Source organism: Bos mutus, chromosome 19, assembly GCF_027580195.1.
Source record: "Bos mutus isolate GX-2022 chromosome 19, NWIPB_WYAK_1.1, whole genome shotgun sequence".
Lineage (NCBI taxonomy): Eukaryota > Metazoa > Chordata > Mammalia > Artiodactyla > Bovidae > Bos > Bos mutus.
In genome coordinates, this window is record NC_091635.1 from 37334050 (window position 1) to 37403138 (window position 69089).

Sequence of the window (69089 nt, forward strand, 5' to 3'; positions counted from 1 at the left end):
CCCCTCTGTACCTCCTGGCCACCAGCCAGCCATGTTCCTCACCTCCCTGTTCCCTGCCATGGTCCTGCCTGGACTCGGCCTCAGCACATAACCAAAGGCACTTTCAGGCCCACAGGGGTCTCTGCCCAGTCCCCCCTTCCCCAGACTATGGAGGGTCTCTGAGCCGGAAACCATGGTCAGCTAGCACTCCCCTGCTCAGACCCCTTCTGCCGCTCATCCTAGTCCCCAAGGCCTCCTCTGGGCTTGCCCTCTCCTCTCCCTGCTGCAGCCCTTGGAATTGGGCTTCCCTCCTGAGCAGCTGGAGACCTGCACGGGGTGGGGGCTGCTGACTCATGTACTCGGTGAATCTAAGGGCTAGGTTGTCTGCCTTCAGGCATGACTGAACCCGGAGCTCGGACTGATTGTCCCAACTTCTCGCGGCCCCAGGCCTCGTGCTCAGGAGCCCCGTTCTCATCACCTTCCTTTATGGACTTGGGCCAGCCCAAGGAAAGAACTTGTCAGGCCTCACCTGTCACACCTGGCTGGTCACATGGCCTTGGGCCTTCTGCACCCCAGGGAGGGGTCTGCTCTCTCTGACTGAATCATCCCCCGCGGAGGAAATGAGAAAGGGGAACAGGGCATGGTCAGGGCTGGCCTGGGGCAGCCCCAGAGTGGATGGGCTGGCAGCGTGTGCGTGCCCCTGTGCGAATGGCTCGCAGCTCCTGACAACCCTGGGGTCACAGCCCCACTACCCACACTTCTCTGCCCTGACCTGAGCTCCCCTCACTGGGGTCCCAGTCTCAGCTGAAGGGGTCCTCCCCAGGAGGTCTTAGAGGTGGAGGGAAAACAGCGCCCCCCTAGCTAGGGTTCCTGGGGGGCCCTCAGGGCTGCAGCCTCACTGAGCAGAGCTCTCTGGAAGGAGGGCTCACACTGAGATGTACCCCTGCCCAACATCCCCCAGGCCCTGATGGGGGCCAACCATCCATTGAACAATCAGGACTGCTGTTTGAGTGTAACTCCTGCATAGCTGAAAATATTTGTCAAATGAGTAAATTCCTGCCTTCTGTGAGGAGAGAGCGTCTGCTGTCCGGTCTGCCCAGACCCCTCCCCTCCACTTTGGGGACCACCTTTTCTCCCATGCCTGTACCTCTCCCTCCTCCCTTCCAGGGGCACCCGGCCTGGCCACATGTTCAGGCTGGACATCTGACCCACCTTGGGAGAGATCTATCAAGAGAGGGACCCTTGTCCTGGCAGGGGTGTGTCTCAAAGCCAAGGTCACTCCAAAGCCATTTTGGTCGCATGTGTCTCTCAAAGGCCCAGCCCCCCAATTCTAGGCTGTGCTAGGCTGCTGCAGGGTAGGCCTGCCGTTGCCCTAGTCCCTTGTCTGCTGAGACCCCGGCCTCTGGGGCCTCCAGGGAGTCCCTTTGGAACACACACATTGGACACTGGGGTGCAGTTAGGATTCTGGACCACTGAAAACCTGTACAATAGTTTATATATTTATTCTTAAGCAAGTTATCAATAAAAAATTTAATACTAAAATGCCTTTACATAGAGTTTGCTGTTCATAAAACCTTTGCATTTTTTTTGTTTGTTTGTTTTTAGTGTTTACATTGAAAAAAAAAATCAACCATCCTCTTAGTTTACACATTTACATGAGTCGTGCTTTTGCCAGGTTTAACCACGGGGCAGGGCTGCGCTGTCCGTGCGCACACGGACAGAGGGGATGGGAAAAGAAAGCAAAGGACAGAAATCCACAGACGAGGGAGAAGAACCGATGGGAAGGCGGGAGGGCCAAGAAAAGGCTGCCTGTTTTGTTCCTTCCTGCCTTGCAGACTGGGGTTGGAAGTAGCCTCAGGTTCTGGTTTCCGCGGCTGGACCTTCCCCACATGCGCCTTGGCAACTGGCCGTGTCCTCTCCAAGGCATCTTTCCACTTCCCCAGCCGCCAGCAGGACCTTGGCCGCCGTCTCCAGGACGACCACCAGGAATGAAATATTGCACTCGAGCCGAGACAAAGGGGAGAGTTGGGGTGGGAGAGGATAGCTGGGGTGCAGGGGAACCCCTCCCTGTCCCTGTACTTTCCTTGGAACCGCCAGGGCAGGGGAGGGGCCCTCTGGGTGGGCGGGGTGATTTCCTGGTTGCAAAGAAAAGGGGGCCCAGGCACCCGCCGACTTGTTTCCCAGGTACCTGGTGTGGGTCTGTGGGTCACACAAGAGCCCGTGCGAAGGAGCAGTGGCTAACTTGGGGGGCCTTCCTGGGGCTCTCAGTGAGGCCAGGGGACCCTCAGTGTGACATGGGAGCATGGAGCCCTCAGTGCGTTTCTTGTGGGGGAGGGAAGGGCTGTTGGGTCATGGGCCTGGCTTGCCCTGCCTGTCCCTCTTGGCCTCAGGAGAAGCGAAGGGTGACGTGTTCTCCGGGGTTACTGGGGTGGTGCTGAGGGTCTGGGACACCCATGCAGCACAACAGTAGTTACGGCGCTGGGCAGAGCAGCGCTCCTTGTACCCGAGGCTGGGGTGTGGGCAGGAGGAACCCTGCTCTGGGCCCCAAGCACTAGCCTGCCAGGCCATCAGCCCTGCCAAGTGGCTGCAGAAAAGGCCCGCAAACCTCCACGTGAGCTGGGGAGGGCCAGTTCCTTTCCTGCTCAGGGTGGAGGCTGGGCAAGCTGATCATTGAAACGGAAATCAGAAATTACTTGGAATATTCAGGAAATAAAATCAAAACATCACCCTTTCATATTGATAGTTTGAAACATTTGTTCATTTTTGCTTTGTTATAAACAGAGGTAAGATACATATGGCTGCAGTCACACTTTTGGGCTGGGGAGCCTGCTCCTGGCTTCCCTTCTACCCACCGAGGGACCCTTATCATCAACCTCCCCCAATACTTTTTTCCCAGGAGATGAATTAAAAGGAAATAAACTCGAGTGTGACTTCCATCTTAGACAGTCCCCCCAAGAGGTCAGCAGGTATAATCTAGGGTTCTGTCTGATCCCTCCTGTGGCCTCTGGCCCCTTAGACCACGCCCCAGCTGCCTCTGTCGTCACAGACGCCCCAGTTGGAACTCAGCTAGGCTGAGGAAAACAGTGCATTTTCAAAGAAAACCCCCCAGAACAAAATCTCTACACACACACATACACAGACACACACACACACTCACCCACACACACCCTTGTCACGCGTGTGGGGAAAAAAAAATCCTTTTCCACTTTTTTCCATAAAACTTCCCCGCAAGGAATACAATATTTACATAGAGAAATAAATAGACAACACACCTGATTTCTGCTTTCCCTGGTGGGAGACAGTCGGAGGTACTAGGGAAAATATGGCTTGGATTCTAATCTCTCGTGAACTGCCGATGCGGGAAAACAGAGAGGGCCGGCGGGTCCCAGTTGGGGGCACGGCTGACCCTCCGCAGCAGACGGATGGGACTGGGTTCCGACGCCTAAAAGCTCTCTCGCTTTCCAGGGAAAATAATAATAATAAAAAAAAGCCTGGATCTTGCCTTGGTGGGTTTGCATATTTGCTCAGACTCGCCCCTCCGAGGTGTGGGCCAGCCTCCTACTCAGAAGCGTGGGGCTGCGTCCTCTTGTGCCTGTGGCTTGCACGCCGGGCACCGCTGGGTGGGTGGGTCACCTGTGGCCATCCGCGCAGAGTCAGCACAGAATGGGCACGCCGTCAGCTGTCACCAGGCGCCCCGTGGTGGGGTCGTAGGTGCCCGCCAGGTAGTAGAGGTCCCGTCGGTCCTGGTACTTGCGGCTCCGTGTCATCTGCTCATACTGCTCGCGCCCTACGACCTGGCACTTGTGGGAGATGGTCTGCACGTCGTTCTCGTCCTCATGGCAGGACTGGTATAGCGCGTTCTGCCGGGGAGCGGGGTAAGGAGCGCCCGGGGTCAGGTCTGGCCTGGGACAGCACACCCCACCCAACCCCAGGACCCTCAGTTCTGGATAGGATTGTAACCGTGTGGCGCGGGAGCCAGTGCCTGGAGCCCCAGCAGGCGGGCAGAGTGGGAGAAACACTTTTTTCTGCACCATCTGCAAACACGGTTCTCAGGGAAGACAGGACAGTGTGCTGGGGGTGTTTAGGGTCTTAGGTTGATTTGGGCAGGCAGGGACCAGAAGGTCTGCTGTAGGGGGCACTGCTGAGGGCAGGACCTGCTTGGTGCTACGTGCTGCCGTGGGTCACAGCCCCCCACGAGGTGAAACTGTCACCCACTCCACTAGGAGTCATAGAAGCAGTCGGGGAGGGATCCAGGTGGCCTGGCTCTAGGCCTGAGCCCTCAGCCATGTTACTCCCTGTGGGGCTCGTGTGACCCTTGGCGCCTTGAGGTGTGGGGACAGGGAGGGGGGATGTTCATTCCCCTTCTTCCCACTGGTGCTAGTTTGCTAAGATACCTCTTCCCAAGGCCCCCCACTCTGAGCCTGCCCAGACCCCCAGGACCCCTGCCCCCACCAGGCGGCCCCACCTTCCCGTCGCTCTGCCGCTTCCCCAGTTTGGTCTCCTCCGGATGGTAGAACCACTTGACCTTCACCACCATGTTGCTGCCCCACGACTCCCACATGCTCTCGATGCGGCCGATGTAGGGCAGGTTGGGCCGCCCGGCCGACAGGAAGACTGCGCAGTCCCCGATGCGAAGCGTCTCCTTGCCCCGGACGATAGCCTTGTAGAACAGCTTCCTGGCCTTCCCCTTCATGCCACGCCTCTGCAGGAGACAGCCAGGGGCACAGGGTGGGCAGGGGACACAGGCCGGAATGACAGAGAGACAGTGTGCAGGAGAGACAGATGGCATATCTTGAGGGCGCTTGCGCAGGCCAGGCCCACCTACCTGCGTGGGGTTCCCCGACCACTTCCAGAGCTGCCGGGCGGGCAGGAAGGCTGAAATCTTTGGCCGGTTTTCCACGGAGGGCAGCCGCTGCCTCCGGGACAGCTCTTTGGCTTTGGAGAAGCTCAGGGCCTCCTTGCGCTTGAGCCGGGGTCTGTTGCCGCTGGGGCCCGCGCCCGCTCCCCCACTGGCCACGGCAGCCCTGGACAGGAAGCAGCGCTGGGCATGCGGGTGAGGGCCGCCCCCCTTGGAGCGCAGGGCCTCGGGCTGGGCCAGGAGGGCGGGCACTGGGTGGGTGAGGCATGTCTGCAGCAGCAGGGTGGGGTCCTCCTCATCCGAGGTGTAGGAAGAGCCCTCGTCGTCCGAGGAGCAGAGGCTGGAGGTGGACAGGGAGCCCGAGGAGGAGGAGGTGGATGAACCCGAGGACGAGGAGGACACGGACAGGCGGGCGAGGAAGCGGGAGGGCACGCCGGGTGCCAGGCCAGGCCCGTCCTCCTCCTCGTCTGAGTAGGAGCTGTGGCAGTCGCTGTCGCAGGGCAGCGGGTACTCAGCCTGGCCTGCGAACTTGCGCAGCGCCAGCCCCATGGACAGCGGGTGGACGGGCGCCCGCCCCTTCCTGTCCTTGCCCATGAGGGCCGGGTGCCCGTAGCTGGGGCTGGGCAGGGGCCTCCCTGGCCTGGGTCCCGAGTCCTTGTCGCCAGCATGTAGCGCCTTGCAGTTCTTGCTCTTGGGGGAGGTCACGCCCTCGTGGTCCAGCTTGACCAGGAACTCGCTGCCCGCCCGCCGCCGCCCGCCCTTCTCAGCCTCGGCCTTCTTGGCCCGCAACAGTTTGTGGGCACCCCCGGGCAGGCCAGGCCCAGCCCCGCCAACGAAGGGCGCGTAGGAGCTGGCCAGGCTGCTGAAGGAGTCAGCGCGGAAGCCGTTGCCGAACACGGGTGGCGCCACACTGTGCATGGGGAACAGGGCCTCGCGGGCCCGCAGCTTCTTGGCGCTGCCGTTGAGCTGGAAGAGGTTCTGCAGCATGCCCGGCCCCTTGCTGCCTGCTGCGGCCACTGCCTTCCGCTTGGTCTGCGCCACCGCTGACCAGCTCAGCAGGGGGCTGCCCCGGCGGCCCAAGAAGTGGTCTGAGGCACCGGCGGGGGGCTTGGCACCAGAGGTCAGGAGCTCTGCTTTGCCTGGGGAGAGGCCAGGTAGAGTCAGAAAAACCACCTGCCCACCCTTCCTCCCCACCCCCCCCCAACTCCTGAGGGAGTTCCCCACCCGAGGTCCTGTGAGTACCAGCTTTGTCTTTGCCTGTGGATTTCTTCCCGGAGGTCTTTGAGGCTTCGGACCCGTCATGAGCCTTAGGAGACAGGCTGGGAGCAGTGGCCTCACTGGGCGGGGGCGCCTCACAGGAAGATTTCTTGGTCCTCCGGCAGCTGCTGGACACCAGCAGGGCTGGCGAGGGCTCTGTGCCTGCAGGGTGGACCAGGGGCCTCAGTGCTGTGCCGCTGGGGCGACCTCTTCCCCGTGAGTCTCCTCTTGGGAGACCAGGGAGCCTATGTCTGGACCCAGAAGAAGCCCGCCGAACTCCAGCTGTATGGGCTGACCCAGGAAGGAAGAACGCCACCCTAGAGGGTCCCGGGGCTCACACTGGATCTTGAAGTCCGGAGGCAACAGCCTGATGTTGGAGACAGCGATGTGGCCAGTGTCCCCATCATCAAACTCCACCACCACGGAGTCCAGGTCCTCTTCCTCATCACTGGAGGCACCTGTAGACAGAGCCCACCTAAGCATACTGCCCTCCGCTCCGTGCCCAAGAGGCTCTCCCAGGTGGCCGGGTGGCCGGGACAGGAGAATGATGGGATGGGCTCCAGAGCGCCTGACAAATGATGCTGGGACATTCTGCTCCCTGATCACATTTGACCTTGGAGCTGCCGTGGCAGCCAGGAGCAGCCCGCCTCCCCTCCACCTCCTGAAGTGTCGCCAGAGAGGCAATATTACCGCCATCCATCACCGGCATCCCAGGGCACACACGCAGGGACACAGGGCCCCCGACCTCCCCCTGTGCACAGGCTCACGGATGCAGACACATGCCTGGCTGAGGCCTGCCAGCCAATTTGCCCACCCACCTGTCCGACCCCAGGGTCCCCACATCCTGTGCCAGGGGAGCAGGGAGCGGAAGGATTCACCCCAGTGCCCAGGTGACCAGTTCATAACCCTCAGGTCCGGGGCTCTGGGGCCCCTCTCTGCTAGGCCTTCTGGTCAGCCAGAAGCTCCACCCTGTCCCTACCTAGGCAGCCCCTCGCCTTTTCCTGTTGACCAAGGAGCTGAGGTTATCATCTGTCTTATCCGACCCGCTTCGGCCTGGGAAGCAGGGCTGGTAGGAAGCCTTGCTTGAGAGACAGGGTTCCCCCGCCCCGGCACCCTAGGGGTCTTGGAGGGGCCTCTGGTCTGTAGCTTTGCCTGAGGGGAGGAGTTGATAGGCCTCGGTGGGGGTCCCCGGGTGGCGCTCACCTCGCACTACATTGCCTGGATACAGGCAGCGGGACTTCTGGCTCCAGTAGGCACAGACCCTTGTGCCAGGCGGGAGGTACCGGCTGGACTGTGGTCGGACATCCAGAACCTGCGGGAACAGTAGTTCGGCAGCCGTGAGCGGGCTGGCCAAGGGGTGCCCAGGAGGGGCTGGGTGCCGTCAGGCCCACCTCCCTGGGGTGGTGAGCCGAGCAGGGGCTGTCCGCTCACCGCCTCCTGCAGCAGCTGCTCCAGAGAGTAGATCCTTTGCCGGTTGCCTCTCTCTCCCTCAATGACGATGCTGTAGCTGGGGGTGGGGGGGTGCATGGCAAGAGGTGCATGAGACAGGCTTGCAGACCCCTCTGCCCACAGCCCTCCCTGCACACACGCTGGGGCCTCACATGTCGGGGGGCTGCAGGGTCCTGACGCTGCCTGCGTACAGCAGACTGTCCTCCTTGGGGATGAGCACAGGCAGCCCGTCCTGCAGGTCCTCCTTATGAATGGTGCACGAGCGTGCTGGGGAGACCAGGGCGTCAGTGCCCGGCCCCCCGCCTGCCTACCACCGCCCCTCCCTGATGCTCTGTGCCCGCTCCTGGCCGCTCACCCAGGGCGGCGCTCTGCTCGGCGCTCAGGGGGCCACTGGCCTCCTCCTCTTCCTCGTCCTCCGAGAGGCAGCTGCTGTCCTCAAACTCAAAGTCGTCCTCCACGGCAAAGCTCTCCAGCAGCCGACTTACCGCCCGGCCCTTGCCCTGGGGGCCAGAGGGGTCAGCTCCCTTGGGACGGGTTGGGGGGTGGGGGGATCAAGGCCGGTCGGTCTCCTGGGGTTGGGGGCAGGGATGCTACCTGTTTGCCAACGGCCTTGGTTTTCACCTTGCCCGCCTTCCGGCCCCTCCCCAGGATGGCCTTGGCGTTGCGGGGCGACAGGGCGATGGACAGGGCCCCGTTCTTCCGCTGTCGGAGGAGAGGGGTGAGGTGAGGGTGGTACACACCTCCTTGCCCCCAGTGTGCCCGTGGAGTGACACAGACAGACCCCGAGTATGAGTCCCAGGGTGTGACTTGGTGTAGCAAGTAGAGGAGAGTGGGGTGAGGGTCCCCAAAGGCTTTCCACATCCAGCACCCACCGCCGAGCCCAGGACCCTGGGGCGCCCGCCGGCCCTCACCCGCAGCCCCGGCTGGAGCACCGTGCTCTTGCGCGTGGCTCTCTTGAGGCGCTCGCTGGCCAGCCTGCTGCCCTCCTCGTGGCAGGTGAAGGCCCGGGCGGGGCCGCAGAGGGCTTCCCTGCCAGGCGCAGCCCCCGGCTCTGCCCGCAGGCCACCCTTGGCCTTGGGCCTCTTCTTGCCGGGCCCACCTGGGGGCCTGCGTCCCGGGGCCCGCTCCAGCTTGCTGCCCACCTTGGTCTTCACTGTCCTCCGCTTGACCTTGACCTCACTCTCGGGGCTGGACAGGCGGCAGGCCCCTGGGGAGGGGGGGAGAGCAGGCGTCGCAGGAGCCCCAGCTGCCTTCCAGGGCCCCTACCGGCCCGGCCTGCCCCAGTCCACCCCGGCCCCCTGGGTACCTAGCAAGCTCTGCCTCTCCTTCTTCTTCTTGGCCTTCTGGTTGGCCTCCATCTTGACCACGGAGGAGGGCGAGGGCCCCAGCACAGCCATGCGGGCCCCAGCGTGTAGCACCAACCCGGGCTCCTTGGGGGGTTCTTCTGTCTCCAGCAGACCATCACAGTTTTCACTGTCCGAGCCGCTGTCTGTGGGGAGGTGGATGGTCCAGGTGACTTGGCATCCAGAGCAGCGCCATTTTGGGGTACGGCTAGGGGAGTGGATGGTTCATGTGTGCGGATGTGTCGGGGGCCGAGTAGATTCCGTCACTGTCCCATGGGGGCTGCTTTGGGGCAGACACCTGGGCCAGGTGTCCAGGTGAGGGTGTTTGGACCAGGAAGGAGAAGGGATGGCCTCTCTGACCTCCCTCTCTCTGTCTCAATCTCCCTTTCTTACGTCCTGGACAGTGGGGCACCCACCTTGCAGGGCTGAGGGTCCGCATCCCCGGGGGCAGCCCCTTTCCCTCCCTCGTCCTCCTGCCAGATGCCCTCTGGCTTCCTGCTTCCTCTTCCTTCCCTTTGTTCTTTCCCAGGCGGGACCTGGAGGAGGGGGCAGGGGCTGGCAGAGAGGAAGGATCTATTTTTCCAGGCCCCTGTCTCTGAACATGTGTGTCTGCTGGGGGCCAGATAACCTCTCCAGGTCACCCGGCGGGACACGGCAGGAAGGCCGGCTGGAGCAGGCAGAAGGGCTATTTTTAACCCCTCCTTCCAGGATGCATCCAGCTGTCTGCTTCCTCCCCATGGCCCCCTGCATGGGGGTGGGACACAGAGAATCCATCCTAGGCCAGCAAGAGGGTCTCCCTGGGTCCGGCACACTCCAAGAGCTCCTGACCACCCCCTGCCCCAGCCCCTAGTGAGCGCGGAGGTCCTGGTCGCACTGCTTGGACCAACAACTTGCCTGCCTCACGAGCTGCGGCCACCGCCGGCTGGGCTGGGAACTTAGGTGCCTCCCTGCCGCCAATGCCACCATCCGGCTGTGGGTGCCGGGCCGCCCCAGATGCCTTGGCATTCTTGGCTCGTGACAGCTTCTTCCGGATGCGACCCCCTGGAGTGGCCTCCTTCCGCCGGAAGGGGCTGAGGCCAGTGGGCAGCCCCTTGCTCTTGACCTTCGGCTTCAGCTGGGCCACCTTGTGGGCCACAGCAGATGCCAGGTCGCCCTGACTGCTGCTCTTCTTGCACCGAACCTTCTCCTGTGAACAGGCAGGTGGAGGCTGCAGTCACTGGGGACCCCGACCCTGAGCCATGGGCCTGCAACCTCCGGCCACCCTTCTACCAGTGGTAGGTAGGCTTGAGAGGTGGCCTGGCCCTCTCAAAATGACTGAGAGGGCTCTGGCCTCCCAGGCATAGGGCCCGCCCAGTGGAGTCTAAACTTGGGCCTGTCTATCCCCCATTTCACAGCCTCTCCAGGCGCCCAACCTACTCAGGTTTGGGGAGGGAGGCCAAGGACCCAAGTGCCTGTCCTGGAGACAGGGACCAGCCTCCTGCTAGGGGAGGGTCAGGCAAGGTGACAACAGGCTCAGACCCTCCTCTCGCCTGTCCCTCCCAGGACCCTATAATAGGAGTGGGGTAGGATGTATCCACTGCACTGAGAAGGAACGGGGGGCCTGGCACCCGGGGGCAGCCCGTCCCAAGGGAGGAACAGCTGTCCTTGGCCCAGCCTCTACACCAGGTACGCAGCAGGTATGCACCGTCCACCTGTGACCAGGGCAGCGTGTCCTGTGACCCACGACACCCACGCGCTCTTTCCCTCTCGCTGGAGCGAGCAGAGGAGGCGGGTGTCGTGGAGCACAACCAGCTCCTCTCATACCTTCAGGAGCCCGCCTCTGTGTGAGGCGTACGAAGCTCGCTGGGCTTCATCTGCTCATCCGAGCAAAGGGACTCCAGCTGGGTGGTGGCTAGGGGTGCGGCGGGGCGGGCGTGTTCAGCCTGGGGCTGGCCTTCTGCCTGCCCCCTGTCCTGTTTGTCTGACGTCCTGCACCTGGTCCAAGGGGAAGGCTGCAGCGGGGACTCACCACAGACGCGGGCTGCAGACCCACGTAGGTGCCCTTCTCCAGCCGGCCTCGCTTCTTCGAAGGCTCATCATCGCCGCCCCGCAGCTCAGCACACAGCAGGCTCAGGCTAGACCGCACTGCCCTGGGAGCACGGGGGCGGAGGTCACACCTGGGCACCTGGGCCTCGTGCCCATGACAGGCCCTGGGGTGGCAGCCAGGGCAGGGTGTGCGGTGCAGCTCTAAGGCTGAAGACCCACTTCTCCCTGTGAGGGCCCTGCCTCTTTCCTGGCCAAGGCTGTGTCCCTGGGCCAGGCTCCTCCAAGCACCCAGAACTGCTGGGGCGGGGGGAGCCAAGCCAGTGCTGAGCCCCTGGGGCACCTGCTACCCAGTCGGCCCCCTCTGCCCGCTGCTCAGGGGCCACGGCCCTGCAGCCAGCTGGGCCACTGTGTGACCTGGCCTGTGGCCTCCTGGGCTGTAGCCTCAGTCTTTCTACCTGGAAAGTGGGGGTGCCTTTCACTGTGCCTTTTTACAAGGTAGGGGTGGGATCATGCCGGTCCCCGGCCTGGCCCTTAAAGAGTCCAAAGGCCAGCAGCTACTGCAATTAGGAAAAAAGAGGGAGTGAGGAAAGTCTGCTGAGAATGGGGTCCACATGAGGCATCTCTACCACGGTCAGGAAAAGGATGGGGGGGCAGTGGCCAGAGAAACTCGTGCCCAGGCTCTGCCTCCTAGCCCCTGGGACTCCCACTGCTGGGCTCAGACCCCTCAGAACTTTGTCCCTGCCTTCAATTCCTGGTCTCAAAGGAGGGACTCTGAATCTCCCCCAACCCGGCTCCCGAGCCCTGGGAGCTGCTGACTCTGAGCCTGGTTCCCTGTGTCCCACAGGTATAAGGCTGAGAGCTCTGCTCTGTCCTTGGCCAAACAGGGGCTGGGGCTGGGCCTCTCACCTGCCCTCTCCCTCCCCACATAGCATTAATGAAAATGAGTCCCAGATGGAGGCCGAGGGCCCTGACCCAGCCCTGGCCTTGTGTGGCCAGAAGTCAACTTTTACCTTCCTGCCCGGAGAGGCCAGCCAGGAAGCCGGCCCGCAGCCACGCGTGGCCCCCGGGCGTTGGCCCTCCCACTTCCTGCCTGGGCCCAACTGTCGGCAGCTACTGCAGGGTAGGGGCCCAGAAGAGGGATGGAAAGTGGAGAGGAGCCCAAGATGGGGAGAGGTGGGAGGGAACCCCAGTCCTTAGGAAGGGAGGGCCCTGGCTTTGGTTTCCTTCCCCCGCCAACCAGGGCCTGCTTTCTCAGGTCAGAGGGGAAAGTGGCCAGACGCAAGCACCAGGACCTGGCTTCCAGGCTCGGGCTGGCGCTTGGTGCCAGGTGGGTCTGAGACAAGTGTGGGGCAGCCTTGACAAGAGGATCCCTGACAGGGCCCCCTGCCAGGCCCTGGCCTTAGCCAGCAGCCCCCACAGTTCTGGCTAGTCCTCAAAGGGAGCCCCCTGGAGCCCCCTCCGGGTGACACCTGGGCAGGGTGGAGGGACAGCGCCGGGAGGCTCCCCCCAGCCATATGGTGCGTCCCCTCCCCCGCCCGCAGCCGAGGCGAATTCCCCTCCCTGTAACCTTCTCGGCATTTGCTAATGTTTTGTGACATAAAGCCCTGAGATTAATTTTTTGCCTCTGTCTTAATTGAAGGAACCATTTAGTGCCGATTTAACTATTATTACCAAATCATCAGGATTGATGCAGTGCGCACACGCCGCGCCAATCGTGTTTGGAGGAACTCGAGGATTTATGCAAATGGGCCTGCCGGGAGAGGCAATTTGTAGCCGAGAAGGACAATTATACCAGGCCCGGGAGTGCGCCAACGACTGCGCCGGGCGGGTAATGGATAATAACCGCGTGCCGGCAGCCGTGCGCAGCACCGCAGCGTGACCAACGACTCTATACGGTGCAGATAAAGAGGCTTTTACGCAACGCCGCCTCGCACTCGTGGGACCGGGCGGGGGCTGGGGCCAGGCAGGGGGTATGCCACCGCCCTGGCCACGGCCAGGTGCGTGGGGCTGGTGTGGCCACGTGCCAGGCCCAGGGGGTGGGGCTTGTATGAACTGAGCTCAGGACCCTGGACACCGCCGCACTCACCACCACGGCTGGCCTGGGGTTCTGGGTCTTCAGGAGAAGCTGTGAGGGGGGCTCTTGCGGCCCCGGGAGCCAGAGAGGAGCCCAGCCCCACCTGGGCCAGCCCAGCCTCATTGAGTAACCTCAGCCCTAGGCACCCCACGGGACCCCTGCACCCAGGACTCACTTGACTTTCTTGCTGTCACTGGGGCGCAGGGCAGGCAGCAAACTGGAGTATTTGCGCTTCCGTGGCCGGCCAGGCCCTCGCCTGGCAGGGCTCCTCGAGCTCTCGTCTCTCCTGGGGACCGCAGGAAGGGTGGTCAGAGGTTGATGCCCTTCCTGGCTCCCTAACAAGTGTCCAGCAGAGGTCACCGCCCTTGGGGGTATGGTGGGAGCCAGCTGTCCCAAGACTGGGCCTGGGGAGCCTGGCCGCCCGTGGAGGGCATGGCTGAGCCAGGGTCCTACCATCCCTGCTTCCCAGTTCCAGCCGTCCTGTACACACCAGTCACGTAAGCTGCCACCACTGCCATGACAAATTTGGAATTTCCTCTGCCCCTCCAAGCCCAATCCTGCCCTGGCCCCTCTCTACCCTCACCCTTTGCCCCACTACCCAAGGACAAGCCTCTGTCCTGCACAAGCCTCTGCTGCGTAATTCTTCCACCCCACACTGTACCGCACCTTGGATTCTCTACTGGGTGACTGCCTCATGGTTCCACTGTCTCTGGAGACCTTCCCAGGCCCCCCGCCTTCTGGCCCCTGCTCAGCCCATCACACACAGGTTTACCCCCGGCCACAAGGCGATGGCCCTGGGCTGGGCCGTGCCCACCTCTGCCCTGAACTGGCAGCGTCTCCACAAGCCACACTCCCACCCTCTCCACCCCACTGCCAGCCTGGGCCATACTCATGGTCGTGCCTGCGCTGCAGCCGGGCCAGCTCCCGCTGCTTCTCCTTGTAGCGCCTTTGCAGCTCCGCCAGCTGCACGCGCATCTCCACCTCCTGTGTGTCCAGCCGATCGATGGCAGCCTTCAGTGGGCACACCTAGTGGGCAGGGGCACAGGGGCCTGTGAGCCCAGCTAGGGGACCACGATGGGGTGTGCGGGCAGCCAGCCTGGGCACTCGAGGCCCCGCCCACCGTCACGGCAGTGGGCAATGGGGGCGACCAGGGACCCCTACCACTCACAGGCTTGGTCTTGGGGGTCCAGGTGTCCTTGCGCCGCAGGATCTGCATGCGGGGGGTGAGGGTGGGAGCCCTGCAGGGGTCAGCAGTGGGGGGCTGGGCCGAGGAGGCGGGGCTGTCCAGGTTAGCGGCTTCGACCAGGGACCAGGCTGAGGCCAGAGTGGCCAGGCGCTGCAGGTTGAAGGCCAGCACCTCCTCCTCCTCTGCAGGGGACAGGAGGGTCAGTGTGATGACAGCAGGCCACACACTGTCCCTCAAAGAGTCTCTTGACGTCACCTTGCGTCTCAGCGCAGCCCAGGCTGCCCCTCACCCCCAGCCTGCATCATGCTCCCACCCCATACCACCACCTCACCCATAGGCTGTCCGGCTCCCTGAGACACGCAGGCCAAGGACAAGGGTGAGGCGGCCGGGAACAATGAGACGGTCCCTGGTCAGACACCTAGCCCTCGCTTCAGCTCTGGGTGAGGGAGATGTCACCCTCGGCTACCGCGGGCCAGGCCAGTTGGAATGGCACAAGTCCTCAGGACAGTGACCAAACGATTTCGTTAAGGCATAGGGCTCATTGCGCTTCTAACAGCAACTGCCTTGCATTTTTGCTTTCTTCCAGATTCATGAAAACGTGGAGTGTCACAGCCCTGGTGGGTGGGGAGGGACAGCCCAGTGTGGGGTCACAGCCCGGCCAGTGGAGGGCAGTATCCATTCATGAGACAGGCCTGGAGTGAAGACTGGGGTCTGAATACAACCATGGGGAGGGGCTGGGGGCAGAGACGGGGGTGGGGGTAGGGCACACGCAGGTGGGCAGATCCTATGAGCAACAGCTGGGGAGGGACCGGCCAGGATGAGCCCTATGGGGTCAGATAGTGTCCCTAGGGCTAGAGGTGTATAGTGGTTAGTCGTGACGTCTAGAACACACAGCCAGTTCTGCCCCTGAAGAAGACCTGAGAGCCCAAACACCCCCAGTGCTAATGAGCACACCTACACCCTGAACGTGGCTTCTAATATCCTCTGAAGAAAGGCATCAGCCTTCTTGGGGACATTGCCCAAGAGGGTTTGGGTATGAGCTGGGAACACAGGATGTGCTCAGAGAACGATCCAGCTGAAGGGGCCAAACCTGAGACAATTCAATCACCAGATTAAATGGTGACAGTGACACATTATAATAGATTGAAGTGAATAAATATCCGCAAGTTACACTGATATAAATAATGAGTGAATCCAACGTTTGAAAAGGAACGCGATATCACATCATTTCAAAGACACTTCCCACTGAATAACTACAATAGAGGAGGTGCCCGGTCAAAGCCTTGATGGAGCCATCAGGGTGACCCAGTCTCAGTGATAGGACAAAGCACAGGAGGACACCGGAAGTTCAACCCTCTGGATGCAGTGCTGGGCCAAGGCCAGAGGTGGGGTGCTGGGTCAAAGGTGCCCTGGGAAGACAGTGGAGGGGCTGCGGGAGCTTTCTTCTCCTACCTCAGGCTGGGGCACTGGTATCTGCAAATTCCACTTCAGCTAAAAGTTCCACAGGGTCTCCCTGTCCCTTGAGGTCACTGTAACTGCTAGGAAGCCTCCCTGTTCCTCCCTGCCTCTCACTTACTCCTCAGGCTAAGCCTGCTAAGATGGCAAAGTTTTGCAGGTGAGCTCTGGGGGGGGGCAGGTATGGGGGGCTCAAGGAGATGGCAGGGGTGCTGGTGGTGCTGGGCTCTTCTCTGGGCTCCAAACGAGACCTTGCCTTGCTCTCCAGTTCAGGGAGCTGCCTGGGCAGACAACAATAGTCCTACCTGCCAAGCCTCCAGGTCTACACCCCGTGTCCCAGGAGGGATGTGGGGCTGGGCTCTCCAGGCAGGTTGAGGCTCCACAGGTACAGAAAAGGCCCAAGACTTGGGTTTCCTCCCAACCAGCCAGGCTGGTAGAGGCTCTTGGGGCCAGGAGCAGGTGGGAGGAGGGAGTGTAGCAGATCAAAAGGGATCAAAAGGGATCAAAATGGGGGGGTCTCAGCTCATCATGTAAACTGGGCGGGTCACTCAGGAAAGAAGGGGCAACCATACTCTGGGACGGGGCCTGGGCTTCACAAAATCCCTGGGTAGATGGGAAGCGCAGTGGGCACCATGGCCCCTGGTGGCCACTCCAAGTGCAGAGTGGGGCATTCTGGGCGCCTCGGGGATGGGCCCCTGCAGGCAGGCCTAAAAATCCATGGTCAGACAAGCGAATGGCCAGAGGTGTCCGACTTCCTCAACCTCAGGACTCTGTCTGGGGCCTGAGTTCCTGTCCCAGCTGGAATGGAGGTCTGTGGGCTGGGCAGCCTGCCCACTGAGCTCCCTGGACTTGAGCCCAGATGGGGGATAAGCCAGGGTCCTGGGCTAAGTCCTACTGGTGGGGGCAGTGAGGGTTCTGGAGGCCCACGCTGTTGAGAGTGGAGCTGGTTCCAGCGTGGGAGCGAACGGCCTGGGGCCCGGCTATGGAGCCGGGGGCCACGTCACCTTTCTCAGCCTGGTTGCCACCTCACTCACTTCTCAGGGGTCCCCGTCTGGGCTTTCAGCAGCTCTCCCCAGCCTGGGATGTACTTCAAGGGGATGTACTCAAGGACAAGAGGGCGAGAGGCCCTGCCGACCCTCTGGGATCTTTTCCCTCCCTCTCCCCTCCGCATCCCAGCCTGTTCCCAGGATGTTCTTCTCCCATCTTCTCCTGTGAGTCCTGCCTTTTGCTCCGAAAACAAGCTGATTTCCTAATTAATTTCAGGCAAGGCAGTCACTGAGCTTGTAGGGAACAGCTCCAGAGCAGAGAGGCTGTGCAGACCGGCCAATTAACTGGGACAGTGGGAAGGGGCGGGCCTGGGAGCGGCAGAAGGGGAGGGTGAAGTCCCGAGGGCTCTAAGAAGGGAGGGTGGGGGGCTTGGGAGAAACAAGAGGGGAGAGTGGGGGCTTGCAGGTTCCAGAAGGGGAAGGTGGGGTGGAGACCCAGCAGTGGCGGCAGGGCCTGGCCTGGACTGGCAGCTGCAACGCCCCACAATGGGACACACGTGGTCTACACGTGAGCTTTCATTCAATGAATGGGCACAAGTCCAGCAGGCATTCACAGGCACAGACCGGGTGGCCATACACATGGTGCTTGGCATCGGCTCAGTGCACCCTCACGCCAGCCACACTCACAAGGTGACTTGGGCAGGAGAGCCCCCTGCCCAGGGCCACCCCACCCCACCTTTCCAGGGGTCATGACCAGCAAGGGCTCACTGGCTCACTCTCCTCACCAGGACAGTGGTGGCCCCTCTGGTCAGACAGCAGGAGGAGTGACACAGAGGCCTTCGGGGAAATTAACAAGAACTTTCGCTTATCTCCACGCAGCACAAGAGGTGCTGGCGGCTGGCTGTGGGCTGTGAGAGCTTCATTATGGTGAGAAGACGGGCAGCCCAGCTGAGGATGTTGTTGGGTTCTTTCTATAAATGTCGACTGGGTACAGTGCCTGGCTGGGGGTGCTTCCCCTTGCCCTCCCTGGGGTTCCAGCTGGGAGAGCCTGGGGGGAGTCTCGGGGGGGGAACCTAAGGGCTAGAGAGGCCTAAGCAGAGGCCTGACCCTTGGGTGGGATGCAGGGAGCCCAGGAGCAACTTGCCCAGCAGGTCAGTTCTGGGGGCCTGGTGAGGCTTAGGGGGCCTCACCTCCCCAGGGCCCCTACTCCCAGGGCCTGGGAGGCGAGGGTCACTGTGTCTTTAGCTGGACCCCATGCAGGTATCAGGTTCGGGAGCTGCAGAACCCAAGGTGGAGATAGCTTGCAGAGAGAGCGCCATCTCTCCTTCCCTTTCCTGGCTGTGAGATCATCGTAAGTGACCTGGGCCCCCCACCCCCCGACCTGTGGGCCTTGGCATCCTTGTGCATAAAATGGGGACAACCTTGAGCACACCCCCTGCCCCCCAGGGCATCGTGAGAATCCCAGGGGTCTTCCTGACACCACCATCGGGGCCACAGGCCTGGCCCTGAGGCCCTGCCCCCACGGCCCAACCTGCAGGTGGGGCTGGACGTGATGCTGGAGGTGTGGGCGCACCTGCCTGGTTTCCTGACCCGGGGACACACTGTGGGGACAACTGAGTGGGGCTGAAGGTTGACCCTGAGTCTGTGCCTGAGGGTCCAGCTCCTGGGGCTCTGGAGGGATAGGGCTCACCTTGCAGGGCTGGCTCAGTCCTCTGCTGCTGGATCTCCAGGTCGGCCAGCTCGCTGAGCAGGGCAATTCCATGAATCCCTGAGCTACGGGGCAGGGGAGCTGTTCTGGGTGGCCCAGGGACAGCGAGGGGCGGAGGGTCCAGTGGGCCGATGCCAGGCAGGTCCCCCAGGTTGATGGTGGCTGCCACCAGAGCGTCCAGCCCGGGCAGCTCCCTGGGCAGCTGGCTGTTGTCAGGAGTTGAACCCCAGTCCTGCTCCTCTTCCTCCTCTTCTAGCTCGGCTTCCTCGAACTCGGCCACCTCCTCCGCCTCTGCCTCTGTAGGGGCTTGCTGTTTGCCCGGCTCGGCCTGATCCAGGGCGCCCAGGCTCCTCGCCGGCTGCTCCGCGGCCTGGGGACCGGCCCCCAACGAGGGCCCCAGCTCTCCCTCCTCCCGCCCCTCCTCCGTGGTCCTTGCCTCTTGGGCCCCTCCTCCCTGAGTAGAATCAGCCTGGCCAGAGGCCTCAGGGCCCCCTCCCTCGAGGAGAGCCCCGCACCGCAGTTCTTGCAGCCCCTCCAATGGACTGGGGTCTGCTGCCTTCCCCGGGGGTCCCCGCTCGGCAGGGTGGGGCATGGTGGCAAGGTCCTGGGTGGCCTCCCTGGTCCCTGAGGGCAGCCCAGGCTCCTCCAGTTTCTGGGGGCTGCGGAGGCAGAGCTCCCCAGGCGGGAACGTCCTGGCCAGCTCAGGCTGGGGCCCCAGGGGGGCGGTTTGCATAGTTTTGGGGTCCGAGAGGTCAGATGAGTGCACGCTGCGGGGCAGGGAGAAGCCCGAGCTGGCCGCCGCGGGGCACGTGTATCCGGGAGGCAGGTCTGCAAGAGAGGAGCGGTCAGGAGAGCAGCTGGGGACAAGGGTGGCCTCCAACGCCCCGGTTCCACTGGTGGGGAGGGTCCCCAGCCAACCCTCTGCCTGTGAAACGTGCCAGGCAGGAATGGGGACACGGTGTGTTGAAAGGGGCAGAAGAAGAGCACCGGGGGCAGGAGGGGCGATTTCCCAGGCCCCCCTCCTCGATCAGGATGGTTGTGAGCTCCCCAGTTCCTGCCGCAGCCTTGGCGGGATGGGGGGATTCCTGGGGGGGTCCCTAGAGGCCACCTCTGGCATGTGTGGTGTGGCTAACCAGAAAAGGGGGGATTTTAAAACAAGATACTTGAATCAGAGTTTTCCCTGAACCAGAACGAGCTGGCAGCCTGTCGGAGGCATTACGCCCCATTAACTACAATAAAAAAAAAGAAAGCAAAAAAGTCTAAAACACACACACACACACACACACACACACACACACACCACCACCGGCTGGCTCAGCCTCCTTATTGTGGAACTGGGACGGGTTTTATGTTTGCCACATGGGCTTCCACTGTAAACTCTTAGCCTAATTCAGACAGAATCAAATAGCTGTGGGGAGTTGGCGGGCAGTGGGCGGGAGGGCAGTTGCAGAGGCCGGGCTGGGCCTGGACCCTTCACCACAGGCTGCTGCTCCTTGCCTTGGGCCCAAGCCGTGGCATTTCGGGCCCCCACAGTGAGAATGAGCTCCATGTTGCCCAGCTTCATGGCTGCTGCCCCGTGGTCCTGCCACCATCCCCAGCAGGCCAGGCGCTTTCTCATCCTTGAGGCTCCAGTGCAGGCTGCCTGGGCCTGACCTTCACCCTGCCCCATCTGCCAGGGGCAGGGACCCTAAGTGCTTTCCCTATGGGTCCCTCAGAAGGACACGGAGAGGGAGGAAGGGAAAGAGCAGGGGGACAGGCCACCTTGTCCCAGGCCCCATCAGGGGGACAGGGAAGGTGAGGCCAGCCCTGCAGGGGCCAAGCCAGGTAGCCTGGTCCCCACTCAGCTCAGCCCACCAGGCAGGTGACAGGCCTGAGTGGAGGGGGGCAGGCCAAGGCCAGCCTAGTGCGCCCGCGCTCACCTGGTTCCAACGTGTTGAGGTCGGCTCTGGGGCGCTGGCCCTCCCCACTCTTGTCTTCGGTGCCGGGCAGCTTGGAGCCTAGCCCAGGGCTGCCAGTGGGGCAGACGGATAAAGTGCACGGGGCGCTAGGATGTGGTGGTGGTGTAGGGCAGCTGGCAGGGGGGGGCTTCGGGGCGGGAGAGTGGCAGCAGGGTGACAGCTTGGCAGGGCCTGCGGTGGCGGGTGAGGGGGTGCCCTTGGCCGTGGGGGTTAAGGCAACTGGCTTGTGGGTGGACTTCAAGGCCTTCTCCTGGGCGGGCTCCTCCAGCTCCAGGTGGTGGTCTTCAGGCTTCTGCTGTTGGGGTGGGGCAGAGGCTCAGCCCAGCCGGGGTCCCCAATGCTCAGGGCATTGTGGTGCAGGGCAGAGGCGGGGGCAGGGTGGGCAGTGGGGACTCCTGGACTGGACCAGGTTGAAGCACAGAGGGAGCCGGTGGTGCCCTGGATCCTGGCTGGGCATGGCCAGGGGGTGGGTACCTGGAATTGGCTGGCCCGCTGCAGCTCCAGGGCCTGAGTGGCCCGCTGCTGCTGCTGCTGCTGTTGTTGCTGCTGCAGGGCATACAGCTCCTGTTGCCGCAGGAACTGGGACCGCGAGTAGACGGGGAGCTGGCCCGGGTGCTGCATGTGGGAGGCGGGGCCCCGACCCCCGTACATGGGGGGCCACAGAGAAGCCTGGTCCATGACATCAGCTGTAGGCAGGGCCAGAAGAGTGGTCAGCTTCGGTGGAGACAGGATGACCGGGCCACATCCCAGCCACCGAGCGGGCCTCCTCCAGCCCTCGCTTCTCACCTCACACCTGTCTCTCGGACACTGGCTGGGTGCCTGCCTCGCTGCCCGTTCCCCAGCACCCAAGGGGGCTGCTCCCTTCCTCATACCCACTTCTGATCCCCCCCAAAACATGCAAATAGCCTGGCCCGAGAGGCCCTTACCAAGCGCATGGGGGGCCGTGTGGGGTGTGGGCTCAGAGGGCAGGATGACTAGTTGTGTGGGGGTTTCCTGGGAGAGGGGGAAGACGGGGGGCATGGAGCCGGGCACGGATGCAGGGAAGCCGGGGGCCAGATTCTGGTGCAGGGCAGGGTGCCCAAGGCCTGTGGAGACACGACACTGAGGTCAGACAGAGCAGAGCGGGAAACAGGGCCCTGGGCCGGCACTGACCACCACGCCCACCAGGATTCTTGTCCTGCCCCGTGCCCTACCTGCCCTCAGACACTGACCGTAGGAATGTCCTCCCATCCACAAGGAGGGGCTGCGGGTGCGGGGCAGCCAGGGAGGGTGGGCAGGGTGGGGATGGGGGGCCGGGTCCCCGGCCAGCTGGCTGCTCTGCAGGGAGGATCCCCCGGTGATCATGAGATGGGGGGCCAGGTCCCCGGGACAGCCGCCTGATGGGTGGATCCGGGCGAATTCCACAAGGTCCTTGTTGTCCCTGTCCATCATGGGGGTGGGTTAAGGCTCCGCACAACCAGCCACCCCAGCCCAGCTCTTCCACCCCACCCTGTGGGGTCACGCTCAGTACCAGCACTGGTCCCCTAGCCAAGGGGAAGTTAGCAGAACTCCCTTCAAAGTGGGCAGAAACCCCAGCAAAGCCTGGGGGTGGGTGCACAGCTGTGCCCGGAGACAAGTCACAAAACCTGACATTGTGGCCACTTAATCCCATGTGGCACCACTGGGCACCCCCAGGGCCGTGGCCCAGTCCCCAGCCCAAAGGTGCAGCCTGATTCTTACTGCAGCAGCAGTTCACGGCCGGCGAGCCCCAGGCGGTCCTCACACAGGCGGGCCCTCTCCTCCTCGGCCTCCAGGTCCAGCGGGTGGGTGGAGCGGGGCCCACCGCCAGCTGCACGGGTGGGAGATGGCAGAAGGGGTGAGGGTTGGGTCGGCTGGGGAGCCACAGCTAAAGCAAGCAGGAACCCCACTTCGAGCCAGGAGACTGATGAACTGAGGGGGTCTCCTGCCCTGTGAGCCTCACGGGAAAGATGCAGGGCAGGTCAGCTCAGCCCTGGGGAAAACTGCAGATGTGGGGAGGTGATGGGCGTGAAAGCCTGGGGTCTAGCCCTGGGAGCCCTAGGTGAGTGGACTGGGGCAAGTCAGTGACACCCCCACCCCCTGCCTCCCTCTCCGTGGAGGGTCCGTACCTTTGAAGGTGGGGGCTGCCCGGCCCTGCCGCCCTGTGTTGGCACCGTAGGCTGACTCCGACCGGCTCACCGTGTCCTTCTGCCTGGCCAAGGCTACCGCAATGCCCACGGGCGGCTGCCGCACCTCCCCATCACTGTGGGTGGCATCATGCTCCCGGCTTCGGGCACAGTCGGGCCTTTCCACCTCGCCCGGGGCCTGGCCTGCACCCTTGGAGGCTGGGAACTTCCCGTCCTGCTGGGCACAGCTGGCCTTCAGGCCCCCGAGGCCCACGAAGGGCGCCTTCTGGCCAATGACCAGAGCTTGGTTGCTGTACTTGAGCAGGTTCTTCATGGCCGAGACCTCGTCGGGCGGGGTGGGCAGGTCCTGTGGCAGGAGGGCAGCCTGCTGCAGGGTGCCACCAAAGGGGTCCAGATAGGTGCCTGCCTTGCGCTCCTCGCCAATGGCCATGGTGGCCCCCTGGCCTGACTGGACATTCCACGGGGGCGGGGGCGGCCCGCCATAGCCCAGAGACGCCAGCTCCAGAGACTTGCGCTTGGCCTCAGCCCCGCTGCCCCCCGGTTCTACCTCAGGGGCCACCAAGTGCTGCTGATGCCGGATGCGAGCCACCTTCTGGGCCCCGGGGGCACCCACAGGAGTCTCCTTGCTGGCAGCCTTGTCTAAAGTGCAGCAGGCCTGGGTGACCTTCCCGCCCAGTGGGTCCTGGTGATTAGGCCGGGCGCAGTCTTGCGAGGGAGCAGGCAACTCAAAGTAGCCGCTTTTGTCCAGACCCGCTTTGGGGAGCCCGGGGAAGGGGGCCTCGGGGCCGGCACTATCCAGGTACTCCAGGCCCTTCAGTCGGGGGTTGAGGGCCGCCTCGAAGCTCCCGGACCGCCGCTCACCCTTGCCCTCGGCCTTCAGGTGGGCATAGGAGACCCCGTAAGGCGCAGCATGGTCAGGTGCGGCAGCCGCCTCAGGTGCCGGTCCTTGCTCTCACCCACCACGGCACAGGCCTCGGCCGCCTGAAAGGGGCGGCTCTTGTCGGCCAGGTGTCCCACGGAAGGCACGAAGGTGGGCCCGCTGGCCTTCAGGTCCCGGGGGACTTTGTCCTGCAAGGGGCAGAGCCCATCCGGGCCCCCATGCAGCTGCAGGCAGGGGAAGGGGCCGGCTGCGGCCGTGCTGAGGGGAGGGGGCGGCCCTGCGGGCAGTCCGGACGGCACTGTGTACGACACGGCGTGGTGCAGCATCTGTCTCCGCTCCAGGCACTCGCTGAAGGCTGGCCCGGGCTCTGAGGGGCCCGCCGCCTCCTTGGCGCAGCGTCCAGAGGCCGGCACGCCCACACCCGGCCGCCCCAGCACGGCCCCCGCGCAGCTGGCCAGCGCAGACCGGCCCAGCTCGCCGTCGAGCACCTTGGTGTTGAGAAGGCAGGAGGCCAGGTGCTTGGGGCGGCCTTCACAAGCTCCCCGGGCCATGCTGCCCTCCTTGCAATGAGAGTCCCCTGGCATGGGCAGCACCAGCTTGTGCCGCCCCCGGGCGACGTCCTCCTCCGCTGCCGGCCGCTCCTTGCCCTCCACCGCCTTGCCGGCTTTCTCTTTGCCCATGAGGAAGCGGTCAAACTCCTTGGTGCCCTTCTGCAGGTGGCTGGCCTCGCCCCGGTCACGGCTGCAGGAGCCGATGGGGTGGCCAGGGGCAGCCCGGGCCACACTGGGGAAGTTGTGGTTGGCGGGCAGGAGCGTGGGCTGGGGGGGCAGGTTGCGCAGGTAGAAGTTATCTGCGTGCCAAGAGAGCTGAGGTCAACAGGAAGCCCAAGGCAGGGGCCAGAGGGCTTAGTGCCCCCAAGACACTGCTCCAGGTGCCTCCCCACCATCACCGGCTGACCCTGACCCACTGGCACTTTCCGGGGAAGGTTTATAACTGTCGAAAACATGTTAACATAAACATCACCACTTTAGCCATTTTAAAGCTTGCCATTCAGTGGCTACTGTGCTCATGGTGTGCAACCTTCGGCCCTATCCATTTCCGGAATTTTTCATCGTCCCAATCTGAAGCTCTCTGTCCCCGTTCAATACCGACTCCCCATGCCCCAGAGGTTCTGACTTACGTTCACCCCTAGGAGATGAACGCTGAAAAGAGCACAGCTCCCATGCCCAGCTGGACCCTGTGGACTAGGGGAGGAAGGGCGGGAGCGGGTGGCAGTGTGTCCTCGCTGGACTCAGCGGGGTGGAGTCTGGGGCTGCAGCATCTCCCCCAGCCCCACACGATGCTGGAGGAGTGCAAACTGATCAGGTCTTTACCAACAGCCATCAGAACCCTAAAGGCTAAGGAGGCTGTGGGCTTATAGTTGTATGCTTAGTCGCTCAGTCGTGTCTGACTCTTTCGACCCCATGGACTGTAGCCCACCAGGCTCCTCTGTCCGTGGGATTTTCCCAGGCAAGAATACTGGAGTGGGTTTCCATTTCTTTCTCCAGGGGCTTATAGTTGGGGGATGGCTAAAAGTGGACAGCATGTGCTATGATGTGGCCACTACACAGCTCAGGATGCCCAGCCACATGGGGAGTTATCTGAGGCAGGCCCCTGAAAGCAGGATAGCACACTGTGGACAGCAAAATGGATGGCCTTTAGTAGCCCCCTGTAAGTGCCAAGATACCCCCGCCCAGGAGGAAGTAAGGCCCTGGGCGGACGTGCATCTGAGAAGGGGCCAGGAGTGAAGGACCCAGCCTACCTACTTTCTGAATACTCTGAGAGGCCCCCAACCCTTCTGCACCAGGGGCTAGGGTGATCCTTTAAGGAAGGAAGAAAGGAGAATGGTCCAGACGGCCACCCCTACCTAGTCCATTCTGGGCTCTCGATGTCTCTGCAGCTCTGGCCCATCCTGCGTGAGTGGCTGGGGGGTGTTCCCCCAGCTCCCTGTATGGGGCCAGCCTGGGGCCCCCCTAACCTGGGGTGCCTTGCTCTCTACCTGGGTCCCTGGCCAGCCCTGCAGACACCCACTGCTCCCTAAGCTGGGGCTGGGTTACTGGGGACCTGGAGGGGCTGCCCCTCTCTACACCCAGCTGGGGTGGCGGATGGGCAGCCTGGATGGCCTGGAGCCTAGAGAGGGAACAAAAGAAACATTTGGAACTTGTAAAACTGTCCTCAGTCGTGTAAATTCCTTGTCAATTTCCTGCTAATTAAAGCAAGGGGGAAGAGGGTAGCCTGGGCTAAACCTAATTAGCTCAATTTCCAAAACCAAAGTGTTCTTGGGTGAGGCTCGGCCACAACACTGTGAGAGCCAAGGAGGCCGCCAGAGCTCCTGGAAGCCAGCGGCCCACACCCTGGAGGGGGTCCCTAGCTCTGGGTCGGATTTATGGGGCTGGGACCACCTGCCTGCTCTTGACAAGCGCTGTCAAAACAGCAGGATATGCGGGGGCTGATGTGGGAGGTGGAGGGACTCAGGCCACGGCCTGTGCGGGGTTCTCCTCTGGGCAAGAGCACCTGGGCTCCAACCCCGAGGAGACTGGCTCCCTGGGCATCCAGTGTCTGTCTGAACCCTTCATGGGGCCGGGGAGTGCTCCTGGCCCGTCTGCAGGCAGGGTCTCATCCACCCCGACCCAACCTGGCCAGCCCTGGGCTGGGCCAAGTGAGAGTAAGGCCTTCCACAACCTCAGCCGCCCCGTCTGGACAAAGATGCCAGGTGGGCTCCAGGACACAGACACCCCAATGTCACAGAGTGGGAGGCTGTGAGGAAACGAGGGGACGGTGGCAGGAGGGCAGGAGGACTGGCCACAGGGCCCACCCCCAACCTGCCTCATGGGGTCACCACTCTGGGGTCCCCTTCCTTCTCTGAGACCCTTCAGGACTCTCTCCTCCTTAGCTGCTGCTGCTTGAAGCCTGCCAGGTACGTTGTGGGCCCCTCCCCTGCCCCCACTCAGAGCCCCACTCTTAGGGTTCCCTGGAGCTGGATCTGTCCTTATTTACACTCTTCACCCGGGTGGCCCCTCTCCTTGAGCCAGATCAATCTTTCAACCCACCCTTCTGGCACTGACCCACACCATGAGTGTGCAATCACCCCCTGGGAAGGTGGCCCCCACCCCCCAGCCCCTCAGCATGGAAGCTGAACTCACCCCTCCCCTCTGAACTGCTCCTCTGCAGGTACACCCCTTCCTGTAGCCTGGGCCATAAATGGGGGTCATCCGGGGCCCCCTGACCCTTGTGCTCCCTCCAGGCTCCGCATGGGATCCCATGGTCCAGTTCAAGTCCAGATCACTTGTCATCTAAACACGGTAAGCAACCCCAGCCTCCTGGGCTTCACCCCTGGAAGATCTTTCTAAAATGCAGATGAAGTGTCACCCCACCCAAGAAAAATCCTGGACACCAGGCATCAAGGTCTCAGGCCACCCCCTACACCTGTCTCCTCTCCAGGTGGCTACATCTCCCATGGGCTCCCTGATGGGATCTGCGCCCTGAAGGCTGGGCCTTACACACACACACGTGTGCGTGTGCATGTGGTAGGAACACACTCTTCTTACGGAATGCCCTCCTGACCCCACCAGCCCTATGATCCTATCAGCAAAGCTCCAACCTCAGCGTACCCACTCCAGCGACATCTCCTGCCAATGGGGTAGGAGTCCCTCCATCTGCTAGGGGCACACCATTGCCCCTGTCCCCTGCTGCTGCCTCCACCCCCTACCCCCCACCTCTGACCCCTCTGACCTCAAGCCCTGGTGTGGGTTGGGGCCTGGGCCTTGTGCTGTCTAGCTCGATGAGGCAAGAGGTATAGGCTTCTGGGGGGCTCCCCTACCCCCATCAGATGGTATTCTCCCCTCCACTGCCCCTGGGACCCCCCCTGAGCTGCTTGGGTGGGTCGGGGCGGAGGTGCCACAGGGTAAGGCCAGGTGCTGAGGGAGCTGGGTGCCTCTCCTTCAGGGCCGCGGTTGTTTGAGATGCTTCCACTTGGGTGATGAGAGCTCATGGAGCATGGCTGTGTTTTCAGCATGCTCCCCTGACCCCGGCATGCAACCAGCTGCTTGGCCGTGGTCCTGGGCCCTGCACTTTAAATTCTCTGGGGGCCTGAGAAGCACGCCCATCCTCTTCCAGCCCCTGTCCCTACAGTGTGGCCTGAGACCTGGAGAGAAGGGTTCATCCAGGCTGGCCACCTTCATCTGGCACCCCAGAAGCCCCCGGCCCTGCCCTCCACCCCTCCAGGATTCACTGTGTCCCAGGCCCCATGCAATCCCTCACAGACCCACGCCAGCACTTGCCTTTTTGGGTTCCATAGAAACGATGTTGCCCATAGAGAACATTGCTGTTTCCATGGTGATCCAAGTGGCTCATGGGTAGGAAGGTGGATGCCAGACTCCCCGAAAATCTGGGGTACCCTGGAGCTAGAGAAGCAAGGAGACTGTGGTAGAGGCGCCTCTGGGCCACAGGCTTGCACCTGCCCTGACCCCAGCGAGGTGAGAAGCCGGCGGGTGGCCCAGGAGTGACGCCCCGCGGAGCCCGGCGTGCAGCCCGCCGGTGGGAAATCAACCCATCAATACATCATATTAACTCTGACTCGACTAATACCATCCCTCCGGTGTGGCACAAATTGAATTGCTGATGGGCTGGGGAGAGAGGGGAGGATGGAGGAGGGAGGCTTTGATTTCTCTCCCAGCAGCACTTAGCAGTGCGCGAGCTTCAAGGCAGGCCAACAAAAGGGGCTCTGGAGAGGTGTCTGGGGAGGAGGGAGATGTGGCGGTCACATGCAGTGGACAGGGAGGCCCTCACAGCTCAGGCCGAGAGGAGAGAGGCGGGGCCGGACACCACCTTGGCCTGTACCATCCATAGCTGCCAGGTAAGCAAGCCACTCTGGGCTCAGTGACCCGCACCCTGAGGCTGACTTGGTTGGGTGTGGCCAGCTTCTGCCTGGCTGGAGGCCATGGGCACCGGGCTCTCCACTGGCTGGGCCTCCTCAGTGCTCTGAGATCTGCAAAATGAGCTGGTCCCCAGCCATGACGGCATCGCCCCCAGAAGAGTTTCCTGCGTTGGTCCCCAGCCCCAGACCCTCCCTGGAGCCTCCAAGTCAGATCAAGCAGGCCCCTCTCTGTCCCTTTGAGGGGCCTGGACTGTCTTCTTGGACGGGCCCTGCCCAGCAGAGGACCACCAGCTACACCCCGGACTTCGTTCTGGCCATCTGGGACACACACCCTGCCTCCCAGAAGTGATGAAGACAGAAAGAGCGAACATTTGGCCAAGGAGGCCCCTTAGGCACTGGCACCTTGAGACCAGGCACAGCCGTGGCAGGCGTGTCTGTTGGATGCCCAGAGCCACCAGCCACCTGCAATGTGGCTCCTCACAGCTGGTCCTTCCCCACCAGGCCCAGCGGCAAGGGGGCGGGGGCGGGTGGAGGCCTGCAGCTGGGATGGCTGAGCCGGCTGGGCTGGGCTGGACAGGATGCTGTCTTGCTCCAAAATTCCTGCTTTGAGCTAATGCTCTTAACATTTTCCCCATGGAAAATGAGTCCCAGAGGAGCTTCTCCTGGGGACCCCATGGCTGTCCCAAGAGTGAATGGCTGCTGGGAACAGCTTCCCACCTGACTTCTGAGGCGCCTGGGCTGTGACAGGGAGTGGGAAGGAATCCCAGGGTCTCCCCAGGGAGCAGTGGCCACGCTGGCTCAGGGTCCCGAGGCATCGGGCCCTGAGGGGAGGGTGGCGGGTCCCAGGGCAAGTGTTCCAGCCAGGTCATAGCCGTGCCTTGATACAAGGGAGCTGTGAGCCCCATGCCTGGGGATCAGGGGTGCCAACTTCTGTCTCAGTGCATCACAACAAAGTTCAGACAAGTCTGAAGCAGGTAGCTAGCTCCATGTGACCTGCTCGTTTACTGTTTTCTAAATTCCTCTTAGGACAGAAGCCCTTTGCTGTTTCATCGGAACTCCTGTGGCAACTCATGGCCGCATGCTCCTTGGAACACATGAGACCAACACCTTTCCAGAAGGAGGGGCTCAGAGCTACAGGACAGGCCTCCAGGCCCCAGGTCCTCAGAGGCCCTGAGGCTGGCCTGCCTGGGTGCTGAGGCTGTTGAGATGGAGGGTGGAGGCTGGCTCGATCTCTGGGTGCACGGGTAAGCCCTGGAATACCTGGAGCTTGCTGTGAGTATGAGGGGCCCAGGAGCAGCCCCTTGGCAGGCCTGAGGTTGGGGAGCGGGGAGCCATGCCAGTGTGGGTCGGGCTGTGGAACCCAGCTAAGAGGTAGGGATGGACAAGGAGCATTGAGAGAATGGGAAACACATGGGCATCAAATACTCTGGGAGCCCCCAGGGTCAAGGCCCCCAGTCCAAAGGGTGCACCCTGCACCCTGGTCCTGGTGGCCCCCTCGACATAGCGACCATCCCCTAATGATGCAGGAGAATGGTCTCTGGATCAAGAGATCTGAGGTCAAGCCGTGGCACCCATTCTCAAGAGGAGCTCCCGCAGAACGCTCCCATACCAGTCCCGTTCGGAGGTTCCCCTTGAGCACATGTGTTGCAAAAGCTCTGAGAAGTCCCTGGGCGTCTCCCCACGGAGGGGCTCACATCCCTGGGCCCGTGGGAGGACACAGGGGAGGTGCCCACTGCCCCCCAGGCCTATCCCTCTGCAGCGCCCTCCTGCCGAGGGCACGGCTGAGTCTGGGGAGCCTGGCCGCCTCGCCTGGTTTTTGAGTGGAGACACATCTGGAGCAGATGTTTCCAAGATGAAATGCAGCTCCTAGAAGACCTGACAAAAGCTGGGCGAGCCCGACAGGGGTGGGGGCGGGCCAGGGCAGGGGGGGGCAGAGGCCTGTGTGTGTAGTAGGGGGAGCGGTTAAAGCGCCACAGCTGTCCCCCTTTAATTGGCTGCTGTTAAATGTTTTACGGGGCCTCGTTTTGGTAAACAGAAGTCTGTAAATTCCTCCTTCCCAGACGCCCGTTTCCCAGGCACAGACCCCCCTGTGACCCCTCGGGAGGTCTGGGCCTCCTGCCCACCCGCCCTCGGCCTTCAGCTGGCCGAGTGGTGGGCTCCTTCCTGCCGCACCCTTCGGGGGACAGTGGGAGGGTGATGGTCATGCCTGTCCCTCCACTTCTGACCCTGAGCTGGTGGCCAGGGATCAGGGGACAGGAATCTATGGGGGCTCCTCCCCCCATCTCCAGTTTGCATAAAGTCCCACCCTCTGGGACCCCAGAAGGGGAGTTAGGACTGGGGGAGTAAGGATGGAGAGAGGGAAGAAGAAACGGAGTAGGCAAGGGCCGGAGCTGAGTGGGGTGGCCAGGGAGGGGGAGTGTGAAGAGCGGGTGGGCATCTGGGGTGGGGGGCAGAGAGGGAGGAAGGAGAAAAGTCCTCCCAGTTCAGCCACAGAAAGGACCCTTTCTTCTTCCCAACAAGACCCTACTCTCTGAATTGAAGAGGAAAATAAAAAATGATTTTTATGAATCAGAGCAGCTGTTCTGTGACCAGAAGCCAGGGCTGCTGTAGCTGGTCTGGGAAATGCCTCAGGTCCTCAAACGGGGCTTCTGCAGAGGAGAATGTGGTGGTGGTGGGCTCTGAAGAGGGCTCCGGGAGCCGAGGATGGGGGTCGGATACCCTGGAACCCAGGGCCAGAGACCCTTGACCCTGCACTCCTTCGGGGTGGCGTGGTCCAGAACCCCAGGCTCTCACACCCCCCGAGGTTGGCTACTGCGATTGCCCCAGTTGACAGGTGAGCCCACGCTGTGTCCTTGGGCCCCCGCTGCCCTCAGAGCCCTGGAAGCCCCTGCTGAGTTCTAGGGAGAAGCCCTGGGCCTCAGCCACCACCCCACTGAAATTCCCCCCATTCTGGCCCCACGCTCTGTGTTGCCAGGAGACTTAACCCCACCCTGTGACGTGAGCGTTAACAGGGTCAAAAACGTGACACCATCAGCACCTAATGGGGTTCAGTGACATGGAGGCAGTCTCAAGCTGGGCGGGGGCAGCAGACCAGGTCCTCGGTATCCTGGGACACCCAGCCCCTGCCAGCATCCCCCGGGGCCCTTGCTGGCCACATCCAGGAAGGTCAGGGGTGTTTGTGGGGAGTGTGCTAAGTGGGCTAAGGAGGAGAGAAGCCAGCGGGCAGCCCGCCCCTGGTGGGGGCTGCCCAGAGGGCAAGGTCTGAAGATGGAAGAGTGAGAGGGAGGGTGGGGACACTTTACAGGGGAAATAAGTGAGGGGTGCCATGGGGTAGGAGAAGACAATGGCACCCCACTCCAGTACTCTTGCCTGGAAAATCCCATGGACGGAGGAGCCTGGTGGGCTGCAGTCCAGGGGGTCGCTAAGAGTCGGACACGACTGAGCGACTTCACTTTCACTTTTTACTTTCATGCACTGGAGAAGGAAATGGCAACCCACTCCAGTGTTCTTGCCTGGAGAATCCCAGGGACGGGGAGCCTGGTGGGCTGCTGTCTGTGGGGTCGCACAGAGTCGGACATGACTGAAGCGACTCAGCAGCCGCCATGGGGTAGGAGGCTCCTCTTGTCACCCCACCAGAGAAGGTGCCTGGGAGGACCCCAGGCCTGCTGCCAGGTCTCTCAGCTGGAGAGGAAAGAGGGGTAGCCCTGGCCCCCCACATGTGCCCTCCTTGCCTGGTGGGGTCAGTTCCCACCCAATCTGCACGGCACCTCACCTCTCCTGGGTTCTGCTGTAGAACTTTCCCAGCAGCCCAAGGTGCCCCACCTGCCCCCGGCCAGACCCAAAGGCTGGGGAGGCGACAATACCTCCCCGTGGTCCTTGCAGGGCCCGCCGTCCTAGGAGGGGACCGGCTCTTGTGTCTCAGAAGGCTGACTGTCTCCTGGCCAGGTCTGGGCATGGGGTGGGGTGTGGCCTGTGACCAGCCAACCAGTGAACCAGAATCCCTTGTGGGGTGAGTCAGGGGACTCCCACCACAGGGTCCCTGAGACCCCCACCCCCAGGCCCACAGAGCTCAGTGCAGACCCTGCAGGCTTAGCAAACTGCCAGCGGCCTGACACACAGGGCTCTAATCACCCCCATGCCACCAGAGTCCTGCCCCGGCTCCCTGCTGGCTTCCTGCACACCCATGAGGGCAAGGCCTTCTGCAATAGACGCCCCCCGCCCCCCATGACGCCTTGACAAAAACATGGCCACTTCCCTGGAGGCTTGAGTTGCTAGAAAGTTCTCCCCACCACGGAGCCCTGAGCTGTGGCCAGGGGCTGCCAGCAGGGTCTGACATCAAGTCCCAAGGGCAGTTCCCCACAACGTGACTGGCTGAGTCCCTAATCAATGGGGCCAAGAATCACGCTTTTATACAGCCGGCCACACTGGGGGAAAACCCGAGTTGAACCATCTCAACTGCCCATCTCATGGGTCAAGCCCACACTCCAGGGCTCAGCAGAGGATAAAAGCCCCTCTGGATAGAGCCCCCACCAGACCACTCCACCTTCGACCAGTGTCCCGCCAACCCTGACAAGTCCCATCTTTACCCATGACAATCCCCACAGACACCTAGGCAAAGAGCCCTTGTTCCTGGAGCCCCGCACACGTCTATCCCTCTGAATTCTGCCATGCCGACATTAACTGGGTGCTGGCTCTCTTCCTGTGACATCCTTTTCATTCAGGGTGTCAGTGGATTTCCACTGTGGTACACAAGACTACTGACCACCTTAATGGGCTGAAGACGGCTTTGGAAGCTGGGCCTCTCAGGGAGTGCCCAGATCTCAGCCTCTTGCAGCTGGGGGCTGGGGCTGGGGCCTAAGGCTGGCACAAGATGATTTCTGTGCCACTGTGGCCCGTTAAAGTTGGCCCAGGCACACACACTGACCCCCGGTCGCCCCAGGTTTGGGGCCTAGCTGCCTGGTCTGTTCCCAGGCTGAGTGGAGTGGCTCAGAGCCAGGGGAAGGTGCCAGGCTCCCACGGACACCTCTGGAACAAAAGCAGCAGGCAGCTAGCCCAGGAGCCAGGCGGTCATGGACAGTCCCGGGCTCCTGGCGAGTGCTGTGCAGGGAGGAGCTGGGTTCAGGCCGTACAGAGCTGAGATGCAGGCCTTAGCAGCAGCCCCTCCAGGGGAGCAGGACCTGTGGCCCGGGGAGGGCTGGGGACCAAGGCTTGCTGCAGGACTAAAGCTGGGGGAGAGACAGAGTCTCAGAGCTTGGAGCTGGGAACAAACTGGCATGACCCCCCAAACCCTCACAATACCCCACCCAACACCTCTGTCTGTCGGAGCTCGGCTGGAGAGAGCCCTGTGCTACTCCTGATCACATCCCTTGCACCCTGTCTTCCTGGGTGGATGCTCTAAGACCCCCCTACCCCATCCTGGGGTATCTAAGATACACATAGATCATAGTGCTTGGGGGATCCTGGGGGCTTGGGGCCACAGGAACAGTGCAAGCCAGCCCGACACCCAGATGTGACACTGGGCCTCTCTCCCCAGCCCTGTCAGATCCAGTGTAGCTCACACACCCCGCCGGCTGCAAACAGCAGCCCAGGAAGGTCCCCAGGCCCCCAGCATAACAGTGGACAGTTGCTACATGGGACATGCAAGGACAGAGGGGTCCCTGGAGGTTGGGACCCGGATGGGGAGGTGGGCAGAGGCAAAGCGTGGTGAGGGACCAAGGTCACAGGGAGCAGGGCGGGGGTGGGGCAGGACTGGCCACGCAAAGCCCTGAGAAAGCTCTGGAGGGGGTCAGAGGTCCAGATGGGACAGGCCTCCCTCTGGCTACGATGAAGCTGGCAGGAGAAGGCCTGTCTGGCAGGGGAGCCCTGATCCCCCACGTCTGGATCTGGGGAGTTCGGTCCCTTCCCCTACACTGTCCCCAGATCACAGGGTGGTCAGCTGCCCCCAATGACTCAGCCCTGCCCTTTGGCACTGGCAGGACCAGGTGGGCAGGATGGGAATGCTGCCTACATGTAGGGCATCTTTACTGAGCTGGGTGGGGAGGGGAGGTGACCATCAGTGGTCCCATGCGGGCAGATTCAGAGACCATTTTGGCCACCGAGAAAACTGAGGCCAGGAGAAGGGGCTGGAGCGTCCAGCGTCCAGGGGAGAAGGACAAGGTCCAGGGCAGGTGGAGGGCTCCTCTCGACAGCGTCACCACACCGAGACAGTGACACCAGCTGGGACCTTTGTCCCCCATACAGATGTGCTCCCAGAAGCCCTGGTGAACCCTGAAGTCTTAGAGGGGGACAGAAGGACAGCTGAGGGGCTCAGGGAAGCCAGGAGGGGGGTTGGGAAATGGTAGGGAGTGCCCAGTGGCTCTTGGGTGCGACCCCTGCCCCAGTGGAGGCGAGCCCAGCCCCAGAAGGAGAAATAGCCTCTGGGGCGGGTGCAACTGACAAAGAGGCCGGCCCGGCTAACGGCCAGCGCTAGCACATGTGCCCGCTGCCTCCGGAGGCTCTCCCTCCAGGTGGCACAAGAGACCACGAGTGGCCTGGGCTGTGGGAACCCAGCAGCCCTGTTCCTCCCCAGCTGAGCCCCCAGGAACAGAATCCCCTTTCATGGCCCTGTGGGTGGTCCCACCAGGCAGCGGGGGCGGGGGGGGGGGGGCGCGGTGGAGGAGGGAGGGAGGGGGCCCGGCCTGCTGACAATAGGGCCAGCTGTGCTGCACCCCACCCCCACGGGGACCCACCCAGGGCGGGCCAGTACACTGGCTCACCCCTTTGCCTCAGGTCAGTTCCGCCGCCCACCCTGACCCTAGGCCCCGGAAGGGAAAGTCTCATCTCTGGCAGGACCCTTTACTTGGTGAGCCTGGGGTGGGGGGTTGGGGGGTGGGGTGGGGCAAGAGGCCCTGGATAGACAAGCTCTGCCCCAGGCCAGATGTTCTGGGGCGGCTCCTCTGTTCTGGGGTACTTGCCCTGCACCCCAGCTGCTCCACCAGGGAAGCAGGAAGCCCTGGCCCCGGCTCTGGTGGCTGTCCCCCAGATGGTGGGTTGGGTCCACCCACGGAGAGCTGGGGGCCCTGCCTGGAGTAGAAGGACCCATCATCTCTCCTGGCCCCCACTGACATCCCTCCCCCATCCCTGCCCCCGCCTCCCACCCCAGCGCCATCCTGGCCTCCTTGCTCTTAATCTAAGAACTCCTTTAGGGGCCCAGCCCTGACCATCCCCAGGCTGGAGGGGGCGCGTAGCAAGCCTGCTTTGCCAGGCACCTGTCTCCCCGCCCATCCTGGGGGCAGCGAAAGAACGAGGGTGGGGCCAGACCACGGAGCAGCCCGCCCAGGCAGCCCACCCTGCCCGTCAGCCCCCCGCTCTCCGGCCATGTCGCGTGCCCCCCGCCCCACCTCGGCCCCCCTTCCCCCTGAACACACACGGCAGAGAAACAGGCCCCAACACGCGGGCAGCCAGCTGGCACCCAGTCAAACTAGCAGCCAGGCACGCTGCCAGGGCAGCCAGCCAGCCAGCGCTGCCACTCGCCCCGGCCCCGCCCGCCCGCCGGCCTTTACGCTGGGAGCTCACAGCTAGGCGGCTGCACCACGTGGCCTGTCAGAGCGAGGCTGCAAGGAGAGGAGGGCAGGGGAACCCCGTAGGAAGGGGATCCCAGGCCGGGCAGCGCAACTGCAGGCAGAGAAGGGGAGACTGGGGCACAGGCCTGGGAGGTGGTAGGGTCCCCAGGACAGACACACGAGCTACCCTCAGGCGGGACCTGGCAGATTGGGGGTGCGCTCCCCAGGGGCTGCTGCTCCTCTAAACTCATCTTTAGCCCCAGGTGGGCCTTGCCCTCCCCCCCTACTCTGGGTTCTGGAGCCTTTGTTCCAGGTGGGCGACTCAGAGGCCTCCTCGCTTCCCCTTGTCCTATACCCACCTGCATTTGCCCACGGAACCCACCGCCTCAACATGCACGCCCTCCCCCAAGAGACCATGGGTGCCCTCAGCCCGAGGAGGCGCCAGGGCTGGTTCGGGGCTGCTCCAACTGTCCTTGCCTTGGAGCAGCTGCCTCCCCGGCATGCACGGTGGGTAAGGGGTGGGTTGGGGGGCTGGCACTCTCCCACACCCTGTCCCCTCACACTGGGTGGTGGGAACTGCAACTTGCCAGGTGGCTCTGGGGCTGCGGCTGCGGGTGGCGGGGTGCCCCGCAGGCTGCGAGCAACTCCTCGGAGGCAGCCGTTGGCCGGGGGAAGTGAGTGTCTGGAGGCCGTTGAGGGCGCTATCTGTGGGCTGCCTCCCACCCGCCCACCCCCGCCTCTCCGGCAGCCCCCAGAGAGGCAGGACAGGGCGCCTTCTCCCTGGGCCCCAGGGCTGGTGGCACTGCCCACAAACTGCCCTTCTTGCCCGCAGGGTCCTCAAGGGTAGGCCGGAGGGGCAGGGGGATATGTACCTTCTTACGCAGAGCTCTGCCATCCTGACCCTGACCAGGGATCACTGTGGCAGCCAGCCTGGCCACACCCACGCCCCCGAGGCCAGGTCAGGGCAGGGCAGAGGCCTGGGGCGGCCGTGGGTTCAGTGGAAGCAGTTCTACATGGCTGCCGCGAGTATGCCCTGCCCGCCCCACGGCACTCGGCCCTCTCCTCCCTCCCATAGACGTTTTGGGAGCCAGAAGCTCCTGCCAGGTTCAGGAGTTCGCCCAGCAAATGCCGAAGGCAGAAGAGCTGGGAGGAGCAGGGGAGCAAGGGGTGCCAGGCATGGCCATCCCGGGAAGCCCCGATCCGGAGCCTGACACCATTGCACCAGGTGTCCCCTGGGGAGGCTGCGAGAGGCAGGGGTGGGAAGCAGGCGGCAGAGGGGTCTGGGCCAGGTGTCTGCTCTGCCCACCTGGGTCTTCAGGGCTGGCCTGGTTCCCCTTCCAGGGTAAGGGAGCTGCTCCTTATCGCCTACCCAACATGTGCGCTCTGCACGGCACTTAAAGCCCAGATTATTTTAACAACTGTCCCTCACTCGTCACCTGTCCTGTTTGGAAAACAGCCCCTTTCTTGTTGCACAAAGAGAGGTTTCTCTCGCTCTCCGGCAGCACTGGGCGCTAATCTCCCCGCCTGGAACGCGGGCGGCAGCGGGCGCGGTGTGTGGGTCCGCGTGCTCTGCAAACACAACGCCCGCCGCTCAGCAGTCATTGAGTTACGGCGGTGCTGGTGCCAGGAGCGCAGAGCCCTCTGTGCCCGCTGCCAACTGCAATTACCTCTCCGCGTGCCAGCCGCCGTCGGGCTTAACCCTTCCTACACTGTGGCGGCCGACTGGATATCAGCAACCTCGGGCTGGGGACACTGGGGCTCAGGGTCACCGCCCACATCACGGTGCCCAGGGGCTGAGCAGACAGTGCGGAGCTGGGTGGGGGCGGTGACCTTCCCTGAGAGTGCCAAGGGGAAGCTCAACATCCTAAATAGGGCCTGCAAGGGCCCTCCAGCCAGCCACAAGGCCTGAGAGTGACACGTATGAGGCACCTACTGTGTGTACAAGGCTGCAACCGAAGGGGAGGCAGGGCCAGAGAGGGACTCTGTTCTAGGGCAGGCCCCCAGGGTGGCGCCTGAGTCTGTTGACAGCTCTCTCCTCCCCTCCACTCCCTCCCAGCTGACACATCTGGAGCCCATGCCTCTCTGAGTCTGGGAGGTGGGCGCAGGCCTGCCCGGCCAGCCCAGCTGTGTTCCACATTTCCTCAGCTCCCGCGAGCCTTCCCGGCCCCACCCCTTTTCCCTCTCTGCCCATCTCTGCTGCACATCTGGCCAAGAGTTACCACCTCCCCCATGACGGCATCCTCGACAGGGAGGCAGCCCCTTGCCCCAGTGCTTGGCATGGTCTGCCAGACACAGCAGGGGAGCCCTTTGCTTCACCACAGGCCCTGGGCACCACGATCAGTGGCTCTAGCCACAGGGTACGGCTGGGAGCCTGGGCCCCTGACTTACCTTCATGGGAGTGGGAGAACCAGATCTGGGAGGTGGCAGGGTGTGAGCCCCGGTAGGCCTGCTCCGAGGGGGACGGGGTGGGGCCACTGGGGTGCGCAGAGGCCGCCGAGCCCAGGCTGCTGGTAAGGAAACTGCCCATGAAAGAGGAGGCCGGAGAGTTCCCCATCAGGCGGCTGCTGGCTGTGGACACAGTGGGCGAGAATGAGTCTGGGCAGGGACAAGCACTAAGGAGCCCTTCCCCAGGGCTGACTCTCAGGCCCCAAGGTTCCAGGGCTTTTGTCTTCAAATAGCCAAGAAGCCAAGGTGGGAGAAGCTGCCTGCTCGGGCCCTGGAGGCCTAGACACCCTCCTGTTCTTGCAAAACCCTGAAGATTGGCACTTCAGCTGAGTTGTCCTCCTTCACCCCGCCCACCACCCCCAGCAACCAGGTGCCAGGTACTGTGGGAATAAACATTCAGGGACCCAGGGCTTGAGGGAAATATCAACCCTATGGGCGGGTCTCCACTTTGGAGGCTGACTCCCCCAGGCCTCAGCTGCCGGCAGACCTGCCAGAGTGCAGCTCCCGGAAAGGCCCAGGGTCAGCAGGTCTCAGCCGTCTCTGTCCTACCCCCAGGTGGCACTAGGGCTCTGGCCTTCCCCCCAGCACCCAGCAGGGTCTTCAACCTTCTCCCCAGGTCCAGTTAACCACCTCATCACACTGGATGCCCTCTACCAGGTGAGCAAGAGAAGAAATGGAGGCAGAGCAAGAGAGAACCACAGGAGGAGCCCGAGAATGGACACGGCAGGATCTGCTTTAATGTCCCCAGGGTTTCTCAGGGTCAGGCCCTCCCGGTGGCACTGAGACACAGTCAGCCATTTATGTTTCAGGATACTCGGCATTTCGCCCAGCAGCTAGCCTCCATGGCCTGCCTACCTGCACCTCTGACACTGTGTCCCCCTCTCTGCCCTGTCCAGCGGCCAAGGCCAGGCTGATCGAGTCTCTCCGGGTTACCATGGCAACCAGTGGACTGCCTAGGAATGGTGTACCCAGTGCACTCTGTGCAGTGCAGCCCCCGCTGCCAAGTGGGTGGTCTGGGCTGCACCGCTCAGCCCCTACCCCGTCAGGGACCCCTGGCACCTTGTCACCTCCATTTCATGGGCAGTGAGCCTGGCTTGGGACCATCCTAGGGGATGGGGAACAAGGTTCTGGGGGTTCACCATCCCATTAGGCTGAATGCAGCAGCCTGGCAGGGTTTGCAAGGGTTCTGGGGGCTCCAGGAGGCTGCAGGCCCGGCCCAAGGTGAGTCAGGGCAGCTGTTTCCCTACCCGGGAGGCAGGGGGAATTTGCAAATTTGTGATGCCTCATCCAGCCTGGCTGGGCCCTGGGAGCTTCCCAGACGTGAGGTGACTCAGCAGAGAGGCGGCAAGGCCCTGGAGCGGGGGAGAGGGAGGGGCTGCCCCACCGGGACCCTGGCAGCTCCCCTCCACTTCCCTTCACTCCCATTCGAGGATGAGACTTGTGGATGAGAAAGGCCTCTCCCAGGAACTGGCCTCAGCGGAAGAGTCTGTGAGTGCTGGCCGGGTGCTAGGGTGTGAGCTGACCTCTGTGGTGGGTATCAGGCCAAAGGGAGACCCTGAAAGGACCAGAGGACCCAGGGGCAGGGGGCGAAGGTGTCCAAGAGCCAGGGACTTCCCAGACCACAGGGCTGGGACTGCCATGGGCCCCGGCCAGACCACAGGCACGTCCAGCCAGGGGAGGAGACTCTGGGCTGGGAAGGGAAGTACTGGCCTCCCGGGCGGGCGGGCAGAGCAGGCAGGAGATGGAGGGCGGTTCCTGCTGGGCTCCAGGGACCCTGGCGGGGGGCCATGCTTGTGGGATGAGTGAGGCCTCTTCCTGCCTCGCCCAGGCCCACCCCATGTCCCCCAGGCCTTCCCACCCCCGCACCCTCCCAGGGAAGTCCCTCCACCCTGCTCTTCCTGGGGACAGTGGGAAGCAACCGAGTCCAGAAGTTGGTCTGGATAAAGGATTTCTCTGGGAGCTTGGCCTGAGAACCTTGAGTTCTCCCACAGCCCAGCGGGTGGGGGCGGTGGGTGGGCCTGAGGCTGGGCGGGAGGAGTGGCCTGGCATCCCATAGGGCCCCTCCAGTCTGGATGCAGGGAAACTGAGGCTCAGAGGTGGCCCCCCTCACAGGGTCTCCCACACCGAGGCACCCTGGAGGGGCAGCAGACCACCTCTGCAGACCCACTACCCACACCCCCAGGGACCACCTACCAGGGGCAGGGGCTGGTGGGGAGCATCCCTGAGGCCCAGAGGGGGATGTTCGACTAGTCTTCTAAGCTGGAACTGGGGTGGGGATGAAGGAGATGTGGGACTTCCTGTCCCCCTCTCCCAGGAGAGTGGTCCTGGCCCTGGCTGGGCACTCTTAAGGGTGCCTGTTTTGACACCATCCCAGAAGGGGATGTCCCACTGCATGGTCACTTTGGAGGGGAGCGGCACTGCAGCTCAGCAGCCCCGGTCCCAGCTCCACGAGGCAGGGGACACACCGACAGGCTGAGCTTCCTGCTGTGTGCCCACCTTGTCCAGGCCAGCCACTCTCCCAATTTGGGGGACCCTCTTGGAGACTTTCCTGAGTCCATAAGAAAGGAACCCTTGCTCCTGAGTGTGGGAAGTGAGTGGCTGGGACGGCACTCCAGTCTTGCCCTTTGACCTTGGTCCAAGGCTCCCCGGGGCCCTCCTTTGCTCCAAGCCTTTTGGGGATGCCCCTGCTTCTCCATCTTCCCCAGCCTTGTGGGCAGTTTGTGGCCCCAGTGTCCGGTCTCAGGCTGGACCATTTATCTCGCGGGTGGGGGTGTCTTTTCCCTCCTTTTTCCTTTCACACTGAAAACGGAAGAGGCTTATCACATGAATATTATGTCTTTATATCTTCACTGTAAGACATTCATATGACAGATACAACAAGGAAGGAAACAGAGATATCAGGGACCCCGCTGTTCTGGGGCACAGCCACACGCATTCCAGGGACCACTTTCCAGGCACTCGCCCTGGTGGGCCACCTGCGGGTTCCCAGGTGTCCTCTCCTAAGGCCCCAGCCCACAGCAGCAGGTCCCGCCAGGGGCTCTCATACTCCCTGACTGGCAGGCCAGCCCTGGGGGATGGGCGCTAGGCAGCTGGAAAGCCAAGTCCCCGATGGCCCCCAGCCTGGACCCTGCTCAGTTGGTGGGTTCCATGAGCCTTGCTCCAAAAGGGTCAGTCTCCTCCCGCCATCCTGGGCTAGAAGTCAGCAAGCTGCCGCAGGTCCTACAGGCTTTGCCAGGTGGGCACTGCCATGATGGGTGTCAGGGAGGGGATGGCTGGCACCCAGAGCCTCCCCTACCCCATCTGACCCCTGACCCTAGACAGAGCATCCATGCTCCCGTGTCACTTCCACCTCCAAGGACTTCGGTCACGGCCCAGCCAGCAGAGGCATGGGCAGACCTGGCTGCCACCTCCCAGCCCCCGCCCGCCGACCAGTAGCCAGTCCCAGACAGAGCCTTAGCAGAGGCGGCCTGGGCCCCGGCCAAGGCTGGAGCTGCATGGCCAAGTCTGGCCGGGAACTGGGCTGGAGACTTCTTTCCTCTTGGCAAGGTCCTTGCCCAGGGAGTGTTGTGGTTAGCAACCCAGGAGGGGACAGTGGGAGCCCTGAGCAGCAGGAAGGGCCAGAGGGGCTTTCGGCTCAGAGCCCCCCGGGGGCTGGGAGCCCTGACCCTGGCACTGTCTGCCCTAGCCCTTCTCACAGCCTTGTATTAATGTAGGTCACCGTGATCCCAGGTGGCGGGCCCACCATGGGACTGACAAAGGGATGGGCATCATCACTGTTGGCCCCGCAGCCTCTGGGGTTTGGATGTGGCCTGTCCAGGGAGCATGGTCATGGTGGCCTGTGCCCTGCGTCCTCTAGGGTCTCGCAACAGAGCCATCTGGCCAAGTTGAACATCATCTCAGGACTGAGACCTGAACAGGGCCACTGAGGCAGACAGTTCTGTAGCCACACACCAGCCCCCAGCCCGTTGTCCCCACTGCCCGGCCGGCTCAGGCCAAGGTCTGCAGCCCCAGACACAGGGCTCCAGCCCCGACTCCAGCGCCGCCTCAGCTCTGCCTGGGACACCACGGAGGCCTGGCCCGGGTGCCGGGCTGGCTGAGAAAACCACTCCGGAAGCCAGAATGCCCGGGAGGGCTGGTTGACACCCCCACCCCCCGCCATGGCCCAGTTCCTCAGACCCGGCCCTCACCCCCGGAGGCCTACTCGTTCCCACGCCCCGAGCGCAGACAACCTGGACCGGGAGACAGGCCGTACCTGGGCCCTGGCCGTGTGGCAACTTCCAGCTGCCCCAGCTGGACGGGGCTGGGCTGGAATCCCCTGACTGCCTAGCCTGCGCTCACAAGGCCATTCTGTGCTGGCCATGCCCGAGGCTGCCCCACGTGCCCCCAGGCGAAACCAGGGGGAGTGGGCCTTCCTGTGCCAACCTGTTTGCCAGGCCCACCTGCTGCAGCCAAGACATTCAACAGAAGTTGGGCAGGCCAGAGGGGTGCAGAGGGGGCCCCTGCCGTGGAGTCCAGGGGTGTCCCAAGGAGCTTCCAGTCCAGGGAGTGTCTGACGGGCAGCAAAGTCACCAGAGCTCAAAGTGCTGGCGCTCCAGAGGCTGGCCCTGGGGCCCTAGATGACCCAGGGCCTGCCCACCTCCTCTGCCTCCAGCCTCTACCTCCCCATCAGCCAGGCGGATGGAGGGACAGACATAGAAGGGCCTGGGAGAGCCCGGGAGTGGGAGTGGGAGCCCGGAGTACAGCAGCGGGAGCATTTGTTTTGACTTAAGTGAGCTACCTTTTCTGGAAACGGTGAAATGGGTTGTAAAAAAGCACACACACAAAAGGCCTCCCTGTGATGGCTGGCGGCCGCTCCTGAGAGTCAAGCCCTTTCCGGCTCCCCTGCCACTGCTGGAGGCCCAGCTGATGGGCCACTGGCACGAGGCTCCCCAGGGGTGCTGTGTCTGGCGGCTGTACCTACCCACCGCCCAGAACCGCTCCCGCCCTGCTGCTCACACCTGCTCAAGGCGCCCCACCGCCCCCAGCCCCTGGCAGAGCCCGCCTGGGTGCTGGGGACATCCAGCCCCCCTGGGGCCATCCCTGGATCTCCCCTAGGACCTCAGGGGCAGCTGAGACACTGCCGTGACGGGTGGCCTGCCTGGGAGGCCAAAGTGCCCCTCGGGTGCTAGAACAGGCCCCCCCCGCCCGAGGGATCCAACTGGAGAGGAGGCAGGAAGGCTAACAGCCCACCATGTGGACTGTTCACATTCCTCTCATTCCAGGAGAGGGAAGGGGAGGGCGGATGTCCATCCCGGGTGTCCGTGTGGACAGAGGTGGAGAGACCTCGGTCCAGCCTGCCTGCAGGCGGGTGGGCGTCCATCTGTCTGGCCACCCAGGAGAAGAAAATGGGGAGAGAGACAGGGCTGGGGATACCAGGCCCAGGTGGGAGGGGCTGCTCTGGACTGCCCCACAGGAAACCCAAATCGCGCAGAGCAGGGGCCGGGCCGTAGAGGCTACGCTGCACTGCCGGCCACCAGACCCGCTCTGGGTGCACATGCGTTCCGGGCTTAATTGCTGATGTCACCAGTGACACTCCCCACTGGGCTGGAACCCATCAGTGGCCCAGGCATGAGATAATGTATGTGTGTGTGTATGTGTGCACGTGGGCGTAACAGGCAGTGAAGCGAGTATGTGGGCACTCAGGGTGTGTCAGCGTGTGTGCATGGCTGAGAGTGCATATGGGCAATGGTCACGCACACAGGCTACAGATGTGCATGGAGGTCTGGGGCCGGGGCTCTGAGTGTGCGCTCAGGACACGGGTGTACACACCTGGCTCTGAGTGTGTGCGAGGTGGTGACTTGTTTGCATGTGAGGGACTCACACACAGGCCGGGCCAGCCCTCAGGGACGCTGCTTCCCAGGGTCACACCCCCACCAAACCGGTCTCCTTACTGGCCCAGACTCTGAAAAAGGCTTCAGGCCTTGGATTCCATGTGACGCCCACGGTGGCAAGTGAGAGACGCCAGGACGCCCCTCTCCTTCTCCACCATCGGGGGCTCATCCAGCTTGCTCGTGGTGGAAGGGGAACTCAAGCCTTAAGGCTGTACCAAACTGTGGTCCCAAGACCCCCGACTCCCTGCTGCCTGGGAGTTGGCCCCCTCCCCAGCCCAGCGACTCAACCCATAGCCACCTGGGCCTGACACTGAATCCAGCAGTGGTGTGGGTTCTGGGGGCAGCAGGCAGGTTGCGTGGCCATCTCCCCACAGACACCTGATCCCTTTGCGGTGAAGAAGCAGCTCAGGAGCCCCCTCGGATCTGAGACCCCCTCCCAGCAGGGTCGGTCTTACTGACAGGCTCTCAGAACCCAGAAATTGTCGGGATCGGGAGCATTCCCCTCTGTCCTCGAATCGGGGGCCTCCTGTCTGGCTCCCCTCACTTGCTGGGTCTCAATGGACACAAAACCTGCCCTGCTTTCGGCCATCCTCTGCTGCCCAGCCCGAGTCCCTGAGGACGCCATCCAATAACCCCAGCTGCCGTCCACAGCCCCGCGATGATGCAGGCCTAGGGAGGGAGGAAGGAAGGGCAGGAGAGGAGGAGGAGGCTGGAGGCGGGAACAGAGACAGCTGCAGCGGTGGGAGAGGGGGTGCTGGTGGGAGGCGGCATGTGGGGGCCAGCAGAGGGGACAGAAGGCGAGCCTCCGCCAGCCCCGCCCTGAGATGTGGGGGTAGCCCCGGTGAGGGGTGTCTGCCCAGAACATGCAGGCGTCACATGGGAAGCCCCTCTCCGCTGGTCCAGGAGAACCTTCCAGAAGACCTGGTTGGCCCAAAGGCAGCGTCTCTCAGGCCATAATAGGAAAACTCTGTGGTTGCTGAGCCACCAGGCCCACAAGTGTAGAGGCAATGATGACAGGGGACAGGCCCAACCACCAACAGCCCAGAACTAATAAAAGAAAAGGAAAACCGGATATAAGTCTGGTTCTTATTAAAAGGGTAAATTTAGCTTTCTGGCTGGAGGGGGAGGGGGGCAGCCAACACTCCCCCCTGGGGCCGCCCTCGGACTCTGGCCGAGAGAGTGACTCAGAGGGTTGCTCCCCCTCCTCCTGTTCTTCGCACCTTCTGGGGTCTCCACCTCGCTTCCCTCTCACACCCTCCCTGGCAAGCAGCCAGCACTCCCCCTCCAGGACACCTCTGAAGGCTGGGGCGGCGGGGGGTGGGGGGGGCGGCGTGGGGAGGTGACCAGCGCCACCCCCTCCAAACCCCGCCAGCCAGAGAAGGAGCCTCAGCCAAAGCATCATACCATGTTGAAATAAGCCAGCTGCAACAAGACGAATGCCCTAGGGGCTGTAGTCCAGTGTGAACATCAGGGTGCGCGCACACACACCCCGCCCCGAGCCCCTGGACAGGGTCATAGGGGCCCACCCTGTTCTCCTACACTCCATCCGCTGGACCCCGGCGCTCAGCACCTTGAGCTAGTCTGGGACACCCCTCTGTCTCAGCTATGAGCAGGCAGGGCAAGAGGGGAGGAGATGGCAGGGTTGGGGGCAGGGCTGTGCCTCTCCAGGCAGAGACCTTCAGGGAGCTCACATTCTTGAATGTCTGACAGGCCACCCTCTGCAGCCCATCCCTGTCTTCTGAGACTCGCAGTAGACCTGGCCTCCCCACCCGACTCTAACGTCCGAGACCAGAAGCAGGAAAAGGCCTGGCACTGGGGCTGGGGCTGCTCCTGGCTCCAGGCAGGAGGAGCACTGTGAGGGGGCAGCTCACTGGGAAGTGGGATCCCCCACAATGTGTTCCTGAGAAGAGAGATGGGGCAGAGGGCAGGGTGCACCCAGGGCTCCTTATCCTTGTAGCTTCTTCTAATAGCACTGCTCTGACAAACCACCCCACTCCCTTCAAAGTACAGAGATAAAGTATTTTAATTTCTAAAGACGGTGAGTGTAAGTAGAGAGAAAACCTCAATTCTCTGGTGTACAACTACAATATTTCTGGGAACTGTCAAAATGAGCAGGGCAAGGAGAGCTGTTTCTGGGGTGGAGAAGGGCACCCCACTGATTGAGGGTCCCAAATAGGGATGGAATGCCAGCCAGCCCTGGGGAGCCGGTAGGGGAAACAGGCTCAGGGCAGCCCCACAGGAGCTCCCAACGGAGAGAAGACCCCCGGCACACGCAGCTAGCCCACAGCCTGTGCACCCAGCCCCAGGGTGTGCGGGGCAGGGGATGGGGGGAGCTCAGGCAGAGAACCAGCCTTGGATCTCCAGCCCAGAAGCCTGCGCTCCTGTCTCCTGATGCGACCACAGGGCAAGCAAGTTGGCTTGCTGAGTCTCCACCACCTGGATCCCACCTGCTTCAGGGGCAGGAGGCAGCAGGGAACTCAGCCCTGAGACTGAGGACTGACTCCCTCGCCTGATTCACAAGCTGGGCTTGAAGCAAGTGTCATTGGCAAAGGCTCTGCTGCCAGAGCAGAGGAGGGGGCTCTGTGCTGGGCTGCCAGAGTGGTTCAAGGTCTCCAAAGGGTGCCCCCCACTCCAGTCTAGAGACCACAAGATGCACCATGACCCTCCTAGCCACCTAGTCCAGCAGCCGGTACCCGGGCCAGCTGCCCACTCCCCAGGAGGGCCCAGGGCATGGTTGGGCTGCCCTGAATCTCCATTGGCTCCAGGTAGTCCAGTGCAAGTGCCCAGGGAAGCTCGGGGCACATGCTGACCTCGCTGGGGCAGGCAGCTGATGTGGGAATATGGGGAGAAAGTGCTGCCCAGACCAGACAGCATGAACGTCCTTGTCACCCAAGCCACAGACTGGGTCCGGAGTTCCGGCCGGAGAACGAAATCCTAACCCAGCTCATTCGTTAGACAGTCACTGAGCGGCCGCGGTGTGCAGGGTCACCAACCCTCACCCTGGCATCCAAGGAAGCCGCAGGCTGCCCAGGCACCCGGGCCTTCAACAATGGCCCTCGGGCCTCTCCGTGACCCACACTGGCCTCACAGCTGCTTGGGACCATCTCACTGGCCTTTATCTTGGAGCAGACGTTTGACAGGTAGAAAGACGCCGCTGCTTGTGTGCACCTTCCAACTTTTCTTGATTTTACCTGTATTCACACTTGTTAAAGGCTTTTTAAGAGTTCGCCTAAAGATGCATTACAATTTAATTGAGCTTTAATTTTAATATTAATTTAAAACAAATTAAAAGCTTATTTTTAGGAGACCCAAAGGGATGCAAAATGTCTTGAAAAAGGGACTGGCTTCAGGCAAACTGCCCTCAAGTGACCCGCTGGCCAGGCATGTGGCAGGGCAGCTGGACAGGGCAGCTGCCCCATCGGGCCGACTGGGAAGTCCTGGGGGACCCCAGGTCCGGCTTCTTCACCTGCATTCTGTGTAGGGCGAGGAGGGCTGTGCCCACGAGCCAGGGACAGAGGGATCTGCTGGCGCCCTTCCGCGTGGTGCTGCCGAGGCCAGGAGGCGCCACGGGCAGGAGCCTGGTCCTGTCCTCACTGCACCCGTGTCCGAGCCTAGGTCCTGAATCTTGCCTGCTGGCTGCCAGGACCCTATAAGGGGTGATGAGAGGAGGCATCAGGGCCCGTGCCCCACCAAGTGAGAGCTGCAAGGACGTGAGTGCTGCCTGGGCAAGGAGAAGCGACCAGGATCTGGAGTAGCAGGGCTTGTGGGAAAGAGCCTCCAGGAGACATGCAGGCAGCGGGTCCCACTAACTGCCACCAGCCCCAAGCAGCCACGCACTCCTGCCAGGCCAGGCTGGGCGCCGAGGCTGAGAACCTGGAGCAGCTCCTAGGCCTCCTGGTGCGTAAATGCTGGAAACAGAGTGGTGTAGCATGGGGGCCCCACCTGGCTATACAACGCTCGGGTGCCCACAGCCCCTCGCCACCACACCTGCCGGCCAGGGAGGCACACGGAGCAGAGGGTGAGGGGCCACAGCCCTGCTCCCTCATCTCTCCTGAGCCCTTATTTTTCTCTTGTTGATTGACCCCTAGTTCTTGCCTACTCAGTCACCCAAACAGCCACCATAGAGGGGAGGGAAGGGCAGCTCTCCCCAGCATGTGTCCTTCCTTGCCCCCCAGGCCTTAGGGCCCAGGTGAACCCATTGGCTTTTACCCTCTGATCCATCGTAGGTGCCCCATCACACACAGAATCTCCTGTTGATGGTGAAAGAGCCACCTGCAGAGGGTGCCAGGGCCAATCAAGAGACAGGCAGGAAGTGGCCCCACCTGTTGCCCAGATTTTGCTCCAACAGATCCCTCCTTTACTGGAGCGGGATGGGGCAGGGGAGTCTCTGCAGGGACAGTCCCCGTCCTGAGCCTTGTTCCATCCCCACCGGCCCCTTCTCTCCACAGCCCGACCTCACGTGTGCACCCAGGGGCCAGCCCTGGTGTCATACAGATGACGCTGGGCTGTACTGCCCAGCAGACCACTCCCTGCCACGCTCTCGCCCCTGCCATCGAGTATGGAGCTAAGAAGGAGGGGATTGCCCTTCCTGCCAATCTGTTTAGCTCTGACATCTTTTTAAAACACAGTCTGGGAGCCTCTGAAGATGACAGAAGGTGCTTCTGGAAGGAGAGTAGATGCTGACCTGATCCCTGCGAGGTGGCCACGCAGGCTGGAGACACTGCCAGCAAGACTGTCTACCACGTGTGGTCAGGTATGGGGCAGTTTCTAGTGTAGAGACAAGGGCCAATCCAGACCCCTGTGTTTCCTGGCCTTCTCTTCCTAATGAGGTTCTCCCAGAGCGTTATCTTCTCGATTTTCCAGTGTGGCGGCACACTGGTAGGAGAAAAACCGAACAGCCTTCTCTCTGTGTCTAAAGGCACGTGTGTGCTTTGCCTCGGTGTGCACAGACAAGCATACCCCTTCTCGCCCCAGCCGTCCTGCAGGGAGGGAGGCCTGTGATGGCCAGGCCCAGCTCCGGGGAAACAGAGGGATGGAAGGCAGAGACACCCAGACTCGGGACCCTGCCGTCCCTCAGGGAAGGTGGCTCCATGTAGAGGAGGATGGAGCTGCCGCAAGGCCTGGTGAGAGAGACTGCTGAGGACGGTCAGGGCCGGAGGTCACGGGGATCTGAGCGTTGGTGACTGTGGGGGCTGCCCAGGTAGGAAGATTCCAAGAGGGGCAGGGGAACAGGGCAGAGAAGGTACTTGAGGCAGCAAAGAGGGGCAGAGGTGGCCGGAGCCTGTGGGTAGCTGGGCATAGGTGCTGAATACTGGGAAAGCTTGGGGACAGTGGAATGACAAGAGTAGGGGGTGGGAGCTGACCTAAGGTGTGTGGGGGTGAGGGGGCTTGGGGAAGGGAGACCTTGAGGGAAAGAGAAGCAGGGCTGAAGGCTCAGACAGGCTTGGGACTGACTTGCAGGTCGGGAAAGGGCGGGGAAGCTGACTAGCACCTCCTAGAGGAACTGGGCGTGGGTGTAGCAGAGACATGACTGCCAACCAAGGTCCATCTAGTCAAAGCTATGGTTTTTCCAGGAGTCATGTATGGATGTGAGAATTGGACTATAAAGAAGGCTGAGTGCCGAAGAACTGTGGTGTTGGAGAAGACTCTTGAGAGTCCCTTGGACTGCAAGGAGATCCAACCAGTCCCTCCTAAAGGAAATCTGTCCTGAGTATTCACTGGAAGGACTGATGCTGAAGCGGAAACTCCAGTACTTTGTGAAGTACTGATGTGAAGAACTGACTACTTGGAAAAGATCCTGACGCTGGGAAAGATTGAAGGCGGGAGGAAAAGGGGACAACAGAGGATGAGATGGTGGGATGGCATCACCGACTCAACGGACATGAGTTTGAGCAAACTCTGGGAGTTGGTGATAGACAGGGAAGCCTGGCGTGCTGCAGTCCACGGGTGGCAAAGAATCGGACACGACTGAGTGACGGAAATGAACTGAACAGATTCACTGGAAGAAGCCTGGGGCAGGTGCTGGGAAAGGACCAGCTCCAGTTCAGTGGAAACCAGAAGATGGGTTCCATGGTGACAGAGGGAAGGAGGGGGCTGAAGCAGGGGCAGGCAGCTCACCAGCACCGAGCCCGGCATGTCGGGCTCTGAGTCTGCCATCCAAGGTCACTGGGGACCTTTAGGCTCCACCTCTGGCAGCTGGCCAGGAGCTGCAGGATGGAGCAGGAGGTGGAAAGTGGAGACAGACCAGAACACCCATTCTGATCACTGGGCCCGCTGGCTCTCCCCCAGGCCAACTGGGATGTGATTCCTTGAAGGTCCATTGTGTCTGTGAGTGAGTGTGTGTATATGAGTGTGAGCACATGTGAGTGTAAGGACATGCCTCAGGGTATGAGAACACATGAGCAGGTGTGATGAGTGTCCATGCATGTGTGAGCTCGGCTAGTTAACATGCTGGTGAGACTGTGGGGACGATGACAGGGTCTGTGCCTCTGCCCCCAAAGGGGACACAAGCAGGGCCAGGCAGCAAGGCTGGTGCTAAGTTGGAGCCTGCCACACAGAGCTGCCCTGAGATGCTGATGGAGAGCAGCCTGGCAGTGCAGCTCCTTCCCCACCCCCATCAGCACATCCCCACCCTGGGTCCCGCCCGTAGGGTCTCATCCCACTGTCCCCAACCTACCTTCTTTTCACCCCCATCCAGCTGGGCTCCCAGCACACCTGCCTTGAGGGTAGGGGCCCTCCCTGGCCTGGCTGTGTGATATTAGGGCCATGGTGTCCTCCCCAGAGCTGCCTTTGAGAACAAAGTCCCAAGGAAGAAAGGCCCTGGCTTCCCTGAAGGAGGAGCACAGGGTTAGAGCCAAGACTGCCTCTTCCCAAGGAGATGGCAGAGGGTGGTTTAGTCCATAAACAACCACTTAAATGTGGCTGATGATTCTCTTTCACTTGGCGGGGTGCCCCAAGAAGACAGCCCCAGGCCACCCTGGGGGACCCCAGTCTGCCGCACATGGGCCTCTCTCGGCAGCCCAGGCATCCTCTGCCCCTCCCCTGCATTTCTGGTAATTTCTACTGGAAACCAAGTCCCTGCACTTGGATGGAACAGGACTGCTGTAACTTTCCTTTCGGTTCCAGGCACACAGTGGGTCCCCTTTCCCCATCGTCAAACATCTTTGGATCTAAAGACACTGGACTCTTTGTTGGGGGCCCTGGGGGGAGCGGCGAGGGGGCAGGGAACCCAACCCACCTGTTCATTCCCTCCTCCTCCGCCCCGGCTCTAGGTCAGAATGAAAAAAAAAAAAAAAGCTTCCTGGCTGATCCAATCTGGAACCTAATCGTCTGGACAGCTGCAGCAGCCCTCGGATGCCAGCCCGGCTGGCTCCCTGCTTGAGCACTGGATGCCTCCCCGCCAGGCCCTCAGCCTGCTGCAAACCCACACCAAGCCCCTATGTGGGGCTGGGGCAGCTCCCACCCTGCGCCCCACCTTTCCAATCCCACACCCAGTTCCCGACTGGTCCCCATCCTCTGGTGGCAGCTGCTGGCAGGGCCACGGGAGGCAGTAATATTATATATTACAACAAACAGGGGCGGCCCACTGACAAATAGGCCTGCGTGATCTAAACGGTATATTATCCCATAAAAACGTCAGCGGGCAGGGCGTCAAAGCCGAGATGGAGCAGCGGCCCCAGAGCACAGGCTGCAAGGCCTGAACCTTCCTTGGCACAGCCCAGAGCTGCAGGGATGTGTTCTAGACAGTGCATGCTGGTTGTGATCTTGTTTGCTTTTAATGCTGAATCTTCGGTGGGAGAAAGAAGGCCCCATCGGTTAATAGGGACCAAGGAACCCCGGGGGAGCCGTGCCCTGGCGGCTGAGGCAGGTGGAGCGCAGCAGTGCGAGTCACCTACTGCCCAACAGGGCAGGTGCTGCACCCTGAAGCCCTGGCATCAGCTCGAGAGCTCTGGGACAAGGCCCAGCAAAGATCTCCGAGGACGGCCTTTCCAAGGGGCGCCCACCTTTCCAAGAGGCTGCTGGTAGTGGCCCGAGTGAGAACTTTCTCTGGATGGGTGATGACAGGCCCCCTTCCGAGAGGCTAAGGCAGCACCTCCACCCTGGGGGGATGGTTTCTAGTCATCAGAAGTCATCCAAGGTGGACGCTGGTCAATATGGCATTGACAGGGCTACTGCTGCCTGGTGACGTGCGGCTGGGAGGAGGAGCGACGCTCCAGAGGCTGTGCTGGATTTTCTTGTTGGACTCTCTAGGCAGAGATCAGCCCTGAGGCCACCCAGGTGGAGTCCCCAAATCCCTTCCATGCTGACCTCTGGCCAGTGTATCCAGGGCCCCTCTGAGAAAGCCCTGTGCAAAGGGCTGAGATCAGGGCAACTGGTGGGAATCCCCCTGAGACTCTGGCCATGCCAATCAAGGCAGCTGCCTGCCCTGCCGCACAAGGTCCCTGGGGTAGAGGGGCAGCTCCCATCTTTGGGGGCCTATATTCAGGTATTTATGGTAGGGAAGAGGGCAGGGCGGGGGCGCGGGGGCAGAGGCCACCCAGAGGCCTCTTTCAGAAGAAAGGGCAAGGGGACCCTGGGGGTGGTGACCAAGGCCCCTTTCCACCCAGAAAGCACTCATTCCCAGTGGTACTGGCTGAACTCTATTTGAGCTTGGGAATTCCCAGCTTAGGGCCGGTCCCAGGCTCAGACCCTGGAGCTAGACCAGGGGCATTCTGGGAAGTGTAGTCCTTTGGGAGTTGAGAGGGCCTGCTGGGATTTTGGGGGGTGGGGTGGGCATCCCATCAAGAGCAAGCAAATAAGCAGAGAGAGCAAAGGAGGTTACCCTGACCCTAATCCCAAGGTGGAAGTCTGACATTCCTGGGAAATGGCTGAACTTAAGACATCTGCTCCCTGAAAAGACACCAGCCAATATTGGATTCCAGCCCCAGATCACACCCGCAGTGGTTTCCCTGAGCAAACTGTCTGGAGCTCTTATTTTGGTGAGGAGATCTGGGAACTCCCCAGAGAGGAAAGACCCGGCCTGAATTCCCCAACCCTTTCCTCCTCTGGCAGCTGCCTCCAGACCGCAGGAGAGACAGGGGTGCTACCTGCCGGGCTCCCGGAGAGGCTGCAGCGCATCCCGCACACTCTCGCACATTATTTATGCTCACAGCCCGCGCTGATGACATATGTAAGTTGACAGCGAACATCCTATCAACTTGCTGGAGTGTATCTTGATTGTTAAAACACACTCTTAAAGGTGTACGATCATTTATCAAATTAAAATAGCGGCGCCTTGCCTGTCCCTTTTCTGCCTTCCCTGACCACTCCCCTGTAGCCTTCCTCCTTCTCTGGCCTCCTGGGCATCCTGCCCTTGTACCCAAGCCCTGCTCCTCGGGTGGGATGGGGGGAGGAGAACCCTGCCCCTGATTCCAGGGACCCAGACTCAGCACCCCCTCCCCATCCCACCCCAGGCCAGGGCAAGCCCACTAATCGCCAAGAAGTGACAAACGCCAGAAGCCCCACCAATTAAATCTAAACTCAAGCAAAGCTCAGTGGCCAGTAAATTATTATTTTTATTAGCTTGAACCAAGTTCCCGTAAGAGAGAAAGTCAACTTGCTCCCATGAATGGCTCTTGTATAATTTATTTAACTCTGTGCTCTTTGCCAAAGCCTGGAATATTTTTAGCTCGTTCTGTTGTTGGATTTGGCTTTTTTATGTGTGTTTCTGAGGGGTATTTTTAGCTCCCTCCATGTTATTCTAACAGCCTCCTGTGCGTTTTGTCCTGTCTGTGCGGGCTGTTGAACCCAGTCTCACAGCAGACGAGGGAGATTTCTAAGAATAAACGGGAGCATTTGGGGGTGATTTGGGATCCGCACAAGGCCACTCCCTGCCTCTCTGGCTAATTTGCCTTAGTGCTCACGTGACCTGGATATTCCTATAGGAATATCCCTGTAGGAATAATCAGACAAGGGGGCACTACAAGCCCCACTGAGAAAAAACCCACATTCCAAAAATGGTTTCGCTGGGGTGGGTGAGGCGGCCGCAGCCTGGCCAGTCCACGCGGCCGCTGGATTCTGGGCTCCACACGGCGGCCGTGGCTTTGATGTTTGCTTCTGCCGCTTACAGAGCAGGACGGTAGAGTCTTCGGAAAGTAACTCTTTTCACACCTACTTAATGTTGGTAACGGTTGCCGAAACACTCCATCGTGTCATTGAGTTAATGAGGTATTTACGAAATTGTATTTTTTTTCCTATACGAAAAAATATCACATGAGAAAGGAGGGGGATCCTTTGATGGGGTCTTTTCACACCAGGAAATTATCTTCCCCACCCCATCCCCCACCACGTTTTTCTTCTTCTTTTTGAGATTGAGGATCAGAAGCACTTTTAGCAGGAGAGAAGTTTGTGGTTCTCCCACCAGAAGGAACCTGCCGCCCTGTATACTCCCAACAACAACCACAGGCCCAGGGCACCTGGCTTCCAGGCCAGGCCATTTACACGCCAAAGAAGCCAAGAGAAGGGGTGGAGAGGAGAACCCACTCGCAGTCACATTGCCCAAACCTCCGCCTTCCTTGGGTGGAGACCCAGTGATTCTCCTTTGGCCCCAAGGGTAACACACAGAGAAGGATGAAGGGCAGTAGCTGTAGCTGACCGGCTGGAAGAGGGGGCGGGGACCCGGCTTCTCCCAGGCAGGGCTGCCTCCTACTAGACGCACTCCCTCCAAGGAGAGGCGCAATCCCAATCGCTCCAGGCAGTAGCGCTGATGAGAAACCTTGGGTTGGTGTGTTGTTGATTTTCATTTTTTCCCCCCTAGATTTCACAGCTTTGCCTCCGGACCATCTGTATTAGAGACAAAATCTAACACTGCACTAAAAATAATGATTCCAAACATTCTAATTGCACCTTTTGGTGACAAGGTTACTGGAACAGCACTTTACCATAAAACCCCACAGCCCGATGATAAAGCTATCCGCACTTTCATTTTTAGAAAAACAATGGGAGAAGCCCTGGAGCCCAACATCCCATCGGGGTCCTTCAAACTGACATTTTGAAAGCGCTGGGTGGGGGCAGCACTGGAGGAGCGCAGGGAGGGAGACCTTGGCCCAGGCTGGGGGGCCGAGCCAAGACGAGGAATCCTCAGAGGCCAGGGACTCGATCTCTGGTGGCTGGATCCTACTCCCATGTTACAGCCGAACAAATAGGAAGAAGCTCAGTGCAATTTTCCTTTCAGCAGGGTAGTCAGTGGAGGGAGGGGCAGGCTGGGCTGCTACAGCCTGGCTTATGGACCTGAGGCCGTCACGGAAATGGGAAGAAAGTCCGCCAAACTGGCCATTTTGAAATCCGCACACGAGATGCAAAAAAAAAAAAAAAAATTTAACTTAATTATACTTTTTCCTTTTTTAAACTGGATCATATATAGATACAGACCAAAGCAAAGTAGTCTGAGGTATAATTCTTTTTTTTTTTAATTGATGTAGCTAAATTTTAAAACCAATACAAGATCCTGGTTTTCAGCAATTTCAAAAGCCTTTCAGCGGCAGATGTTTCTAGCTGGACGCCCTCTAGGCCAGCCTTCCCATCACAAATGGGTTGAACATCTCCAGGCACAATAGGTCTCTCTGGTCCCCCAGGGAGGTAGAAGCAGCCTCCAGGAGCAGCGGATGTGTGGGCTCCCAGGTGCCCCCTCTGAGGGTGCCCTGGGGACCTCCAGTGAGCTCTAGAACACCCTGCATATGGGGAAGGTGAGTAGGGTCTGGGTCAAGGACACAGACCAGGCCAGCGCCCACCTGATTTCTCCAGTCCTTCCATGGCCTACAATCCTAGAACCACGTGGTCAAACTTGGAATGAGCCAGACAATGGTTCGGGTCACCCAGACCATGTTCCCACCTGGCCTGGGGGTGCCTACATCTGGATATAAGAGCAGAAAGCAGAAATGGCGGCTGACCAGGATCTGGCGAGGGCTGTGGGCTGTTGAATAGGGACAAGGGAGGCAGCAGTGACTTAAACTGATGGGGAATCCAGCTTGGCCAAGCGCCCCCCCCCCACCCCTGCCCTCTCCCAGCCCCCAGGAGGGCATGGCCCCAGCCTGTCAGTGCACTACTGGGACAGCCTTGGTGTCAGGGGCCCTTCTGAACCCTTGCTTCTGTTACCCTCCAGGTTAGAGGGCATGGCATATGGCATGGCGGGGGTGGGGGGGTGCATCCAGAAAGGACTAGGGACACTGTGGCACTGTCCCTAAGGCTACCACAAGCCTTCAACCACAGCCCCTCAGTGTGAGCTGAGCTGGGCAGGCAGCATCTCCAATGCAGGAGCAGGAGAGACAACCACAGGGACAGTAAGGACAGATATTTAAAATCACCGATTGCCCAGGCAAGTGCTTTTGCTCTTTTGAGTTATAAATCTATAAGAGGAAAAAAACAAGGAAGAGGGAAGAGTGAGGCAGAGGAAAAAAAGCAGCCTTGCAGAAGGCTCACACTGGAACAGGAAACGCGGGCGAAGCGCTGACTCCAGGAGAGGGCTGAGTCCAGCCCCTCCACTTCCAGCTTGCTCTAACTTTTTGAATCTCATGTGGTAAATGCTAAAAGCCCATTAGTAATTAAGCAATTTCTCGTTATTTTTTTCTTTTTAGGAAATTTATGTTTTTCTTTCTGATTGCCCTCCCTTCTGACATTTTCCCTTCTAGCCTGACTCTGCCATCCGTTTTAATCCACACACTAATTGTAATCCCATTAAAGCAGATATAATTTTATTAGTATTCACAGTTCATCAAGCTAGCAATAATAACTGTTACTGCCAAATTAACAACAACAACAACAAAAAAAGAGTCAAACAACATTTCTAATGTTTAGAACAAACTGTAAACAAAGGCAAGCCAACCTTCCAGGGTGACCAGCGGGTCCGCAAACGCGCAGCCACTCGGCTTCCTGCAAGCTCAGCCGGCGCTGGCCAGTGACCTCCAGGGTCTCCGCGAGGTACAGCCCCCTTTGCCACCCTCTGCCTGGCCCTGCTTCTCCTCTGACCTGGCTCGACAGTAGTATCGAAGCCACCCCAGAGGGGGACCGCTCTGGAGATCTGCGTCAGCTCTGCCAAGGAACAGCTCTCTCCCGGGAGAGGTCTGGAGTGCAGGGAGGCCCCAGCTCTCTCCTCTTGGAGCAAATCTGCGGCGAACTCGCCTGCACCGAAATCCGGCGGCGGCCCCCGCGCCGCCCCCAGCCGAGCCGGCGCCGGCACTGCCCTCCCCGAGAGCGCAGGCCGAGAGGCTGGGCCACGATCTGGCCACGCTTTGTCCGGCTTTAGCAGGATACCAGAGGCACTTGTTAAAGCAAATGCATCCCCTGCAAACCCATTCTCGCCCTGACACTTCAAGGCTTTATATAGAAACAGGATTTGCTCGTCTTACACCAGCAGTCCCTATTAACGCTCACCCCGCGCACACACCGCCCTAATCCGAGAGGCCGCGGCAACTCCCCTCCCCAAGTCACAACAGCCGTTTTTGTTCCCGCAGAAAGTGGCCTCGTTGTCCCAGCCCCGGAATGTCTTAAGGATGTGAATGCAGAATGCAGAAATGAGGTTTACGCGGAATTTAGTTCTTCGGCAGGAAGGGGTGGGGGAGGGTGCAGGAGGGGAAAGGCTTTATTTTAAGCCGGCTCCGGGGCTGCCCCTCCGAGACCCTGGGGGACCCCGGGGAAGGGCACTCTAAACCGCGATGATCCGGTTCGGGGAGCCCCCACAGGACGCGCGGGCCGCCACCGGTGCCGGAGCAGGGAAATGAAACCGAAGGCTTCTCCGCAAACGCTCCAAGAGAGGAGGGGCAGGCTCCCATCCGACCCTCGACCATGCCCACCTCGCGGCAGGGTCTCCTCTCCCGCGGCCGCCCGGCCGGCACTGACCTGTGTGCGAAGCCATGGGCAGCGGCGACGGGAAGTACTTTCCGGGCTGGAAGTGAGCGGGGGGCTGCGCGGCGGGCCCGGGCGGGGCGAGGCGCGCAGCGGCGGCGGCGCTGCGGTGGCCCAGGCTTCCGCGCTCCGACAGCAGATGAGGCGGCGGTGCGAAGTCGCGGCCATCCATGCCGGGCCCCGGCCCCGGCCCGCCGCCGCCTCCCGGGAGCAGCACGGCCGGGGCCCGGGGGCGGCTCGGCGCGCGGGCGGCGCGCAGGCGGCGCGGAGGAGGCGGTGTCTGGGGTCACCGGCGGCAGCGGCGGGGCCGGTCAGCACGCGGGCGGACTGGGCTCCTCGGCGGGCGGCCGCGTGCCGAGCCGGCGGCCGCCGTGCGGATCCATAGTCTGCGGAGACAAGCAGAGGAGACTAGGTGACTTGGGGGTTCAGCTCGCCGGGGGGTCCCCGCCCCCGCCCGCCCGCCTGCCACCCTTCCCACCCCGCCGGCCCGAGTCCCGCCAGGCCGGGCGGCCGGGCCCCGAGCGCCCCGCGCGTCTCCCCGCTGCACGCGCGCGCGTGGGCCACCCGGGCCGCCCCGATCCCCCCGCGCACACGCACCGTCCCGGCAACGCTCGGTCCGGAGGAGCCTGAGGGAACCCGGCCGTACCGCTCGCCGCTTCCCCTTCGCGGGTCCCTGCGGCGAGGGCGCCGCGGCGAAAGGCTGCTGGCTCCGTTGGGTGATAAAAACCCAAATCTGCGAAGCCATCACGCATACACACACACACACACACACACACACACACTGGCACACGCACACCCTCTCCCCTCCCCCGCTGCCCAAAGGTGTCTCTGAGGAAAGGCCTGGGGTCCACGCTAGCTTTTTCCCTCTCTCTCCATTCCGAGGTCCAGCTTTTACTGCATTCTGCTTAACCGAATAACCATGCTAATTAAGCGAGTAATTTTATTGATTGTAACTCAAGAGTTTTTTTTTTTTTTTTAATAACCTTCCTTTTCTCCCCTCTCCCATCCCCCTCCTGCGTCTTTTGGTCCATTCTTTTGAACCCGCCGCTCCTCCCCCCCACCCCTGCCCCACCACAGCCCTAACAGGACCAAGCCCCCATCCCGCAATGCCGAGCTTGGACCCCGGGCCAGCTCCCCGAGCCCCAGGGGCTCCACGTCCGCCGGCGGCGTCACCTGGGCCGCCACGCCGCAGTGCCCGGCCGGCCGTCCGGGAGCCGGGAGCTTCCTAGCGAGGCTCAATCTCCCCGCCCCCCGGTGAAATTCGCCCAGGATCTTCCTCTGCGGATTGGGGCTTTGGTGAGGGCCTCTTTGAGAGTCAGAAATTGTTCTTCCTCAACGCCCCAAATCGGCCACGGAATTTCTCCCTTCGGCGCCTGCCCCAGCTCGCTCGCTGAGCCAAGGCCGTTCTCCGCACGGCTCGGGGACGTGGGGTTTGCGAGGTCGGGCTCCGCCGTAGGGCCGCGGACAACGGGCCCGGCCCAGGGCAGCCTTTGCCAATGCCCAGGTCTCAGCGGACCCCTGGCCTCCGTCGTCCACCTCCACCTCTCGGCTGAGCCACTTGTAATGTCCCCCACCTCCCTTCTCTTCCACCCCCACCCAACGCGGAGAGTCCACTCCGAGGCGAAATTGGGGACAATTTCAGACGCTGAGTGTGAAACGACGAAGCAAGCAACATAAACTGAACAGCTGTGCGCCCGCGTGGACTTCTTTCATTTTGCACATCTCTCATTTCCTCAATCTGCATTGTTTTAACGTTTCATATCACTTCGAACAAAAGGGAGATGGGCAGGCTCAATATTCTTAAGAGTGAACTTTGCATAAAGTCTTCGCATTTTTTTTAGTCGTCCCACCGTGACAACAAAGCGATTAAGATGTTTTCCATTTTGTGAATACCATTTTAAATTACTATATTTAATGCTACAGGTTCTACACGTCTTATTTGCAGACTGTTTTGTGTTTGATTTAATCTATAACCGAAAACATAATGTATTAAACGAATACATATTTGCTCAGCTGATAAGCTTTTTAATATTTATTCGGAGAGCTTTTGCATTGTAAATAAACGGGACCTACACAAAGAGTTCTCTTTGTCTCTCAACTTCCTACAAAGGGGTTTTGGGCTTCCTCCCCTCTAGGGATCGTCAGCTCTCTACCCCGGTCTAACAAATCTCTCGACTCGCCGCCGCTCGGGCCTACTGAGCGAACGCCTGGCCTCAGGACCGGGAGAGCGCCGGGCGAGGGGGCTGCCCGCGCTGGGGTCAGGGGAGGGAGGGGCTGCCCGCGCGGGGCTTAGGGCCTCCGGGCAGCAGCGAGCTGCGAGCCGGGGGGCACGGGGCGGGACAAAGGGAAAGAAGGAGGGGAGGGAGGTCGAGAACCTGCGGCTTCAAAGGCGCCGAAGGCCCGCGGCTGCGCGCACGGGGGGTGGGGGGCTTCCCAGCGGCCTCCGGGGAATCGCGTATACTATGCTTTTGTTTTGTGGGGTTTCTTTTTTCCAATAAGAAATTCCAAAATTGTCGAGAAAGGGAGTTGCTCTCGATTCTCGGGACGCGGGCTTGGCTACCAGCAACAGCTTTAATCTTCACCTTCTGTGGGCCGGACCGATCCTTCCCCACCAGCCCGCCAGACTGTTTACTCGGAAGGGGATGGGTTGTTGTCGCCCCTCCGTGCCGCGGAGATTCTCACCAGGTCAGAGGGGCTTTCCTTTGTGTTCTTTGCTCCGGGGAAGAGGCCGCGCCGCGCCTCCCAGTCCGCCAGAGAGCGGCTCCCGGGGGCCTGCGGAGCACAAGCCCGGCAGGGAGAGGGGCGGCGACGCGCGGCCGCCGCCGCCTGGGCCCGGAGTCTCGGATCCCAGGCGCCGCCATCCGCGAATCCCAGGGCTCCGAGCGGCCTCCCCCCAGCGCCAAGAGAGACCGCAGCTCGCGTAGGGCCAGACTCGGAAAGGACACCGAGCGAAAGCGGTGGCGTGCCGGGGGCCCCCGCGCCGGCTGGAAAATCGCTGACAAGGGTATTTTGGAGAGTCGAACCTCGAAATGCCGGGTCCTCCCCAGGACTCCGCGGCGCGATCCCAGGAGTCGCCCGTCTCTCTGAGCGTGGCTCGAGCGCTCCAGGATTGTGGGAGCGGCTCCTTCGGTTTTGCTTCGGTTTTAAACAGCGAAAACCCTCCCTTTGCTTCGGTCACCCGCATCCTCCGGCGCCGTCTCCCGGTGCGCTGGCGCTGTGGGGGCCGCAGGCTGGGCTGGGGCCCGCGCACACCCGGCGCAGCTCGGGCGCCGCCGTAGAACCCGCTCCCTGCGAAACGGTCGAGCCCGACACCCACCCTATCCCCGCCAGGAGAGGCCCGAGGCCCGTGGCCTCTCCGCGCCCCCGCACCCCAAGGCGCACCCGCCCGCAGATGCCGCCTCAGGGGTGGTGGTCTGAGCCCTGCACGCCGCCCAGAATGCGGTCGGTGAGAAAGCCACTTTGCGCTGGCCTCGCTTGGCCCCCTCCTCCACCCTCAGCCGCCCCGGAAATTTTTTTCTGAAATGTCCTGAAATGAATTAGGCTCTGGAAAGCGAACCCCCACGAACCTCGCCGTTACCCCTCTCCGCCCGATCCCTAGCCCCGCACGCCGCTGGCGGCCGGCAAGACCCTTTGGTAGGCGGCTCGGCCGCCTCGGCCAGCGCGAGCCAGCCGGTTCCCGGCGCCGTGGAGCGACCGGGCGGGGCTGACCCAAGGCTGCTCGGGGAAGAGGAGCAGCGTGGGGGGTGCAAACAATTGGGGTTCATTCGTGGTGCCGCCAAAGGCAGGAGCGCGTTGGCTGCGTCGGGGACCTCGCCGACTGTCTAGCCGGAGCGGCCCGCGCGGCTTTCGCCGGACGCAGCCTGGCGGTCCCTGTCCTGTCGCGATTATTTATTTTTAATACTGGGTGTCGATCGACACAACAAGCGCTCAGAGCAAAGCAAGGACGCATTACGGGGGGAATTTTAAACCGATCGATAAGATTTTTCAGAGGGGGAAAAAAAATCGCTCTTACATATAGTCCATTAAAAAAAAAAAAAGCCTGTTCGACATTATAACGGATTTTTAAAAAGGGAAGATATATACTTCTTAACATCGCAACCCTGAATTTCTCTTACTAAAAAAAAAAAAAAATGTAAATCCCCAAAGCCAAAATAAAAATAAAATAATAAAAATACAAAAAAAAAAAAAAAATGAAAGCAATTTCAGTTACTTACTGGAGGTTGTTTCCTGGATACAATTGAATGCAATACAATTAAACCAGTAAATGTGACTTTGTTTTGTATTCCTATTGGTATTTTCAATGTGCTGACTGTTGCACTGTAAATGCACCGCTTCCACAACAACGACTCTAGCGAGCCCATCCAGAGCGGCTCTCAAACCTGCAGCCCGGCGCGGCGAGCCACGGGCCCTGCATACTAATAAGCTCGTGCCACTCAGCCCGGAGCAGCCGGTGCGCTGATTGGCCGCGCGGCCCTCCGCGGCCGGGAGCTCGTGCCACTCATTCGGCGTAAACAGGCCTCCCAATAGGCTGGCGCCGGGCCAGGGAGCTGCCAATCAGGGAGCAGCAGGGCTACTACCAAGCCCGATGGCGCCTAATTCAAGCCCCGCGACTGCGCAGCTCCTTTGCGCAGATCGTTGCTGCTGAATGGGAATGTGTTGGCGCAGGGCGGGAGAGGGAGCAGGGGCGAGTGGGAGCGCTTATCCACGCCGAGGGGAAGGCTTTTGCTTTTTTTTTTTTTTTAATTTAACCCAGCAGGTCTAACGTTTGGCGTCCGGTGCACAGAGGCCAGATGATACAGCAACACGCGTTGAAGCAGATGCTTTTTAAAATACTTGGGATGTCTGGCAGGTGGCTAAACCCCGCACAGGTAGGCCCGAGATCCAAGCATAGAGGCCTCCTCGGGTTGCCTGGCCCTACTACCACTTCGAGGCCTCCACCTGCTCTGACCAAGCTCAGGAATGCCTGCACTCTCGAAGTCTGGGTACCACGGACTCTTGAGTCACCGGCCTTGTCCTCTCCTCCTCTTGCCCCAGGGATCAGAATCTGGGGAGAAGTTCTTGTGTCTCTGGCCACGTATCTGCCGTCCCTCAGTTTTTATTCCCCTTGGCTATATTTTTGCAACGGAGCACTGATGAAAATGAAAATCGGGGATTTAATGCCATGACAAAGATTGCCCTTTCTTCATCTGCAACTAGATTTTAAAAATACGTTCACCTTGATACCCACAGTGTGCAAACCATGCGCAGTATTTTTCAATGTCACTCTCCTGCATATCTGCTAAATTCTTGCCCTAAATAAAAAAGCCACTAAACAAATATCTTCATCGTAATCAGATGCAAACTACTTTTTAGGTTATTCTCCAAATATTTCTGTTAGAGTTTGGTTTCCCAACGATCCTATTTATGCTCGGGAGTCAAGTCTATGTCTTAGTGGCGATGGATACATTATTTTTACTCCTCCAGGTGCAGCTCTGCTTCCCCCTCAGGGGGGACAAAAATGGTATTTAAACTAGATGCCAACCACCTCAGGCACGCGCGGTAGAAATTATCCACCGGCTCATTCCGGTAGGGACCGCCGCTGCCGTCGCCGCTGCTAAGTCACTTCAGTCGTGTCCGACTCTGTGCGACCCCATAGACGGCAGCCCACCAGGCTCCTCTTTCTGGGATTCTCCAGGCAAGAATACTGGAGTGGGTTGCCATTTCCTTCTCCAATGCCTGCATGCCATGCTAAGTCGCTTCAGTCGTGTCCGACTCTGTGCGACCCTATGGACACAGCCCACCAGGCTCCTCCGTCCACAGGATTCTCTAGGCAAGAATACTGGAGTGGGTTGCCATTTCCTTCTCCACCGGTAGGGACAGGAACGGGTTAAGCCAGAGGCCTTCTGTTGTCACCTTTCTTTCCCCGCCCCCCCGCCCGCTCCCTGGGGACCGCCAGGATTGGCTGGCACTCGGCCAGCAGGCTGTCAATCACCGAGTGTAAACAAGGCGCTGATTGGCTGTTGTCCAGTCCGCACAGGGCCTCCTGAAAAAAGCAATTACTGGCTCCGCGGTTTCAAGGCGGCCCCAGGCCGCTTGATGAAAGGAGATAAGCTGGGGACCGTTTCCAGGACCCCCGCGGGCCGACCCTGGCAGCCTTGGAGCCGAGGTGCGGCGAAGAGCCTGCGGATCAAAGGAATCCAGAGAGAAAGGGGAAGCCGGGCGCGCGGCTCCGGCCGGCCTTCCCCGCGGGCATCTCTGACCTGGGTAGGGGCTTGGGCCGCGGGCGGGGCTCCGGAACTGGGAGCCCGCTTTGGGCAGCGCGGCCGGGCAGCTCCGGAGAGTCCGGGGCTGGCAGGTAAGCGCCTAGCTCCGCGGCCCGGGCCTAGGACGCAGGACTCGGCCGGCGCGGTCCTGAGTCCCGGCTCCAGCGACACCCCTGCCAGGTGACGTGGACCCCTGTCCCCCACGGCCTGAGCCCCTCCCTGGCCAGTCCTGAAGCCCGTGCCTTCGGAAGTCACCGGGGTGGCGCGCGTCTGCAGCCGGAGAGGAGGCGGCACGTATAAATCCATAAAGTGCTCGGAGATCCGATTAGCGCACGGCTATTCATTAGGCCGGGGGCGATTGAATTAGGTCCCGGGTGCGGGCCAGAGGAGGGGTGCCGGCGCGGGTTGGGCGCAGCCGCCAATGCGGGGCGTGGGGTGGGGGGGACGGTTCTGGCGCAGACCTCCGGGCTTGGGCCGTGGCTTCCGGAGGAAGAAGTCAAAGCATCGGCTCCGGAGCGAGTTGAGGGGACGGGTTCCTCCAAGTCCTGCCCCAGCGGGTGCTTGCTGGGGCGGCCGGCTTCCTATGCACACCGTGCAAAGCCAGCCTGAGCCCGGCCCGGCTGCGGAGAAATCGCGTCCTCGGAAGGGTGGACGGGCGGGAGAGGCGGCCATGGCTCCCGGATCCAGCGCAGGGCCAGGAGCAGCCGGAGCTAGGGCTGGGAGCGGCTAGCTGTGCAGTCCCGGTCCCGGAGCACACCGGCCTCGCACCGCCTCCTCGGAACCGGTGACCTGGCACGCTGAGACTGCCTGTTCCGCACGCCCAGGGGTCCCGCCAGCTTCCCGTAGCCCTCGGAGTCCTGACCCCCAGCAGGGTGCTCCTCGCCTCCGGACGTTTGGAATCTGGGTTCCGGATTACTGTCTCTGATGAGCTTGTTTTCTGGCGCAGAAACTTTTTCTTATAACTGAAGTTTTTAAGCTCCACTTGAAATTTTTTAAAATGAGAAAAAAGTGTATGAGAGAAAAATCCTCCACCCAAGAGAAAGAATACCTTGCCTACCCTCAGTGTCCCTGTAGTTGCGCCTAGCTCCCTAAGCGCCGGCCAGCGCGGGCCCCAGGGGTGCGCTGGAGTCGGAAAGGGGCTCAGCCTTGGACCACCACGTGGGGGAAGGGCCTCCAGGCCCCCACTCTCCGTCCGAGAGTGTGAAGAAGGGCTCCCAAACCCCCATCCCCCACTGGCAAAATATTGTCTGAGGGTCCTGGAGCCTGGCTGATGGGCCCCACCCTAGGCATAATCCAAGATGTGCAGGCTGCCAGCGAGATGGAAGGACAGAGGATGGCACGGCTCGGGTCCTCCCTGCCCTCGGGAAGGCTGGTTCAGATCCTTCCAGCTCGCCATCGCCAAATTCCTAATTCAGTGGGAGAGAACTGGCTTTCAGAAAACCCACTGCTGTCCCCGGCCCCTCCCGGCCCATCCGGAGAGAGAGGCTGCTTGCCTAGGGGAGGCGAAGCACAGCCCCCTGTCCACTTGGCTTCCTCCCCTCTCCTCCTCTCCCTAGCATCACTTGAAAACAAATCTAGTGGGTTTTTTTTTTTCCTTAATACTGTTTCAAAACAGTTGTTACAGCAAATAGCTGCAGACGGGCCTGCTGGATGCGGCAGGGGCTGGCAGCTGCCCAGCTCAGGCGCCTGGCCGCTCAGCAGCTCCCGCAGTACCAAAATAAGCTCCCTGTGTTCCCCTTCAGAAGACGCGGCCTACCGAGGCTCCGGCCGGCCGGGGCATGTTTGGCTGGGCGCACTATCAGCTCAGAGGAAACCTCCCCGATTTCCTTTTTTATTCTGCCTGCTGTCCAGAGCTAACAAATGTTTTTAATTTTAGAGGAACATGGTGTAGGGATCTGCAGACCAGCTTTCCACTGGGGAGGATGAGAGAGCCAGGGAGTGGGTGGGGAAGGAGAAAGGAGAGGGGATAGAAATGTGAGATCAGGGTTGAGCTGGGGTGTCCAGGTCTCTGCAGTCGCCCACAGTTTCACAAATGAATGGGCTCCCAGTCAGGCGAGGCCCACACACCCTGCCCAGCCCACATGCCCTGCCCCAGCCTGGAACACTACCCAGGGGTGTCCTTGAACCCCCAGCTTGCTTCCTCCCTGGCAGGTACCCAAGCTTGCCCTATGGCCCCATGCAGCCAGCTGTGCCCTGACACCTGGGCATGCACCGTTGCATATCACCCATCCACACACATGTATGTGTGCACACATGTAACACAAACACATCACGGGCACACACTTGAGCATTACACAGCACATCACACACCCACACACCGATACGTTCACAGCACACACTGGCACCAGTGCTCTGGAGAACCTGTCTTCCCTCACACAGCCTGGGGGCCCCTCTCACCCCAGAACCTAGCCCAGCTGTGGGGCCCCTCCCGGCACTTGCCCCCACTTCCCCTGAGAGCAGCTGCAAATCCAGGGCTCCTCGCTCCCCAAAGACCGCCATCCAGCTCTGTCTGAAATCATGAAATAAATAATCATTTTTTTAACGCAAGGGGGTGGAGGTGTTGGGCGAGTTACATAAAATTGTGAATTAGTCTCTGCTCCAAATAAACGCCTGCTTGGGCCAGAGAGCAGCAGAGCTGCGCGCTGGGTAATTGTGTGTCGGGTGTTTCTCCATTGTTCCCTGTGCCATTAGTCAAAGGGCAAATTAGAAACAATTTCTTGACAAAAATTGACTCTTAATTTTTCCTACCAGAGGCACAGGGGGCCAGGTCCAGAGGCTGGGCTCGGGGACAGACAGGCCTGTCCGGAGGGGTGCTGGGGTCACTGATTTGCACTTGCCCAACCTGCAGTAGGAGAAACTGGGGGCCCCGGATGTGGTTCACAGCAACCACCCCCCGACCCGCCCTCAGCTGGAGGGCAGCGTTACCCCATCTCAGCCCAGAATCTAATGCAGGGGTCAGAGGTTTGCACTCTTCCTCTCAAGTAAGTGGGGTAGGGAAAAAAAAAAAAAACCACATTCCCAGAGATGCCTGGATTGGAGGAACTCAGCCTCCGCACCCCTCCAGTCCCAGGAAGCAGGGTTAGGCCCCACCCCATCCCCTGAATGTGATCTTCTGCCACAGATGTGGTTCTTTTCACCAGGCCCTTTGGCTGGTGGACTGAAGGGGGCAGGGGTATGGGGGGAAGGTTCTAGGGCACCAGCCCAGCCCAGGATTCAAAAGCCCCGGGGCCCCACCCTGGCTCCACTCACTAGGCAGCCATCAGAGCAGCTTGTACCCCTACCTGCCCAGGTGCCTTCAGCTTTGGCTGTGAGTGGAGTTGAGAAGTCCCTACTCCATCCCCAAGGGTCCTCCCCAAGGTGCTGCACGGGGAATTTGTGCCTAGATTGGGAGTGGCCTTCTTTTTGGCCATCTTCTGTCTTTAGGGGCTTAAGCTTTGTTGGAGTTGGCCTATTTTGGAGGAGAAAGAAATACGAAGATCTCCCAGACTGCCCCCCCACTACCAAGGGGAGGGGGCTGCCCCCACCAAAAACAAAATCTCCAGTCACAGCCCCTTCATTATCTAGCAGGGCCTGCGGGGCCCCAGAGGGCCAGGTGGCAGGGGAGAAGGCCACTCTGAGGCCAAGGGTCAAGGGGAAGGAGCCGACAGAGGATGAAGAGTTGTCAGGAGCCAGGCCAGGAGGGAGAGTCCTCTGGTCATGCCTCCCATGAGGACTTCCTCCAGCATCTCCTGAGCTCTGTGTGCTACCTTGAATCCTTCCTAGAGGTCCCAGCTCCCGCCTGAGCAAAGGGCCTGCATGCTGAGGCCTGAGCCCTGCTCAGTTGGAGCCCCTGGAATGTCAGGGAGGCACAGCTGGTCTCTGCAGACCACAGACAGGCTCCAAGACAGACTTTGGGGATGTGGCTGGAAGTTTTAAAAGGCAACAAGAGCAGCAGGGGAGCCAGACTTTGAAGTCAGATGAACAGCTTTCCTGGGACCCCTCCCTTTTTTTTGGGGGGGGTGTAATTCTGTTGCTGGTTTGTCCAACCAGGTCAGGAGGCTGCCCAGCCCCCTCCGCTCCGGAAAGGTGCTTGTTAAACACAGTCGTAATTTGTGGCTAAATATAAGCCAGTGTGTTCACACAGAAAGTATAATTCAGGGTGCTGGTTGTGTGAGGTTATCAACCAGGAGGCCCATCTGGGTTAAATTGAAGTGATTTTCATAAACTGGTAGGAGCATCCTATTGCCAGGCTCCTCCCTGACTTTTTATTAGTGACTGCATGATTATTGTTCGTGTTAAAGGGAATAATAGGAGTGGGGGACTCCTGGGACCCCAGGGGAAGGGGGAGAGGGGAGCCTCCCCACTCTGCTCTGTCCTGCCCCTCCAGTCTCGGCCACTTTCTCATCTAGGCTGAAGGAAGGCAGGGGACCCCCCAGGGAGTCTTGAATCAGTAGTGTTAGCTGTCCTCCCCAAATACAGCCCTGCTCTTGCCCCACAGGAAGTCTGGGAGTGACTGGGAGAGTGGGAAGCAGGTTCTCTGGGGAGAACTCTACTCCCCCTGTAAAGCTGAAATTAGAGGGGGATGCACTGGGGTGTCTTCTTGCAGGAGGATGACCCAAACTGGGCCCTCTGTTTTCCTGCTTATCAGGAAGGACACTACTGAGAGCCCCGGCTTGGCCTGCACAAATTGGTGTGGGAGATTTAGTGGGGCCCTAATGAAGGGTGGGTTACTGGTTACTTGGTGCTTCCAAGCACACCCCCCAACCAGAGCCTGACTGCCACCCTTCCTGGAAGGACACCTGCCTCCTTCCAGACGGGACCTCACAGCCCAGCCACAGGAAGTGCCGAGTAAGCAGTTGCTGCCCCAGCCGTTCTGCTCCTTCGCAGCAGTGTTTGGGTGTGTTTACACGTGTCGCT

The 69089-nt window shown here is 61.1% G+C and overlaps 1 protein-coding gene across 1 annotated transcript; it reads right to left on the reverse strand.

Moving 5' to 3' along the window:
* Window positions 1–1462: 1462 nt before the first annotated feature.
* On the reverse strand, window positions 1463–58126 carry BAHCC1 (BAH domain and coiled-coil containing 1). Its single transcript, XM_070390196.1, is given in 28 exon segments — window positions 1463–3839; window positions 4445–4681; window positions 4805–5976; window positions 6080–6256; window positions 6433–6552; window positions 7298–7406; window positions 7526–7601; window positions 7696–7810; window positions 7899–8043; window positions 8138–8245; window positions 8455–8750; window positions 8850–9032; window positions 9781–10072; window positions 10895–11015; window positions 13161–13271; window positions 13875–14011; window positions 14154–14353; window positions 18303–19148; window positions 20240–20573; window positions 20753–20964; window positions 21205–21363; window positions 21490–21698; window positions 21998–22106; window positions 22405–23358; window positions 23361–24152; window positions 27622–27744; window positions 38147–38326; window positions 57946–58126. Coding segments are annotated over 28 exon segments (7902 nt in total). The 5' UTR covers window positions 58124–58126; the 3' UTR covers window positions 1463–3632.
* Window positions 58127–69089: the final 10963 nt, after the last annotated feature.